Below are 72,089 nucleotides of genomic sequence, written 5' to 3' on the forward strand. Positions count from 1 at the left end.
CACTAACAAATAATCTTTTACTGCTTTCTATAGGGCAAATACTGTAGTTTTCATTGGCGACACATAGGGGAAAAAAGACATTTCTTTTCCTCAAAAAGCTCATGGTCTAGTGGGGAAGAAACAGATGAAAATAATAAATTATGAAAAGTGTTATAAATTCTGTAAGAAACAAACTATATGCCCTAAGAGAGGATAAAGGATTCTAAAAAAAAAAAAAAAAAAAGGTGTTTAAGCATCTGAACTACATAATAGTCAAATTTAAATTTGAAATCATGAAAGAAAACATGTGAAAATATGCTTTTCATTTTTCTCCTTATAAAAAAATTATATTTTAGAAAGTATTTTTCATTTAAATATTTTACTAATATTCACTACTCAAGTGATGCATGAAAATGCAAAATAAATAAGAAACTATAGGTAACACAAGTAAAGAAAAAGTCGTTCCCATCAACTGCCAACCCAAATTTCCTTCTCAGAAGTAACCAGTGGTTACCAATTTACTACGTGTAGTTCAAGATCACTTTATACATACCCATGTATCTCTCTGTCTCTGTGTGTGTGTGTGTGTGTGTGTGTGTGTGTGTGTGTGTGTGTGTGTATGTCTGTCTCTCTCTCTCTCATTAAATAAGTATCATGCTGTGGATACCAGCCTGAATCACATTTTGAATTTTATTTAATAGCCACTCCTAGATGACTATCTTGGTTATAGGATGTTACATGAAAAGTAACATTTTAATAAATTTTGTAGTACATGGTTTCTTGGTAAAATAGGAAGTATTTCTCTAGAGTAAACATGAAGAACATTACTGAATCTTTAAGTACATAAATACTAAATTTTAATAGATGCTGACAAATTGCCCTCCCAAGTGGCTATATCAAATTATACCCTCCAAACAGTATGTGTATGGAATTGCCTGCTTCCTTTTGCTATCAGACACTCAATATTTATTTATTTATTATGATGTATTTATTTACTGCACTTTAGGAAGTTAACTTCCAGTGAGATTGAGTATGACTTTTTTATTTGTGTTTTGTATTTCTTACATAAGTTACTTGTTCATATGTTTTATTCATATTAGTTTGGTTCTGTTGTTGTTATTGTTGGTTGGGAGTCAAATTTTTATTCTTAACAGTAGTCTTTGCCAGTTATTAAAGGTGGATGTAATTTATCCAAATCTGTCATTTTGTTGATATTCTGTTCTATAATTCTAAAATGGTTGTGTACTTATATTTATCAATATTTTATTTCTTTACATTGTTAGTGGGAGTGTAAATTAATTCACACATTGTGGAAGATTCCTTAAAAACCTAGAGGCAGAAATACCATTTGACCCACCAATACCATTACTGGGTATATACCCAAAGGAATATAAAGTGTTTTTTAATAAAGAAACATACACACATATGTTCATTGCAGCACTATTCATAATAGCAAACACTTAGAATCAACCTAAATGCCCATCAGTGATAAACTGGATAAAGAAAATGTGGTACATGTAACAAACCTGCACGTTATGCACATGTACCCTAGAACTTAAAGTATAATAATAATAATAAATAAATAAATAAATAAATAAATAAAAATACAAAAAAAAAAGAAAATGATACTCGGAATTTTATAAAAAAAAAAAAAAGAAAGAAAATGTGGTACATATACACCATGGAATACTATACAGCCATAAAAAGAATGAAATCATCTCCTTTGTAGGGACATGGATGGAACTGGAGGTCATTATGCTCAGTAAACTAAGGCAGGAACAGAAAACCAAATGCTGCGTATTCTCACTTATAAGTGGAAGCTAAATGATGAGAACACATGGACACCTGGTAGGGGAACAACACATACCAGGGCCTGTCAGAGGGTGGAGACTGGGAGGAGGGAGAGGATCAGGAAGAATAGCTAATGGATGCTGGGCTTAACACCTAGGTGATGGGATGATCTGTGCAGCAAACCACCATGACACGTTTACCTATGTAACAAATCTGCACATCCTGCACACATACCCCTGAACTTAAAAGTTGGATATTAAAAAAATAAAATAAAACTTGTCACTTGGTTAAGACTATACTTACCATAGGTCAAAAATAATTTTGCTTTATTTTCTTCCAAACATTTACAATATTACTTACTCATTACCCTATTTATTTATTTTCACATTGTGATATTTAATTCATCTAGAGTTTATTTCGTGTATGTGTGAATGGCTTGATGGGGGGCTGTTAGGACACCATTCTTCACAGGTGTCTCTTATCTGCATGTCTTGCAGGAAAGGCAAAACTTGTTTTTGTTTCAGAGTATCTTCAAAATAGGAATATAGTAAACAGCATAGGAATATGAAGATAATATTTTCATCTACAGCAAAGGACAAGCATGCTTACTGCCCATTATATGAGAATTGAATCCCATAAGAAAAAACTGCCTCTCTATAATGCAACCACTTTATGGCAAGAGGCCTCTGGACCTCAAAACCTGTGGGAATTGAGCAACGGGAAACTGATTCATTGTTTATACAAATTGTGATGGTTAATACTCAGTGTCAACTTGATTGGATTGAAGGATGTCAAGTATTGATCCTGGGTGTGTCTGTGAGGATGTTGCCAAAGGAGATATAACATTTGAGTCAGTGGGCTGGGAAAAGCAGACCCACCCTTAATCTGGGTGGGCACCATCTAACCAGCTGCCAACATGACTAGAATATAAAACAGGCAGAAATACGTGAGTGAAAAACTAGACTGGCCTAGCCTCCAAGCCTACATCTTTCTCCCGTGCTGGACCCTTCCTGCCCTTGAACCCTGGCTCCAAGTTCTCCAGTTTTGGGACTCAGACTGGCTTTCCTTGCTCTTCAACGTGCAGACGGCCTATTGTGGGACCTTGTGATCATGTATATATATATATGTGTGTGTGTGTGTGTGTGTGTGTGTGTGTGTGTGTGTGTGTGTATCCTATTAGTTCTGTCCCTCTAGAGAACCCGAATACACAAAGGTTGCCTAATTTTTTTTATTTAAAGGAGATTAGCTTTCTTGTTTCTACCATGTTCCAATATTTATTTTGATTCTGTCTTTGAAATTTGAAAATACTCAGATAAACAGAAATTGGACATCATCTGAGACCAAACATTCAAATCTCCAACCCAAGAAGATAGATCTTGAGAAAGTTCTGAGTAAAGACAGCATATAGTAATGGAACAAAAAAAAAAAAAAAAAAAAAATCAATAACGTTAATTCTAGTGTGTGCTACCACAAATGCAAGAATTTGTATAACATACGTAACTAATCTTGTTTTTTAAAAGACAGAGCCAAAAAGCCATTTTAAGTCATCAAATATTGGTGGCCATGAACTATGAAGCCAAGCAGAAAACATGGCAAAAACTGACCTAATTTTCTTCAAAGAAGAAATGAGATTCCTAGAGGTTTCTTCTTAATCCTTTAATAACTGTCTTCCTGCACATCCCATTTCATGGGAGTTGAGGAAGCTGAAACTTATTTTAACTGGGTGATGGAGTCAGGAGGGAAATTTTATAGAAAGCTAACTAAAATTATAAACTTAACAGGAGAGAGCTGGGTATGGCCAATTTTACACATCATAGCCAAACACAACAAGGAAAGCTAAAGAATTTTTTTTTTTAATTTAGGAGAGGGGAATGAAGAAAGTTGAGACAAAGAAACCTCATGGAGGCAAAAACAAGCATATGGAAAAAGTTACTTAAAACATAAATGCTAAACTATACCAGAATGTTTGACAAGCAACTTGCTTTTGCAGACAAAGACATGAAAAATAGGAAGGTAAAAGAAGCAAAAAATGAAAATGAGAAAAACAAAATCAAGTCAAATATGCTTTTTGGATGTTTGTCTAAGTTCTACATTTACGTTTTAAAAAAGTATTTCTTTTCCTTAATTAAAATAAAAGAAATTATATCTTCAATGATTTAAAAGTGTCTTCACCATCATGGAATCCAGTACACTGACATCGTTTGAAATGTGGTTGCAAATATAGTCTTAAAGATTTGCATGGCTTACTAGATGAATTAAAAATAAACACAGCTTTGATCCCTAAATCTTCTTAAGAGTTTGTAAAGTATTTTAGAAACCAAATGCTATTTAGAGCATTTAAAGTCAGCTATCCTCTTGATGAAAACATTCTACTGCAGACACCTAGGTATAAAGCATTTTTTTTTAAAAGGATTAATATAATGCACACTAAAAGCTTTCATTTTGACCTGAGTATAATGTAGTAGTGCTTTTCACATACATTGCTCATGGTTTTCATGAAAAGACTATAATCCTCTTTTTGCCAATAAATGCTATGCGGTGTCTGGTATTTTATTTTCCTTGACAGAAGATACAGCAAATATAAAGGTTAAAATAGAAACTGGATAAAATGAATCAATAAGTATAATCAAATCATCAAAATGTAGGAACCTAGAGAAACCAGTTTATTCTCCTCTAAATAATAATAATAATAAAAAATGAGTTAGTCAACAACTTTTGAAAGGTTATTCTAAACATAAAATATAATATTAAAATTGACATGGCTTCAGATTTTGACACAAGTAATTGCATTCTCATCAAGAATAACATTAGGTATTTAAATAATGAATATTTCTTCTTTTGCTAAAAATATTAATACAAAAATAATTACCCCCTCAGACATTAAAAACAACTTTATGTATTAAATCCAGTAAACCCAGAGCAATACATTTTAATTAATTTTTCTCCTTTGAATCCAACATTCATTGAATATTCTGTTTTACTAATATTCAACAAGGACATTTATATTTCTTCTTGCTTCTTTCATACCCAATGCCATAAAATTCATCTGTTTCATTTAAAAAAAATGGTCCTTTCTCTGTATTATATTATTCCACTGTTCAAGAGTACAATATAGAGCTCATTTTTCTTCAGTGATACAAAAGGCATAAACAGTGCATTTCAGTTGGGTTATCCCCACATCTTGAGTGATTTTTGACATTGACACTAGTAAAATGCACACATTTTAGTATATAGTTCTACAGCCTTCAGCAAATGTATAGAGTTGGGTATCCACCACAACAGTGATGATACAGCACATTTCCATTATTCCAAAATTCCTTCATTCCATACATTTATAATCAACCTGGGAGTGTTTTATGAACTTCTATACAATCCCAGTCTTACAGCTGGTCTAATATCCATATATGTAGAAAAATTAATCCTTGTTAAAGTTTAAGTTTTGGTTATGGCTTTGTCACTTTAATCTAAAAGATCTCTAATTGATTCAAAATCCTAAAAGAAAGATTAATAAAAGTAAGATTTTTTAGCTTAGAAAAGGGAAATTATATTATGAATGTAACATTTATACTTGAGTAGTAGAAGCAGCAGCATTAGACAGCTCCAGGTGGCAGAACTAGGGTCAAAAGTTTGAATGTCCAGAATTTATGGAAAATAATTCAAGCATTCATTGGGATTTGGACTAAGTATGTCTTCCAAGATTAATAACTTTTGAATTTATAATTCTGTGAAAAGATGGTTAAAAGTTACACACGATGAATGTAAAAGAGTCAGTGATTAAGATGTTACCATACAGAAGGAGGCAGAGCAAGATGGTCAAATAGAATCCTCCAGTGTTTGTCCTTTGTGCAGGAACACCAAACTGAAAAACTATCCAAACTAAAAGCACCTTCGTGGGAATCAAAAATCAAGTGAGCAATCACAGTATCTGGTTTTAACTTCACATCACTGAAAAAGGCACCAAAGAAGGTAGGAAAGATAGTCTTGAATTGTGGATGTTATCCCTCCCTCATTCCCCAGCAGCAGCCACATAGCACAGAGACAGAATCTGTGTGCTTGGGGCAGGGAAAGCACAGTGACTGTGGGACTTTGCATTGGAACTGAGTGCTGCCCTTTCACAATGGAAAGCAACACCACCCATAAATCAGCCAGTGGCCACAGAAGAAGCATTTAGACCAGCCCTTGAGAGACGACAATTGCCTATCTCAGTGGTTAGAACCTGAGTTCTGGCTAGCCTCATCAATGTGGGCTCAAGGACTCAGGAGTCCTAAATAAACTTGAAAGGAAGTCCAGGCCACAAGGACTGCAATTTCTGAGCAAGTCTTGGTGCTGTGCTGGCTCAGAGCCAGTGGACTTGAGGTGCATGTGCCTAGTGAGGCACCAGTCAAGAGGGTGCTTGTTCTTCTCCCACAACCTCAGGCAGTGCAGCACATAGCTCTGGAAGACACTCCTTCCTTCTTCTTCAGAAGAGAGGGAAGAGTAAAGAGGACTCTATCTTGCAACTTGGATAGGTCAGCCACAGTAGGATAGGGCACCAGGAAGAGTCCTGAGGTCCCCATTCCAGGCCTTAGCCCCAAGACAACATTTCCAGACACAACCTGGATCAAAATAGAACCTGCTGCCTTGAAGAGAAGGACCAGTTCTGGCAGAATTTACCACCTGCTTACTAAATAGTGTTGGGCTCTGAATAGTCATCAGTGGTAGCCAGGTAGTATTCATCGTGAGTCTTGGGTGAGACTCACAGACATGCTGGCTTCAGGTGTGACCCAGAATATTTCCAGCTGTGATGGCCATGGAGAGAGACTCCTGCTTGAGAAAAGTGGAGAGGAGGGTAAAAAGGACTTTGTCTTTCAGTTTAGGTACCAGCTTGACAACAGTGTGGTAGAGCCCGAAGGGGGCTCTTGGTATCCCTGATTCCAAGCCTGGGCTCTTCGATGGCACTTTTGGACCTCCCCTAGACTAGAAGTAAGCCCACTGCCCTGAAGGGAGAGTCCCAGGCCAGGAAGCATTCACCACAAGCTGATTGCAGAGCCCTTGATCCATGAGCAAATATTAGCAGTAACCAGGCAGTATTAACTTCAGGCCTGGGATGGTGATGGCCATAGGGAAAGACTCCTCTTTGCATGGAAAGGGGAGGAAATAGTGGGAAGGGCTTATTCTTGTGGTTTGAGTGCCAACTCAGCCACAGTAGGATAGAGCACCAGGTAGATTCCTAAGGTTTCTGACTCCAAGCCCTGACTCCAGAACAGTATCTCTGGACCCACCAAGGCTCAGGGAGAACTTGCTGCCCTGAAGGGAAGGACACAGCCTAGCTTGCTTTGCCCCCTGCTGATTGTAGACCCCTTGTGCCTTGGGCCAACATAGGTGTGATAGCCAGGCAATGGATACTGCGACCCTTGGGTGAGACCAGTGCTGTGGTAGCTTCAGGTCTTACCCAGCACAGTCCCAGTGGTGGTAGCCACCAGGGTGCTTAGGATATGCCTCTCTCAGCTCCAGGCAGTGCAACAGAGAGAGAGATTAAGACTCTACCTGGCCAGGAAAAAGTAAATAAAGAGGACAAGGGTCTCTGCCTATTAATCCAGATAATTCTCCCAGATCTCGTCTAAAACCAGCATAGTAGTACCTCTACAAGTATGCAAAAGCCACAGCATTACTGAGCTTAAGGTGTCCCCTAATACAGACATGGCCGCAGTGACCAAAAACTTTGATCATAACACCCCAGTCCCATCGAATATCTGAGAAACATTCCCAAAAAGGCCAGGACACCAAAGCACATCAACAAGCATCATGACCCTCAACAAACAAAATAAATCAGGTACCAGTGACCAATCCTAGAGAGATAAAGATATGTGTCTTTTCAAAAAGAAAATTTAAAATAGCTGTTCTGAGGAAACTCAAAGAACTTCAAGATAATACAGAGAAGAAATTCAGAATCCTATTAGATCAATTTAACAAAGAGATTGAAATAATTTAAAAGAATGAAGCAGAAATGCTGGAGTTCAAAAATGCAATTGACATACTGAAAAATGCATCAGAGTCTTCTAACAGTCAAATTGATCAAGCAGAAGAAAGAATTAGTTTGAAGACAGGCAATTTGAAAATACAGTCAAGGAGACAAATGAAAAAAAGAATAAAAAACAATGAGGCATGTCTACAAGATTTAGAAAATAGCCTCTAAAGGCCAAAGCCAAGAGTTTTTGGCCTTAAAGAGGAGCTAGACAGAGAGGTATGGGTAGAAAGTTAATTCAAAGGGATAATAATGAAGAACTTCCAAAACCTAGAGAAAGATATCAATATTCAAATACAAGAAAGTTGTAGAAGACCAAGCAAATTTATTTTTATTTTATTTTTATTTTTATTTCTTTGAGACAGAGTTTCACTCTTGTTGCCCAGGCTGGACTGCAATGACACAATCTCGGCTCACCGTAACCTCTGCCTCCTGGGTTCAAGCAATTCTCCTCACTGAGCCTCCCAAGTAGCTGGGATTACAGGCATGCACCACCATGCCTGGCTGGTTTTGTATTTTTAGTAGATAGGGTTTTCCATGTTGGTCAGGTTGGTCTTGAACTCCCGACCTCAGGCCTGTCTCAGCCTCCCAAAGTGCTGGGATTACAGGTGTAAGCTACCATGCCCGGCAGAACACCAAGCAAATTTAACTCAAATAAGACTGCTTCAAGGCATTTAATAATCAAATTATCAAAGGTCAAGGACAAAAAGGAATTCTAAAGCAGCAAGAGAAAAGAAACAAATAACATACAATGGAGCTATAGTATGCCTGGCAGCAGTGTTTTTAGTGCAAACCTTCTAGTCCAGGGGAGAGTGGCATGACATATTTAAAATGCTAAAGGAAAAACAAACAAACAAACAAACTTGTATCCTAGAATAGTATATCCAATAAAAATATCATTCAGATATGAAGGTGAAATATTTTTCCAGACAAAAGCTGAGGAATTTCATCAACACAAGAACTGTCATACAAGAAGTGCTACAGGGAGTTCTTTGGTCTAAAAGAAAAAAATATTAATGGGCAATAAGAAACAGTATGAAGGCACAAAACTCAAAACTCACTGGTAATAGTAAGCACATAGAAAAGCACAGAATAGGCTGGGTGTGGTGGCTCACACCTGTAATCCCAGCACTTTGGGAGGCCAAGGCAGGCAGATCACAAGGTCAGGAGATCGAGACCATTCTGGCTAACATGGTGAAACCCCATCTCTACTAAAAATTAAAAGAAATTAGCCAGGCGTGGTGGCGGGCACCTGTAGTCCCAGCTACTTGGGAGGCTGAGTCAGGAGAAGGGCTTGAACCCGGGAGGCGGAGCTTGCAGTGAGCCAAGATTGCGCCACTACACTCCAGCCTGGGCAACAGAGCGAGATCCTGTCTCAATAAAAATAAAAAGAAAAGGAAAAAAAAAAGAAAAGCACAGAATAGTGTAACACTGTAATTATAATATGTACACTACACATATTTTGAGTAGAAAGACTACAACATGAACCAATCAAAAATAGTAACTCTAAAAACATTTCAAGACATAGACAGTACAGTCAGATATAAACTGAAACAACAAACAGTTAAAAAGCAGGAAAACAAAGTTAACTTGTAGAATCCTTATTAGTTTTTTTCTTTACTTGTTTGTTAGTTTGCATGCAATCAGTTTTAAGTTGTTATCAGTTTAAAATAATGGGTTATATTGTTGACAAGTCTCATAGCAAACTCCTATCAGAAAACATACAACAGATACACACACATACAAAAGCAAGCAATTAAAACATACCATCAAAGAAAATCATCTTCACTAAAAGAAAACAAGAAGGAAGGAAACAAGGAAGAGAAGACCACAAAACAACCAAAAAATACACCACAAAATGACAGGAGTAAGTTCTTACTTAACAATGATAACATTGAATGTAAATGGACTAAACTCTCCAATCAAAAGACAAAGGGTGGCTGACTGAGTTAAAAAAAACAAGACCCAATGATCTGTTGCCTACAAGAAATAAACTTCATCTATAAGAGACAAATAGACTAAACATAAACGAATGGAAAATGATATTCCATGCAAATGAAAACCAAAAAATAGCAAAAATAGAGATACTCATATCATGTAAAATGGATCTCAAAAAACCTAAAAAGAGACACAAAGGTCTTTACATGGTAACAGAACAGTCAATTCAGCAAGATAATATAGCAATTGTAAATATCTATGCACCCAACACTGGAGCACCCAGATATATACAGCAAATATTATTAAAGCTAAAGAAAGAGATAGAACCCAATACAGTAACTGCTGGAGACTTCAAAACTCCACTTTCAGCATTGGACAGATTATCCAAACAGAAAATCAACAAGAAAATATCAAACTTAAATCTGCACTATAGACCAAATGAACCTAATAGATATTTTCAGAATATTTCATCCAATGGCTTCAGAATACACATTCTTCTCAGAACATGAATCAGTCTCAAGGATATACTATGCATTAGGCCACAAAAAAATAGAGTTTTTTTTAAATTGGAGCCTGGAATGGTGGCTCACATCTGTAATCTCAGCACTTTGGGAAGTCAAGGCAGGTGGATTAACGGAGGTCAGGAGTTCAAGACCAGCCTAGCGAATGTGGCAAAACCACACCTCTACTAAAAATACAAAAAATAGCCAGGCATGATGATGCACACCTGTAATCCCAGCTCCTCAGGAGGCTGAGGCAGGAGAATCACTTGAACCCAGGAGGCAGAGGTTGAAATGAGATGAGATCATGCCGCCTCACTCCAGTCTGGGCAACAGAGAGAGACTCAGCGCCCCCTCCCTGCCACCAAGAAAAGGAAAAAGATAAATAAAAAATTTAAAAAATAAAATTGTATTAAGTATCCTCTGACAAAAATGGAATAAAACTAGAAATCAATAATAAGTAGAATTTTGGAAACTGTAAAAATATATAGAAATAAACAATATGCTCCTGAATGGCCAGTGGATCAATTAAGAAATGTTAATTTCCTCTAAAAAGGAAATTAACTTTTTAAAAACAAATGATAAAGGAAATAAAACATACACAACCTATGGGATACAGCATAAGCAGTACTAAGAGGAAAGTTTATAGTTATAAGTGCCTACATCAAAAAAGTAAAAATATTTTAAGTAAACAACCTAATGATACATTTTAAACAACTAGAAAAGCAAGTGCAATCTCTACCCAAAAATAGAAGAAAAGAAATAATAAAGATCAGAGCATAAATAAATAAAACTAAAAACAAAAATATTCAAAAATCAATGAAACAAAAAGTTGAATTTTTGAAAAGATAAAATTGACAAACCTTTAGCCAGACTAAGAAAAAAAGAGAGATGACCCAAATAAATAAATGAGAGATGGAAAAGGAGACATTGCAACTTATACCACAGAAATTCAAAGAATCATTAGAGGCTAGTAGGAGCAACTATATACCAATACAATGAAAAACCTAGAAGAAATGAATAAATTCCTAGACACAAACAACAGAACAAGATTGAAACATGAAGAGATCCAAAACCTGAACAGACCAATAACAAGTAACAAGACCAAAGCTATATTAAATCTCCCAGTAAAGGAAGGCCTCAGATTAACTGCTGAATTTTACCAAACATTTAAAGAGCTAACACCAGTCCTGCTCAAGGAGGAAATATTTCCAAATCCATTTTTTTGAGGTCAGTATTATCCCAATACCAAAACCAGATAAAGACTCATTAAAAAAAGAAAACTGCAGGCCTATATTTCTGATGAACATTGATGTAAATAGCTTCATAAAATACTATTAAACTGAATTCAATAACACGTTAAAAAGATTATTCATCATGACCAAGGGGGATTTATCCCAGGAATGCAAGGATGGTTCAACAACATATACAAATCTATCATGTCAACAGAATGAAGGACAAAATCATATGATCTTTTCAATTGATGATATAAAAGCATTTGGTAAAATTCAATATCCCTTCATGGTAAAAACCCTCAAACAACCGGATATAGAAGAAACCTACCTCAACAAAATAAAAGCCATATACAATAGACCCACAGCTAGTATCATATGGAGTGGGGACAAACTGAAAGCCTTTCCTTTAAAATCTGGAACATGACAAGGATGTTCACTTTACCACTGTTACTCAACATAGTGCTGAAAGTTCTAGCTAGAGCAATCATATAAGACAAATAAATAAAAGACATTCAAATCAGAAAGGAAGAAATCAAATTGTCATTGTTTGTAGATGATATGATCTTACATTTGGAAAAACATAATGACTCCAACAAGAAAACTACCATAACTCATAAACAAATTCAGTAAAGTTGCAGTATACAATATTAACATACAAAAATCAGTAGCATTTTTATAGTCCAACATGGAACAATTTGTAAAAGAAAAATGTAATCAAATTTACAATAGCTACAAATAAAATCAAATACCTAGAAATTAATTTAACTAAAGAAGTGAAAGATCTCTACAATGAAAACTATAAAACATTGCTGAAAGAAATTGAAGAGAACACAGAAAAATGGAGAGTCATTCCACGTTCATGGATTGGAAGAATCAGTTTTGTTTAAAATGTTTGTACCACCCTGAGCAATCTACAGATTCAACTCAATATCTATGAAAATGCCAATGGCATTTTTCACAGACATAGAAAGAACAATCCTACAAGTTATATAGAGCCACAAAAGACCTAGAATACCAAAGCTATACTGAGCAAAAAGAACAAAACTGAAGGAATCACATTACCTGATTTCAAATTATACTCAGAGCTATAGGAAACAAAACAGTATGATGGTGATAAAATCAGATATTTAGACCAATGGAACAGAATAGAGAACTCACAAGACAATCTATACATCTACAGTGAACTTATTTTCAACAAAGGTGCTAAGAATGTGTATTTGGGAAAACTGTCTCTTCAATAAATGATGCTGGGAAAACTGGATATCCATATGCAGAAGAATGAAACCAAACTTCTATCTCTCACCATATACAAAAATCAAATCAAAATAGATTAAAGAATTAAATCTAAGACTAAAACCTATGCCACTGCTACAAGAAAACATTGGAAAAACTGTCCAGAACTTTGGACTGGGCAAAGATTTCTTAAGTAATACCCCACAAGCACAGACAAACAAAGCAAAATGGACAAATGAGATCACATCAAGTTAATAAGCTGCTGCAAAGCAAAGGAAAGAATTATCAAAGTTGACAGAAAACACACAGAATAGGAGAAAATATTTGGAAACCACCCATCTGCCAGGGGATTAACAATCAAAATATACAAGGAGTTCAAACAACTCCATAGGAAAATGTCTAAAAATCCAATTAAAAAATGGGCAGAATATTTTCATAGACATTTCTTAGAAGAAATACAAATGGCAAACAAGTATATGAAAAGATACTCAACATAATTCATCATCCAAGAAACGCAAATCAAAACTATAATGGGATATCATCTCACCCAATTAAAATGGCTTTTAATCAAAAGACAGACAATAACAAATATTTACAAGGTTGTGGAGAAAAGGAAACCCTGGTACATTGTTGATGCGAATGTAAGTTAGCACAAACACTATGGAGAACAATTTAGAGATTCCTCAAAAAACTGAAAATAGAGCTACCATATGATCCAGCAATCCCACTGCTAGGTATATACCCAAAAGAAAGAAAATCAGCATATCCAAGGTATCTGCACCCCCATGTTTATTGCAACACTATTCAACAATAGCCAAGATTTGGAAGCAACCTAAGTGTTCATCAGCAGATGTATGGAATGTGGTACATATATACAATGCAGTACTATTAAGCTATAAAAAGAATGATATCCTGTCATTTCAAACAACATGGATGAAACCAGAGGTCATTATGTTAAATGAAATTAGCTAGGAACAGAAAGACACACTTTGCATATTCTGACTTATTTATGAAAGCTAAAAATTAAAACTACTGAATTCATGAAGATAGAGAGTAGAAGGATGGTTTTGAATACTGAGGAAAATAAAAGAGAGAGAGAGTAGAATGATGGTTATTTGAGGCTGAGAAGCATAGTCAGCAGGGGTAAGTGGGAATAATTAATAGGTACAAAAATATAATTATATAGAATAAATAATATATAGTATTTGATAGCATGACAGGGTGAATACAGTCAATAATAAATTGTACATTTTAAAATAAAGAGTATAATTGAATTGTTTATAACACAAAGAAAGGATAAATGATAAGGATAAAGGATAGGATAAATGCTTGAGGTGATAGATACCCCATGAACTATGGTGTGACTAACATGCATTGTATGCCTGTATTAAAATATTTCACATAGCCCATAAATATAAACACCTACTATGTACCCATAAAAATTGAAAATCAAATAAATTAAAATTCAAAAAAGTTACTATACAAATAGCAAGGAAATAGATGACTGAGTCATATAAACATATGTGGACAATAACAAAAAAAAAGAGAAATTAAGAGAAATATAGCAATATGGTAAGATTATGCAGCATGGCATGGTTGAAATAGTCTTGATATTTGTAGTTGTAAGATATTTCATTTTTCCTATAGCCTGTTAATATGTGTTTGTATGATCATGACTAAATCATTTAAATTCACTCATATTCTGACCTGAAAATTAATAATAATAAAATCCCTATTCATTACAATATTCGTTTTAAAAATCAAATAAGATAATTCACCTGAAAAAATTATTTGAAAGTTTTATGTGAACATTATTATTTGTCCTTTAACAAATATTATCATATGTGGCATTTAAATAATAGTTAAATATAAATATATATTATAGAAGCAAACATTTATTCCAAGAGCTTAAAATAACTGTCAGGATAGAAGACATAGTTTTGCCAGCTGTGTGTAAGAAGGCAAAAGTTTCTTTTTTATATCTGAGGTTATCCATATGCATAATGATTATTTCATAGCCTTCAGGTTTCACTGAATTTATATCAAAGAGTTCAGTTCACTAGGACTAGGACTAATGGAGATTTGTGGACTACTCTTAGGACTAATAGAGACTTGGGAAGAATAGTTCCCAAATCTCCATTAGTCCTAGGAATAACAGACGATCTCAGTGGTTTTGTTCATATCCATCTTTCTCAAAAGCCTGGGTAGATTTTTGTGCAAGAACAATGAACTCTTAAGTTGGATAGAAAATCCTCTAGTAGTGAGAAAATGTGCACAGATGATTGATGAGGTCCAGAGGTGTACTCCAAAGGCAGCTTATTTTACTTAGGGTCAGGGAAAACTTAGATATTAGAAGGAATAAATCTTTCCTTTTTTTTTGAGATGGAGTCTCGCTCTGTAGCCCAAGCTGAAGTGCAATGGCACGTTCTCAGCTCACTGTAACTTTCGCCTCCCAGGTTCAAACAATTCTCCTGCCTCAGTCTCTGGAGTAGCTGGGATTACAGGCGCCCAGCACCACGCTTGGCTAATTTTTATAATTTTAGTAGAGTTTGGGTTTCACCATGTTGGACTAGCTGGTCTCTAACTCCCGATCTCAGCTGATCCGCTTGCTCTGGCCTCCCAAAATGCCGAGATTACAGGCGTCAGCCACCGCGACCATCCACGAAGAAGAATTCTTAACAAGGATCTTAATTGTCCAAAATGATGTTAATAAAACCCTATTAGCAAACCTGAGAGGGGTTTGAATATCCTTTGTCTTGGATAATTTCTTATTCAGTGGCAAAATGAACAGGGTGTTTTCATTGAATTGGAGTTTCATGAAACATGAAAATCAGGAAAATTCATTAAAACTCTTAAGTTTGACAGTGCGTATAGCACTATAACTGAGGAACCAAAAAACATATTTATCCAGGAAAAAGGAAATTGAGTTAAAAGACACGTGGGTCCTAAATAGTTGTATACGGAACCACTAGCAGATACACACACAAAAAAATAAGGTTAGCCTGGAATATATTTAGAAGAATAAATGTTATAAAAGGCAACTATCCAAAAGAACTAAAAAAGGAATTTTATGACTCATGCATCTCTCTAATTGTGACTTTGGAGTTACAGGCATACAGTTTCTGCTGAGGAAAATACATAAGAAATCTAACACTAAATGGCATAGAAGGTCAAATGATGAGGCACTAGCAAAATATAACTAGACACATTAAAAAGAAAAGTCAAAACTTAAATGCAGTCACCTCACTCCTTTCTACCCTATGTTCCCAACACTATCCCTACATGTTACACCCATGCTCACACACGCAGATAGAGATACAAGGGTCATTAACTTCACTTTGAGAGAGTAAAATAACAATGTGTTGATAACATATAGGATAGCACATTAAGAAACAAATTTTGTTTTGCTTTGTTTTGTTTCGCCATAGAGGTTGTGTGGTATACTCCTTTGTGATCATAATACATTTGGATGACTTTTCTGATTTGTACAGATTTTACTTAAGGATATAATGTCAGTTACTGATTTTTGAAATCCTGCTAGACAGGCCAAGTCAACCTCGAATCCAAAGAACAGCATATCCAATCACTATATGGCTCTGTAAGAAGGAAAGGTCAGAAGAGTACAAATTTTAGGCTATTCTTTCCTGGTCTCCCTAACACCTAGCAAAATCTCCAAAACAGTTTATAAAATCGCCAGGACCTAAGTCGTCTCAATGTCAACAATCTGTATATACTTGGAGGTTGCTCAGGTATATAATGAATGTGCTCATGATCAAGTTCTTTCTAGCTGCTACCACTGGCCATCTTTGCCAATGTTTCACCAGAAAGAGCAATGAAAAAGTTCTGGTCTCTGCTGGCATCACCTGTGAGTGCTGAAGGACTCGTGGCCAAAGCTGTGTGCTTCTGTGGAAATGTCTGCTGGCAGAATGGGGTTAGTGTACCCCATGTTTTACTCAGCTTAGTAAAATGCATCTTTTAGGTTTTATGCCAACTCACTCTCTCACTGGGACACAGACCTAGCATAGACCCTAGCCAAGGAGAGACTCTATTCATTGATCCTTTACCCATCTAAAACCTAAGGCTCTCTGTGCAGTTCAAGCCCATGATGCCTAGCAAATTATTTTATTACAATTAGGTTGTCATTATCAGCACTGTCAACATTGTCATTGTTACTGTTTTGTTGACTGATTCCCCAAAACTACTTCCCTGCCACTTTTATGGTTGGCCAGATGTGACCAAAAGCATGAGGTCTTTTGAAGGAGGTTCTTCAACCCAGTGTAAATAAACTTCTTTGCAGCCTTTGCCACTAGTCCATCAAATGTGCCCAGATAGTGAAGGCTCAAACATGGTTTGAGATCCCTGTTATGCACATTTGTGCTTTGGAGCAGATGACTGGACTCAACTTCTACAAAGGCTAATCTTTTCATGCCTATCAATACTAAAAACTCTCCCTTGGCTACCTATATTTGCATTAGTATTTAAGAAAGTGAATTTCTTGGAACCTATGTCAATAAGGGGTTCCGTGAAAAAAGTTTGATATGATTGGAAAGAACTACATTCTGTATTTCCCTACTGGAATGTTTGAATTAGCATATTAAAGACCTCTGCTCATCTGGAGAGATTTTTTTTATTTTTTCCAAAACCAATTAACTTTTACCTTCCTTCATGTATCTTTCTCTGCAAGCCTCTTGACAAAATTATTCTCATGTGCATATATATTAATTTTTAACATATACATTTTATAATTATTACACAAACAATGTATTTAAAAATTTTAGCTTTTTACTTTTAAATGATTATAGAAGGATATCAAAATAGTACAGAGTTTTTATTTATCTTCACTAAGCTTCCCTAAAAGGTAGCATGATACATAATTGTAGTAAAGTATCAGAATCAGATAGTAACAGTGATAGTATGCTGTTAAATAATCTACAGAAACCATTTGTCTAATATCTTTTTAATCCAGGATAAAATTAAGGATCTCATATGGCATTTATAGGCCAAATCTCCTCAGTATTTTTCTAACCTACTCTGCTGTTTCTTTTATTCTTTATGTTTCAAGACATTGACCCTTTTGAAGAACTTATTTTGTAGATAGAAGCAATTATTTTATGGATTAGCGCTTCTTTTATATGTCTGTTTCCTCATTATTTAATTCAGGTTTTGCATTTTTGGTAAGAACTTCACATAAGTGAAGTTTTGCTCTTCTTAGTACAGCAAATCAGGAGACAGATAATAACAATGTATGTTATACTAGTAATGTTAACTTTGATAACTTGATTCAGATGGTGTCTACCAAGTTTCTCCACTGTAAATTTAGCATTTTTTTCTGCATAATTAATAAGTATCTTTTAGATAGTTATTTTGAGACTATGAAAATCTCCTACATCTCATACTTTTGCCCACTAATTCTAGCATTCACTGATACAACAATTAGTACTATGCTGTCTCCATATATTGATTTTTATTTCTGTCATTATTTTCAGTTTATTATTCAGGACTCTAAGAGAGAGTGCCCCTTCTTTATCTACTTACGGATCATGTATATCACCAATTGAACTCACAGATTTTCAGATTTTCAGTTGATTCTATGAGTTACCTCCATTATAGTAATTACCCATTTTGTTGCTCTAATTATCCCGGATGTAGCTATTGGGAGCTCTATCAAATTGTTTTTCTGTGTTCTTTCAACATGCAGACGTATCTTGAATTTCTTCTGCCCAGACCTAGAATCAACCACTTCTCCAACTTAGTCTCAGTCCTTTAATTGGAGAATGGTATTTAGAAACCAAGATAGGGAAACTAGCTTAGCTACTTACTATTAAGGCAACACTGCTTCTCAGTGAGCAACACTAGGAAATAATAAGTATAGCCGGGCGCGGTGGCTCAAGCCTGTAATCCCAGCACTTTGGGAGGCCGAGACGGGCGGATCACGAGGTCAGGAGATCGAGACCATCCTCGCTAACACGGTGAAACCCTGTCTCTACTAAAAAAAATACAAAAAACTAGCCGGGCGAGGTGGCGGGCGCCTGTAGTCCCAGCTACTCCGCAGGCTGAGGCAGGAGAATGGCGTAAACCCGGGAGGCGGAGCTTGCAGTGAGCTGAGATCCAGCCACTGCACTCCAGCCTGGGCGACAGAGCGAGACTCCATCTCAAAATAAATAAATAAATAAATAAGTATATGTGTACATATAATATATGATGTCTGTATATATTTTATTCCATTCTAACATGACAGAGTTCATCCTAGTATTCCCCATATCCATATTTGTAACTATTTTCTATAACAATGAGAAACCTGTATCTCATCATGAGCAATATGTTCACACAAAAATTAGCTTTACAATTGCTAACCCATAACCTTGTGAAGAAAAACTTACTAACTGCAACAGGATATTGGTGTATGATTTTTTCTGGGTTTTGGCTTTTCAGTATCAAGTCAAAATGCTGTTTTCCAACATTAATTAGTTCAATTTTGTCTTCCCTACTTTGTTAAGACAGTTACACTAATTGTCTTTATTTCTTACTTACTGTTTTTATTTTGTCTAGGTTCTCCCCATGTCCTAGTTGCTTTTAGTTACTTACTTATATTTTGTATATGTTAAATATCACTGAGGTTCTGAAAGTCAAACTAAGTAAACAGGTATACTCAGAGTGTCACTCCTTCCTCATTTCTTCTATACCATTCTTTTCTTTTCATGTTCAACCTATTTTCATCCATCCTCTGTAGATAAGCAATTTCTTAAGTTTCTGGTTTACCCTTTATAGCTTTATATTTGCTCAAATTAGTAGATACTTCTTAATTAAAAAAAAAAAAAAACAGAATTTTGAATTAAAAATTAGACCTACTATTTTTCTATTCTCTATCTCATTTATTTCAGCTTTTATCTCTAGTGTTTGCTTTTTGTGCTTTCTTTTTATTTACATTGGTTTGGTTTTGTTTGTTTGTTTTATTTTGTTTTGTTTTGTTTTTGTGTACTGCTATAGACTGAATATTTGTATTCTCTAAAAATTCACATGATGAAATCCTAATAATAGCAGCAGGAGACAGACAAATTCTAGGCAGATAGGGGCAGGCTCCTGGTGAGACCCCACCTTCAAGCCAAAGAAAGCCTGAAGTCTGAAAACCAGGGTGCCAGTCCTGGATACAGTTCACCATCTGGAGTGAGAACTACCTCTACACCTTTTAGCAAACTGAATGGTGCTTTTTCCCGGCTTTCCCATGAACTAATCAGCACACACTCCACCATTCTGACCCCATAAAAACCCCAGAATCAGCCACACATGGGAACTACCAGTCTTCAGGTAGGAGCTACCCACTTCAGGTACCCTCTCGTGTTGAGAGCTGTTCTATCATTCAGTAAAACTCTTCTCCACCCTGCTCACTCTTCGGTTGTCCATATAACCTCAGTCTTCTTGATGTGGGACAAGAACCCGGAACCCACCAGATAGTGGGTGCAAAAGGAGCTGTAACACTGTAGCCCTCCCTCCCTCTGTCAGTGCTGGGCAGGCTCTCCATTCGATGGGAAGTGGTAGTGGAGGGGGCGGGGACAGCCAAGAAGCTGTAGGCTGGAGTGAAGCAGTGGAATAGAAGGAACTGTAACACAAATGAGCTGAAACACATTCCTGGCCAGCCCTTGAGCTGGGGTGGTGACACATTTCCTTTCACCAGACTATGAGAGAAGAGCTGCGACACTTCTGGAGGCCCAGACTTCGAGATTCCCTAAGCCAGAGATGTGGCATGCTGTAATACCTGCTTGGGGCTCTGCAGTTACTGGCATCTCCAAGTTTTTGGGCACCACCCTGTTCCCCTTGTCCAGACACTGGCATGCAAGGCGGAAGCCGAATGAGGCATGCCAGATCCAGCTGCAGCCTCACATTGAGCTCATGCCTGTGTTGCCTCCTGAAGCTTCCTGCCCTGCCACAGCACAGTCCACCTGGATGTGCCCTGTGGCTGGACCCCTCACTCGCTTGCTTATGCACCCCTCACCTCTCCACACCTGGCTTGCCTGTAATGGGCATGGAATCTAGGCCAGTAGCATGAGCTGAACACACTACCAGGCTGAGTGGGCAGAGCTAGCCCAGTGGTCACAGGTGAAACCCAGGCAGAGGCTCCACCAGCCACAGAGGTTTCCAGCTGGCAAAGTGGCACCAAAAGAATCCTGTCTCACTAACCCTCAGTGAGATGATATAATACAACCTCACCAATAAAGGGAGGGGCTTTAGGAAGTGATTAGGTCATGAGTATAGAATGCTCATGAATAGGATTGATGCCCTTACAAAAGAGGCCCCAGAGAGCTCCTTTGCCCTCAGGTGAGGACCCAGCAAGAAGATTCACTCTATGAACCAGAAAAGGGGCCCTCACCAGACACTGAGTCTGCCAGTGCCTTGATCGTTAATTTCTCACTTTCCAGAACTACAAGAAATAAATTTGTGTTATTTATAGGCCACCTAGTCTATGATAGTTTTGTTATAGCAGCCCAAACATACTAAGACAAGTACTTAACTCATCTTTGTTATTCAGTGTTTACTATACAAAATGTTTGGTGATAGAACTTTTAAAATGCACTCTGTATATTCTGATACTTTAAAAAAATTCTATAGTTACAATTTACGTCTCTCTTTTTATCAAAAAATTTAATTGAGAATTTTATTTTATTTTATTTTATTTTGAGATGGAGTCTCCCTCTTTGCCCAGGCTGGAATGCAGTGGCACTATTTCGGCTCACTGCAACCTCCGCCTCCCGGGTTCACACCATTCTCCTGCCTCAGCCTCCCGAGTAGCTGGGACTACAGGTGCCCGCCACCACACCCAGCTAATTTTTTGTATTTTTTAGTAGAGACGGGATTTTCACCGTGTTAGCCAGGATGGTCTCTACTTCCTGACCTCGTGATCCACCCACCTTGACCTCCCAAGGTGCTGGAATTACAGGTATGAGCCACTGCGCAGGCCGAGAGCTTTTAAGTTTTCAAGTAAAAGACATTTTGGTTTATGATTTTGTTGAAAATTTCTAGTTTTGTTGCATTGTGATTAAAGATTATTATTTACAACATTTCTGTTTTATGGAATTACTATAGTTTCTGTGTGTAAATGAGAGTGTCACTTAATACGTATAAATTTTGGTAATGTAATATGTGCATATGAGAGGAAGGTATATGCCCTTTTATAAAGGTGTGAAGTTTGGTATATATCCACATAATTTGCTTTATTTGCTATGTTTTTAGTTATACTACCTTATTACTTATTTTGTGCCCACGTTTTGTCTGTCTGAGAAAAAGGAATGCAGTCCCTCACATTCAGGATCAAGCCTTCAGTGTTGTTATAGCTGGCCTAAGTGTTCACATTCAGGCCACGTTTTTCTCTTTTTGGAATAACAGCCTGATGTCTGATGGATTGCTCTGTGACTTTGATGAAGGGAGACAAAAAACAAGGCCACTTCCTAATTTTGTCTAAGCACACGCTTAGTAACAAAGCCACTAAGTAAACCATAAAATACAATTTTTTTGCTATCCAGCTAATGTGACTGGTTTCTACTTCGTCACAAATTACAGCTTTATCCTCACTCTAGTTGCCTCCCTTCTGAATAAGATTTATTAAGATGCAAATAGAATTGACCCCACAGGCTAACAGCACTCTTCTGTAAACTCTCCCCAAATCTCCTAAGTACAAATTGTATAAGTCTTCTCTAACACCTTTCCTATTGACACGCCTTATGATTTCCCACTGCAATAAGCATTAAGCCTAACCTGTTTACCTACTGGTGTGATACTCTTGGTCTTGAGCTGGAGAGCTTGACATATCTCATACTGAGAGTGGTATATTAAAGTCTTCCATTATCTATATGTTACTATCCAGGTACTGTTTTTCACAGAAGGAGTTACTTTGTTACTTAGTGAACAGATACTCATAATTGTTTTAGTGTTATTTTTGACTTGTGGATTTTAGCACAGGTACCCTTCTTTGTCGTCTTAATGCTTTGTAGCGTGTATTCTATGTTGACTGATGGGATTTCTACTTTAGTATCTTTGTCCATGCCTTTATTTTCAGCCTTTCTGAATCACTTTGCTTTAGTTGTGTTCCATGAGCCAAGTTAAAAATATGTTTTTTAGGCCGGGCGGGCGCTGTGTCTCACGCCTGTAATCCCAGCACTTTGGGAGGCCGAGGTGGGCAGATCATGAGGTCAGCAGATCGAGACCATCCTGGCTAACACGGTGGAACCCCGTCTCTACCAAAAATACAAAAACAAAATTAGCTGGGTGTGCCAGCGGGCACCTGTAGTTCCAGCTACTGGGGAGGCTGAGGCGGCAGAATGGCGTGAACCTGGGAAGCGGAGCTTGCAGTGAGCCAAGATCGGGCCACTGAACCCCAGCCTGGCAGCCTGGGCAACAGAGCCAGACTCCATCTCAAAAAAAAAAAAAAAAAAAAAAAGTTTCTTTTAGTGAGTTAAGCCATTCTTTTTTTTTTTTTTTTTTTTTTTTGAGATGGAGTCTCGCTCTGTCGCCCAGGCTGGAGTGCAGTGGCCGGATGTCAGCTCATTGCAAGCTCCGCTTCCCGGGTTCACGCCATTCTGCCGCCTCAGCCACCCCAGTAGCTGGAACTACAGGTGCCCGCTGGCACACCCAGCTAATTTTGTTTTTGTATTTTTTGGTAGAGACGGGGTTCCATCGTGTTAACCAGGATGGTCTCGATCTCCTGACCTCGTGATCCGCCCGTCTCGGCCTCCCAAAGTGCGGGATTACAGGCTTGAGCCACCGCACCCGGCCAAGCTATTCTTATTTATTGATGTGGTGGATATATTTGTGTTAACTCTATCATAATGTTTTATAATTGTGTGTATTATGTGTGCTATGTTTATCTACAAGATGTATATTGTTTACTCTTTAAGTTATAAGCATATATAAATGTATACTTCTATTTAGGAAGGTTTGACTTTTTATTCTAGTTAACATAGTTGTACTTTTAACTTTTAATGTCCTTAGTCCACTGTTTTATAATTTTATCTTCTACTCTCTGGTTTGTCAGCTTTTAATGGGGTCCTTAATTCCCACCCATTGTTTATATAGCAATGAATGAGCCTATTCTACTTTCATTTCGCCTCTCCCTTCTCCTCGCTATACTTTTCTACTTTGTCATGAATAAGATTAAGTCATTATTAGTTCACCCTCATCCCTAATGTTGTTTTAAATTTTGACTTAAAAACAAAGTGTGTTTTTCTTACCATTAGCCTCTTAACAGAAGCATTCTCAGTTATCTTTTGGAATGTTAAATTATTCTTGTAGTGTATTAAAAAAAAAAAAAACTCATGGATATGGACTTTTCTACATTTTGTATATTAACTTTTATTCTCTAAAGCATTGATGCCTTAAGGATAGCTTGGTTAGATATAATATCCTTGTTTTACATTTTCTTTGTTTTCCAAAACCACTGCTCTATCGCTGCCTTGCTTTGCATGATGTTTTTGAAAATTATGACGCCAGTCTAATTATTTGACTCTCTTTAGTATTTGATTTCTACTTTGTCTTTGAAATCTAACAGCTTTATAAGGCTATGTCTTATAGTTGATTTTTATAAGTTAACTTGTTCCAGGTGTCTCATGGGATGTTCTAGTATGCAGATCTCAGTCTTATTTTTATTTCTGGAAATTTGTCTTAAGTTATACCATTAAATATGAGTATATAATATTATCTTGTTCTTTTTTTCAAGGACATCATTTTTATAAATATTATTCTTCCATTGTTTATGTTTTATTTCTACCACTTTTTCCGGTTTTGACTTCTTTCTGCCACATTCACATTGTCTTATCTTCTTAAGTTTCTTCAATACTTCTTGTTAAATTTTTGAGTCTATTCTTCATTGCATACTTTCTAACTTAGTTTCATACACAGGATTTTTTTTTCTAATCTAATCCTCTGCCTTTCTTCCAATTTTGGGTTCATTTCTAGACTTAGTTTTTAGATTTCTGATTCAAAACATTTTTCATATTCCCAAATGTTTAGTTGTAGCAAAGTAAAGAGTCCTGATGGTTTGGCTTTTTCTTCCAGTGCCTATGCAAATATTTGCCAGTCTGTAATGACTTGCACAAATATAGGAATCTTTGAGAAAATATAAGAAATATTTACAATTATTAGTATTTCAAAGGTACACTTAATTAATGGCCAATTAAATTAAATAAAGTACATTCTGATGGGTTTATTTTAAGTGTATTGTGTTTAACTTAGCATGTAGAGAGGTTATTTTTATTAAGTAGGCTAATTTCTTTGGCACATGGTTTCTTTTTTTTTTTTTTAATTTATTTATTATTATTGTACTTTAAGTTGTAGGGTACATGTGCATAACGTGCAGGTTTGTTACATATGTATACTTGTGCCATGTTGGTGTGCTGCACCCATCAACTCATCATTTACATCAGGTATAACTCCCAATGCAATCCCTCCCCCCTCCCCCCTCCCCATGATAGGCCCCGGTGTGTGATGTTCCCCTTCCTGAGTCCAAGTGATCTCATTGTTCAGTTCCCACCTATGAGTGAGAACATGCGGTGTTTGGTTTTCTGTTCTTGTGATAGTTTGCTAAGAATGATGGTTTCCAGCTGCATCCATGTCCCTACAAAGGACACAAACTCATCCTTTTGATGGCTGCATAGTATTCCATGGTGTATATGTGCCACATTTTCTTAATACAGTCTGTCACTGATGGACATTTGGGTTGATTCCAAGTCTTTGCTATTGTGAATAGTGCTGCAATAAACATACGTGTGCATGTGTCTTTATAGCAGCATAATTTATAATCCTTTGGGTATATACCCAGTAATGGGATGGCTGGGTCATATGGTACATCTAGTTCTAGATCCTTGAGGAATCGCCATACTGTTTTCCATAATGGTTGAACTAGTTTACAATCTCACCAACAGTGTAAAAGTGTTCCTATTTCTCCACATCCTCTCCAGCACCTGTTGTTTCCTGACTTTTTAATGATCGCCATTCTAACTGGTGTGAGATGGTATCTCATTGTGGTTTTGATTTGCATTTCTCTGATGGCCAGTGGTGATGAGCATTTTTTCATGTGTCTGTTGGCTGTATGAATGTCTTCTTTTGAGAAATGTCTGTTCATATCATTTGCCCACTTTTGGATGGGGTTGTTTGTTTTTTTCTTGTAAATTTGTTTGAGTTCTTTGTAGGTTCTGGATATTAGCCCTTTGTCAGATGAGTAGATTGCAAAAATTTTCTCCCATTCTGTAGGTTGCCTGTTCACTCTGATGGTAGTTTCTTTTGCTGTGCAGAAGCTCTTTAATAATGAGATCCCATTTGTCAATTTTGGCTTTTGCTGCCGTTGCTTTTGGTGTTTTAGACATGAAGTCTTTGCCCATGCCTATGTCCTGAATGGTACTACCTAGGTTTTCCTCTAGGATTTTTATGGTATTAGGTCTAACATTTAAGTCTCTAATCCATCTTGAATTAATTTTCATATAAGGAGTAAGGAAAGGATCCAGTTTCAGCTTTCTACTTATGGCTAGCCAATTTTCCCAGCACCATTTATTAAATAGGGAATCCTTTCCCCATTTCTTGTTTCTCTCAGGTTTGTCAAAGATCAGATGGCTGTAGATGTGTGGTATTATTTCTGAGGACTCTGTTCTGTTCCATTGGTCTATATCTCTGTTTTGGTACCAGTACCATGCTGTTTTGGGTGCTGTAGCCTTGTAGTATAGTTTGAAGTCAGGTAGCGTGATGCCTCCAGCTTTGTTCTTTTGACTTAGGATTGTCTTGGAGATGCGGGCTCTTTTTTGGTTCCATATGAACTTTAAAGCAGTTTTTTCCAATTCTGTGAAGAAACTCATGCTTCAAAGAGAATAAAATACCTAGGAATCCAACTTACAAGGGATGTAAAGGACCTCTTCAAGGAGAACTACAAACCACTGCTCAGTGAAATAAAAGAGGACACAAACAAATGGAAGAACATACCATGCTCATGGATAGGAAGAATCAATATCGTGAAAATGGCCATACTGCCCAAGGTAATTTATAGATTCAATGCCATCCCCATCAAGCTACCAATGAGTTTCTTCACATGGTTTCATTCCTACCAGCAATATCCCCTGTGGGTTGCCTATTCAGTAGTTCTTTTTCTTCTTCCTTCATATCTGTAGAGTCCTCATTTTTGTCTGGTCTTCACCCCTTCTTCATTTGATTTGTGTGAATAACAATTGACTTGTGCTAAACAGGATTGTCTCATTCTGTTTGACTAAAGTGACTTAAAAAGAATTATACTGGAGAGATCACATGAAAGTTTCTTTTTCCCGTTAAATGTCGATAAAAGGAAAAATAATGTTTTTCTGCATCGGCGTGTTATTTTTTAAGGATGGGATACTTAAATTTCCTCTGATAATGCTGCAACCATGAAGGTAACTAATACTTATAGTGCTGAGTGAAAACAGTCTGGGTTGTCAATGAGGTAATGGAAATACCAAATGTGAGGATTAACTAACCTTGAGTTTGCCTTACCTTCAAGCTTTTTATTACATCAGGTAATAAATTATTTGATGTTCAGGCTAAGTTGAGCTAGTGTTTAGTATCATTTGAAGGAGGCATTGCTAATAAAGTTAAATGGACATTATCTTTGTGTTTCATTTCTCCAGGCCTCTTTTTGTTTTACTAGTATAATGCTATAAGGGGAGATCAGATCATTTATTGAGACTCATTTGGGTAGATGTTACAAAAACTAACACAAACTAAGGTTGAAATGAATGCTCAGTTTAAAAAAAGTGCACTTATAATCCTATCATTTTGGGAAGCCAAGATGGAAGGATCACTTGAAGCTAGGATTTTGCAACCAGCCTGGGCACCATAGTGAAACTATGTCTCTAAAAACAAACAAACAAAAAATTTTAAATCAATCAATCAATAAAAGGAATAATGTAATAAATATATATTTCAAAATATATTTTGAAAATTTAGAGTTTTGCCAGCAAGGCAGTAATTTTAATTGTTCTTAAAATGCTATATTTTATTCTTGAAGAAAAACAGCTCCCCTCAAAGTTTGATTATATTATTATTATCATTATTTTGGCAAACTCTTTTTTCCTGCAAATGATCAAAATTCTAAATTAGTATCATATAAATTTATCATTTTTCCACATCCTAAATTGTTAATGATATTACTAGTAGCATGTGTCACATTTTTTATATTCCCCACTTCAACTTTCATTTAAAATACCTGAATTAATTTTGTGAGTCTTTGTCACAAGGAATATTTTATAAACTTTTAAAACCCAATGTTATAAAAACAGAAGCCATCAGGAAAAAAAACAAAACAGGATATAAAATAATACCACCCTTTTTTCTAAAGTTCATCAAACCGAAGTTAAAGTTTAATATTTGAAATTTTGATTAAAGTTAAGTGAGCACATGGTGACTTTACTGCAAATGTTTGCAATTTAGATTTGTTAATAATGACATTCTTTCATGTAGTCAAAAGAATTGAAATGAACTGTATGGAAAATTTCTGAGCTTTTTTTCCCCTTTTGTTTTTCTGAAAATTTGATTGAGGAGGGCTCAGTGAGGTAGAAGGCAAAGTGGAGTGCGTGTGAAAATGAACTTCCAAACAGGAGAAAGACTTCACCTAATGTCTAATGCTAGTAGACATTAATGGCTTTGACAAGACAGCAATTACTACGGAGTGGGTAAGTGAGTAGAAAGCCTTATTGGAATAATCCATAAGAGAGTGAGAGTAATTACTAACTGTGAATGCAGACTTCCATGCTGTCAAATATGCTTTAAAAGAGAGCAAGGAAATTAGAGAATAGCCAGATGGAAATGGGAAGAGAAGTCAAAGAAGATTTTGAGTTTTATTCTTTGTTTTTCATTTGAGGGTATTATAGCTTAAAAAAAAAGTATCCAGTAATAAAAAGAAAATTGATGAAGCAAGAAAGGAGAGAATTGCTGGAATGTGGTCTTTGAGTAGTAAGAGGGAAAGGATTGAGTGTAAAAGTATAAATAGTAGTTTGAATATGAAGAATACATCCACAGTAATAGGTAAAGTAGCAGAGTGTATAGTCATAGATGATGAGACACTAAGTAACGTGGTGGGAGATTATAGGAGCTCTGGTTTCCTCTTTTATTTCTGTGAAATTGAGAATAAATCAGAAGGTACCAAAAGTTTGATTAAAGGGGAGAAATTATGAAAAAGGTATCCAAAAAAAAATGTCCCAGGGAAATATACTATGTCTGCTGGGAAGAAGAAAAGGCACATTAGAGTTTGGTGTTCACAATGGTTGAATACATTACAATCAAAATGGAAAAGTATGAAAAGATATAGGTTCAGCAAATGAGGCTAAGAATGTTTCAGTGTATCTTACAGTATTTATATGAATATTGGCATATTTTCTTATTAAAAAATAGAATCTTGTTTTTAAAAATCCACTTTCTGTGACTTCTGACATAAAGTGATGGTTCATGCAGAGAATTGATTTATTCTCTGAAGTGGATATGCCATTTTATGTACAGTTTCCACTTTACCTATAAATATACCAGTCTCTTTCTTTTACCTAAACAGTCAATTTTCATAACATATTAGATCTTACGGATTAATTTCTTATATCCTTTATTTTAATGCCATAATTGTTCAATTACCATGCCACAATTTTAGGCCACAAACTCATGTATAAAATAGAAAATATTTTTAAAATTTCCATAATTCTACCCAATTTCTTGAGCTCACATTCTACCAGATTGTGAAAAATTACATATCATTTCATAATGGTCTTTTGGTAATGGGCAAAAGAAAAAAAATGCAAATCACTCAGGAAACCCTCTCCCGATTCCCCAGGCTTGCATCTAAGTTGTTGAGAGATGACTAATTGTCAAGATGTCATTTATCATCTAACCATACTGGCTTGAGGTATATCACCATGCCTTCCACTTCCTGCTCATGATTCATTGAGACTGATGCTTAGTCACTCTTCTTTCCTAACTACAGAATCCTTCAGGACTGCAACCTTAAGATACATCTGTCACCTCGTGCCATGCTAGACTGAGTTTCCCAGTGGCTTGGAGTAGCAGGGCTGGGGGTAGGGCAGAGAGTCAGGGATGGAAAGGAGAGATGAGGGCAGGTAGACATAAAAGCACTCCATCTTGCTTTCTTTCTAATTCCTCATCTCGTTCCCCAATCCTAGAGAATCTACCAAAACTTCATAATGGAAATAATTTCTCTGCCTCAACATACAGTTTTTACTGTTATACTTGAATCCACTCTGTTATTCTCTGTTTCCCTCAGGGACTAATGTTTTTTAATGGACAAATCATAGTTGTATACATTTATGGGGTACAAAATGATCTTTTGATATATGTATACAATATGGTATGATTAAATCAAGGTAATTAACATATCCATTACCTCACTTATAATTTTGATACTCAAAAACCAGAAAATATTTTTTTCTTCCTTTGTTTTCTATATAACTGATTTCAATAGATCCCTTTTCTCAGGCCCTCAGGTAGTTCAGAACTACCAAGCTGCTATCCACACAACCATTATTGTCACCAATTTTAAAGAGCAGAGTGCCCAGGTGTTACAGAAAATAAGGGGAAAGAGGGAGAACATTTAATGTTTCAAAACCCTTTTCCTGACTCACTAATGTGGCAATGATGGCTCCACATTCGCTGAGCTAAGAGGTGAGATTCATAATATCGCAATAGAAATAGAAATTTTAACACTGGGGATGACTTCTTCGTGAAAACTTTATTCAAGGAAGTGGCATAAACACAGGGCATATTTACACTTTCAGCATTTATCACATTAAAATTAGCTCAATTATATTGTGGAAATGCCAATAAAAAGAAATTTTCTCAAAAATGCAGAAAGAAATCTATTTCTATATATACTTAAAAAAATCTGGCCACTTAACCGAGGTATGCTTCACAATAAAATCAAGTCAGAAAAACTAGAGTGTTTCAGAATTTCAATCCCTGCTTTCAGTTCTAGCACATCTGCAGGAGTAATAAGTTTTCTGATTTCTAAGAGGCTTGTGGTTAACCTCACAGCATGGAATGAATTATCTACAATTCTATCCTTCATTAAAACACCCTTTCCATGAAATGTGTCAATGAAGTCAGAACCTGGCTGGCCACTGATCAACCACAGCACTGACCATCCCCTTTTTCTGTTTCCATTGTATTGCTTAATTACAACAAAAGGTAATCATTTATTCCTAAAAGTTTTGAACTGCTTATGTTGCGCACTCACTAAGAACATCTATAATGTTTTAATTTGAACAAGGTATATATGTACATGTATAAAGTTAAATCCATACATATGTAAACATAAGTACCTTTGACCTCAAATGAGAGAGAATCGTGAAATTTAATCATTCCTTACTCAAACTGTACAAATATATTCCTTTGAAGTATACTTAATAACATTTAGAAAAGTCTTTAACTCCTAACCTTACCCACAAAATATATAATCTTCAAAGAGTGCTTAAGTTTGAGAAAAAACAAAAGAGAATGTCACTCCAAAAGTTGTTTTGGCAACGTTAACTCCACATTTTCAGTTCTGAGCACACACATATTACTCCTCTGACATTTCGAATCCCTCCCTTTTCACCTCTAGTTCTTCATGAGTTCCATAAAAGTGAGTGAATTTACATAAATGGTGTTGTTCATTATTTTTAAAATTCACATATTTACTCCTACAACATAATCAACATAAATATCCAAAAATTAAAAACAAAGCATCTTCTCAATTGAGTACTTGGGGAAATTTGCCAAAGGCCATTGGCTAGACTCTGGCTGAGGACTGTAATTAGGAGTCATTACCTTCCAACAGCTGCTTGAGATGAACAGGTAGGTTCATCGCATAATAAAATAACAATATTTGCACCTGATTTGAAATATACATAAATCCAAAATTAAACTGCATACTCTTATAAGAATTCCATGAGGGGTCAATGACTATATTACCCTTCAAAACCTTTACATTTGTTCATATACCAGTGTCAGAAAAAAACAGAAAATAGTTAAATATTCTAATCTCATTTCAAGAAGAGAGCATACAATCAGCCAGGTGCGGTGGTTCACGCTTGTAATCCCAGCACTTTTGGGGGCCGAGGTGAGAGAATCACGAGGTCAGGAGTTCAAGACCAGTCTGACCAATATTGGTGAAACCCCATCTCTACTAAAAATTCAAAAATTAGCTGGGCATGGTGGTGCATGCCTGTAGTCCCAGCTACCCAGGAGGCTGAGGCAGGAGAATTGCTTGAACCCAGGAGGCGGAGGTTGCAGTGAACCAAGATCACGCCACCGCACTACAGCCTGGGTAACAGACCGAGACTCCATCTCAAACAAAAAAACAAGAAGAAGAAGAAGAGCATATACAATCTACTTTCCCTTCCTCAAAAATTTAACAAGCTTTATTTTCAGGTACTTTAAAGGCCATCAGTAGATAACTTTGTTCAGTTTACATAAAGGATCTTAAAAGGAAACATATTTTTTAAGTTTGAATGATTCAGTACTTTAAATACTTAAATACTCATGTTGATACATGTGCCAGAAATAATTATTAGGGTGCCAAACCACATATCAAAATCAGGTGTTTTATTTTTAAATTAATATATACTACTTGTCTTTTTTCTCCATATATATCATATAACTTATTAATGTGGAGTTTTATAATATTTATTATGAAATTTCTCATCATTAAATGCAAATTTTCCTCAACTTTTTATGATTTCTACAGCTGTATTTGGAGGTGTAGCTTGATGAAGAAAAATATTGGCATTGTTGTAATGAGAAATTAGAATACTTACTACTTAATAAGATTTACTACTACCCTGTGGGAAGGATTTCTAACACAAGCTAGCATAATCAAATTGTGTCACAAACTATTTTTATACAGATTATAAGCTTATAAGCCTTTCTAGAATTGATCCTGACCCTCCTAATCAAAAGAGTCACAGGATCGTTTTTTATTTTTTATTTTGGCACCAAGAGAAGTCTTGGCTAATGAGTACTATAACTTCACTCTCTTCTCTGGTTCCAAAAGAATTCTTGTCACTGATATATGAAACAACCATTGGAAAGATATTCTCTTCAGAGTGCGGATTAGAAGTTATCTGCATTGATAACAGATTTATGCATTATATGCAACTTTCTTTACTAAGCCTTCTTTTTAAATGATAGAAAAATTTATAATAATATTTTGGTTAATTGTCCTTATGTTCAAGTAAATTATTTTTCCTATCTGTAGATTTTTCTCAAGTAATCCCTCCATTATGATGTTGGAACTGAAATATCTACATGAATGTTCTCTTTAATGCAAATGAGTTATTACCAGGTTCAGGGAAAATAAAAAGATAATTTTTAACAATGGTGGCTAAATGGTAGGGTTTCCTTGTTTCATTTCCTTGTTTTGACAAGGTTTTCTACAAAAGTAGTGAAGATGCAGATTCAGAAAGTTCTGAATTAAGATTCTAAATTAAGACCAATTTATTCCAAGTGCCAAGTAAATTCTAAGTTCTTTATATATACAGAACTCTCTCTCTCCCTCTCTATACATAATAGGAGGTAGGTTCTACATGACCTTTGTAGGGGGATTAGGTAGGGTCTTTGTATCCAAATCATTCCTGCTATGACCCATGTGCATAGCACCTATATGCTATGCTAAATGCTATTTCCTCTTTTCTCCCTACTAGTTTTTCAGTATTTTCACCCAAGCATTTTATTAAACTACATGTAAGCCTTGAACAATCAAGAAGAGAAAGACTCCAGGATATTGGTGTCTTTGGGATTTCATCAACGAAAGCTACACTACTACTTTCCTGAGAGCCATCCCTGTCCTGTCCTCTTTTGATCAGCCACTGTATCACTTCTCTATGCTTCTTAGGACAATTTTTCATGGCCCCACTGCTTCACATTTATTTAAGTACAGGTATTATAGAGGCTGTTGAATCACAAGCTCCTTGAAGTCAGGATAATTTATCTTATTCATCTTTCTATATCACACATCATTTATTTAATATTATATTTTAGATGATCAATATAGGTTACATATTATTTTAAAATCAAACAGATTTTATGTCTTCTTATAAGAAAAAAATTATAATGCATTCTGATAATTAAAAATATCTAATGCAAAGGAACTGAGAAAGTCATCACCACCTAGTATAAATGCATTTGATACTCCTATGCCTTTTAAAGAAGAACTTTTAAAAATGTTCTCAGAGATGCCTCTAATGTCCATCAGAAACCAATGATTCAGGACAAAATACTTCAAAACTAGAAGCTTCTTCAGTTATCCTTAAGTAAGAACACCTAAGCCATTTTAACATAACACACTTTGTAGATTGGCCACAAATCATTATTTATCTTCACTCAAATAGCTTAAAAGTGTTTCCCTCTAAACATACTGCTACAATTTAGTTTTAGCTCTCCCAGGAAAAACATAATGACTGTACTCATTGTATGTATGAAATGCAAATTAAGCCTAGAAAAAAGGTACTACAAGGAACATTTCCACACATGCCCTCCATCCCAGGTCCCTAGAAGATCCATAAGGGCATTCAGTACCAAGAGGAGAGAGGCACATTAACAATTAAACTTAAGATCCTTTGGTAATTTGCAAAGGAAACTTATGAGAGCTGGATTTAATGTAAACTGTGTCTAAGCTCTATGATGTATAAATACTGTTTACATCTTATATTTCAGGCAAAAATACTGAATAGTGAATACCAAAGAGTTTGAAGATTGGGGTTGAACATGAGTAGAAAATGCCTTTTGTGTAATCATCACTGAAATGTATCTTTATGTTACATCATTCTCCTTAGCTTTACTATGATTCCTTAAAGCATATGCCTCAAATTCCACAAGGAACTTTTTTTTTCTTCTATAATTATGGAGTTGTCCATCAGATGAAAGTTTCACAGGGCTGTCCAGTAAGATGAATGGAGGCACATTGTTGGAAGTAGTTGCTCCAGACTCTCAAGAATACAGCTGCCTCAGTAATTCTTCTGAACGAAAGGTGAACCTATCCTTGCTCACGTGTCTTGGCTGAGGTTTTTTAAATTATTACTACTATTATTATTACTATTATTATTGTTATTCCTGACAGCCTTCAAGAACTTGTACTCTCAAGAAGTTACAGTACTCATATATAATGTTTGAGTCATCCCTGTATTTGATCTTGGATAAGATTTTACAGTTTTACCCAGGCTTTGTTAGCACCAGAGCCTAAACTATTCATGGTGGCAGCACATAGTGGGTGAACCATTCCACAAGATCAAAATAACTTCTCTATGCAAAGGTTTATCTAGTGTTTTCTTCTAGTGTTGTGAGTGTACATTTTAGGTTGAATGAAAATCACTTATCATGACATTTAAGACTCAGATTGTGGAGTCATACTCAAAGAGACTTTGATTGAATAAGTTTACTTGGTTAGAATAAATCATTCTTTCTCTATTTTTAAAGAAGCCTTAGATAATTCTGATTAATATAGACTATGGAGTCATCAATGCTTTGAGCTGCACATGGGAAGCACAGTATTTGAAAGCACAGCTTTCAGAACATGAAAGCTCATGTCTCTATCATTATGCCATTTAGAGAAACACTGCTGCTCATGTTTCTAATAGAGCATTTCTATCCTAGTCCATTAAGCTCCCTAACTCTATACTATTTGGCTTAGAAAGTTGAAAATGAATTCAAGAGTATTTGAAAAGGATTTGGCATGTTTTATCAAATATTTCTTATTATGAAATATTTCTAATTTATGACACAACGGTGTCTCTAGCACTTAACAAGCTGGACAAAGGAAGAATCGTTCCAATTACTGCATCATCATAATGATAAGTGAATTATAAGATTATATTTCTTTGAAAGAACAATATCTGCTCCATAAACTATAGAGTTACTGAGGTTATAGTGATCTCTAAACTGTTGTCATAGTTTATCTTTTTTGTATGGTTTAAACACCAGCACTTTTCTTAAAATCACGCTAAGTATTTTGTCTTAATAGTACTTAAAAGGCTTTTATTTGATATGGTGATATTCTCTTTTAATATGTTTCTCACTTTAGAGCATAAATGTTTAATCCCTTCAAGTGAATATAGCTACAAGAAAACATTTATGAAGAACTCTGGTGGGAGAGTAGAAAAATCAAGGCTTTAAGTATGATTCAGTAAGTTGGTTAGCAATTCTATGTCTCCTTTTCATCGGTAAATAGGAAGAGTAAAGAACAATAGTAATTGAGCTATATAAAAACAAGGACTGGGCATGAAGATTCATTTAAGACAAGGAATTATACAAGCATCATATCACCAAATGTGTAACTGCAGATCAATTTGGATACAGTACATAGAAAAGTTCAACAGTTATGCCAGTGACTTGCAAATGTTTTGGTATTAGAAATCTATTATATTACACTTGCAAAACAAATTGAAAACATAAATAGATTTGTGTGGAAATATACCAAATTAGAAATTAAAATTGATGCATTTTTAATTATTTATTTATTCATTCATTTAAAATGACCTCCCAGGACGTGGCGCTTAATCCTCATATCTACCACATCTAGAGTTTGGGCTGGACTTGGGAACTCTTAGTCACTCACTTGCAAAGAACAGAGTATAGAAAGGGAAAAAAAAATGGTAACTTTGTAGTTAAAATTCGCAATTACCTTAAAAAAGTAATCATGGTTAACGTAACAAGTGATAAGTCATATCAATTTCCTGATAACATAATGAGAAGGGAACTTCATTTCTGTATTATTCCTCCCCAAAACCCATAACTCCCATCTAACAATGAGTAAATTCAAATTGAGAAACATTCTTCAAAATAGCTCACCATTTTATTCAAAACTGTCAAGATCACATACTCAAAATAAAGACTGGGTAATTGTGGCCAGAAATACAATTAAATGCAATGTGGAATCCCAGATTGGACCTGGAACATAAATAGGCTATAGTGGGAAAACCCTTAAAGTGGAATAAAGTCTGAAATTTATGTAACACTATGCACCAACATTAATCTCATAATATGATGAATGTACTATAGCTGTAAGGTATTAATTCAGGGGAAAACTTGGTGAAGAATATACAGAAATTTTCTGTACTATCTTTGCAACTCTTCTATAAATCTAAAATTATTTCAAAATTAAGTTTATTTTTAAACGATTAAAGACCCCACAGAATTCTTGCTTATGTAGGTTCTATTTATAGATACATACAATATTAAAAAGCAGAACAAAAATATTACCTATTTATTAATTCATTGAAACCAAATAACAAACCTATAATATGTTAACATACATTTTATATTTTCATGAAAATAGGCAAAAAGAAGAGTGTTTTACATTTTGAATTTTTTAAATATTTGGTTTAATAGAAAGAAGACAGTTGGATTCTCATTTCTGCTTCTAAATCTAATATGTTGTTTTAGTTGAATTATGTGAAGAAAGTTATTCTTCACACAGATACAGACTTGGAAAAAGGAGAAATATTTTAGTAGCCTTTTGGATAGTAGTGGATATTTTATTGTGTGTGACTATACCAAAACTTTATGATTTGTTTATGCTTAAAAATTAGTTGCTTGGGGAAAGTACATTCTCCTCAATAATTGTTGCTGGTAAAACTTGATATACACATGCAAAAGAGTGGCTAGACTATTATGTTACACTATATACAAAAATTAATTCAAAATGCATTAAAGACCTAAACATAATACCTAAAACTGTAAGTCTCCTAGAAGAAAACATAATGGAAAAACTTCATGATATTGGTCTTGGTAATGTCTTGGACATGACACAAAAAGCACAGGCAACAAAAGTAATAATGGATTTTTTAAAACAGGGCTACATCAGTCTTAAAAATGTTTGCACATCAAAGCAAACAACCAATAGAATAAATGGTAACCTACAGAATTGAAGAAAATATTTGCAAATTATATATATATATGATAAGGACTTAATATCCAGAATATATAAATACTCCTACAACTCCACAACAAAAATCTAGTAACCCCATTATAAAATGGGCAAAGTGCTTGAATAAATACTCTCCAAAAAAATATGCAAATTGCCAACAAGCACATGAAAAGATGCTCAACATGACTAACAGATAAATGAAAATCAAAACCACAAAGAGATATTATCACACACTCATTAGGATGGCTCTTATTTTTAAAAAGGTGAGGATGTAGAGAAATTGGAATAATTATGCTCTGTTGGAATTATAAAATGGTACAACCACAATGGAAACAATACAGAGGTTTCTCAAAAAATTTTTAAATAGAACTACCATATGATCTACCAACCTCATGGTGGAATCAATCTAAATGTCCATTGACAGATGAATGGATAAATAAAATGTGATATGTACATAAAATGGAATATTATTTGACCCTAGAAAGGAAAGAAATCCTGTTACACACTACAGTATGAATAAATCTTGAGGAAATATTGCTAAGTGAAATAAGTCAGTCACAAAAAGACAAATACTGTATGACTCTCTTAAATGAAGTGTCTAAAAAAAGTCAGATTATTAGAAAAAGAACATAGAATGGTGTTGACTAACAGCAGGGAGGAAAAAGAAAAGGGAAGTTGTTTTATGGGTCCTGAGTTTCAGATTTATAAGTTGAAAAAGTTCTGGATATCTGTTTCATAATAGTGTGAATATAATTATATTAGTTCATTCTCACATTGCTGTAAAGTTCTTCCTGAGAATTGGTAATTTATGAAGAAAAGAGTTTTAACTGACTCACAGTTCCACATGGCTAGGGAGGTCTCAGGAAACTTACAATCAGGGCAGAAGGCAAAAGGGAAGCGAAGTATAGCTTCCCGTGGTAGAGGAAAAGGGAGAGAAGAGTGAAGGAGGAAGTGCCACACACATTTAAACCATCAGATCTTGTGAGAATTCACTCACTATCACAAGAACAGAAAGGGGGAAATCCACCCCCATGACCCAATCACCTCCCAGCAGGACCCTCCTCCAATTCCACATGAGATTTGGTGGGGACACATATCCAAACCAAATCATTCTGCCCCTGGTCCCTCCCAAATTTCATATCCTTCTCTCATTTCAAAACCAATCATACTTTCCAACAGTCCCCCAAAGTGTTAACTCATCCCAGCATTAACTCAAAAGTCCAAGTTCAAAGTCTCATCTGAAACAATGCAAGCCCCGTTTGCCTATGAGACTGAAAAATAAAAAACAAGATACAATCGGGGTACAGACATAGGGAAAATGCTCCCATTCCAAATGGGAGAAATTGGCCAAAACAAAGGGCGCCATGCAAGTCCAAAACATAGCAGGATTGTCATTAAATCTTAAAGCTCCAAAATAACCTCCCTTGACTCTATGTCTCACATCCAGGGCATGCTGATGAAAGGGGTGGGATCCCATAGTCTTGGGCAGACCCACCCCTGTGGCTCTACGGGGTATGGCTCCTTTGGCTGCTTTCACTGGCTGACTTTGAGTGTCTGTGGCTTATCCAGGTACATTGTGCAAGCTGTTGATGGATCTTCCATTTTGGGGTCTGGAGGCCAGTGGCCCTCTTCTCACAGCTCCACTAGGCAGTGCCCCAGTAGGGACTCTGTGTTGGGGCTCCAACTTCACATTTCTACCTCAACACTGCCCTAGTAGAGGTTCCCCATCAGGGCTCTACCCCTGCAGCAGACTTCTACCTGAACATCCAGGTGTTTCCACACATTCTCTGAAATCTAGGAGGGTGTTCTCAAGCCTCAACTCTTATCTTATCTTCTGCATACCTGTAGGTCCACAACCACATGGAAGTCACCAAAGCCTGGTGCTTGCAACCTTGGAAGTAAAGCCCTAGTTGTAAATTGATCCCCTTTAGCCATGGCTGCAGTTGGAGCATCTGGGACGCAGGACACCAAGTCCTGAGGCTGCACAGAGCAGTGGGGTCCAAGGCCTGAGCCGTGAAACTGTTTTTGCCTCCTAGGCCTCTGGGCCTGTGATTGGAGAGGCTTCTCTGAAGGTCTCTGACAATGGAGACATTTTCCCCATTATCTTGGCTATGAACATTTCACCTCCCCTTTAGTTATTCTGCAGAGGAAATAGTAATTCAGTCTTTAAGAATACAGGTAAATAGTTAATTTAGTGATCTACTGCATTGTCATACAGTGGCCATAATTTACATTACTTACCATTTACTCAGCAGATATTCAGCAATGTCAAATATACAAGATGTCATTACTTTCTAAACTATATTGTATATGCTTCTCCAGGCAATATACTATAATATCTTAACCTATAAAATGCAAATGTCTGCAGTCTGCTTGGGCTTGAATTCCTCCCCAGAAAATGAGTTTTCCCTCTCTACCACATGATTGGGCTGCAAAGTTTCCCAACTTTTATGCTCTGCTTCCCTTTTAAATACAAGTTCCAACTTCAGACCATCTCTTTCTTCATACAAATGAGCATAGGCTTTTAGGAGCCACCAGGCCACATCTTCAAGGCTTTGCTGCTTAGAAATTTCTTCTACCAGATACCCTAAATCATCTCTCTCAAGTTTAAAGTTCCACAGATCTCTAGGGCAGAGGCAAAATTCCACCAGTCTTTTTGCTAAAGCATAGCAAGAGTGACTATTACTCCAGTTCCTAGTAAGTTCCTCATCTCCCTCTGGGACCACCTCAGCCTAGACATCATTGTCCATATCACTATCAGCATTTTGGTCAAAACCATTCAACAAGTCTCTAGGAAGTTCCAAACTTTCCCACATCTTCTAGTCTTCTTCAGAGCCCTCCAAACTGTTCTAACCTCTGCTCGTTACCCAGTTCCAAAGTCACCTCCACATTTTCAGATATCTTAGTAGCAGTGCCCTACTCCCAGTACCAATTTTCTGTGTTAGTCCATTCTCACATTGCTATAAAGAACTGCCTGAGACTGGGTAGTTGATACAGTTTGACTGTGCCCCTATCCAAGTCTCATACTGAATTGTAGCCCCCATAATTCCCACATGTTGTAGGGGGTACTTGGTGGGAGGTAATTGAATCATGGTGGTGGGTCTTTCCCATGCTGTTCTCATGATAGCGAATAAGTCTTACAAGATCTGATGGTTTTATAAAGGGAGTTGCCCTCAACACATTCTCTTGCCTGCCACCATGTAAGACAAGACTTTGTTTCTCATTCACCTTCTGCCAAGATTGTGAGGCCTCCCAGCCATGTGGGACTGTGAGTCAATTAAACCTCTTTCCCTTATAAATTACTGAGTCTTATCTATGTCCTTATTAGCATCATGAGAACAGACTAATACAGTAGTTTATGTAGAAAAGAGGTTTAATTGACTCACAGTCCTGCATGGCTGGGGAGGCCTCAGGAAACTTACAATCATGGCAGAAGGTGAATGGGAAACAAAGCACATCCTCCAATGTTAGAGAGTGAGGGAGAGAGAGAGAGTGAAGGGGAAAGTGCCACACACTTTTAAACCATCACAGCTCATAAGAACTCATTCACTATCATGAAAACAGCAAGGGGGAAATCCACCCCCATGATCTAATCACCTCACACCATGCCCCCTCCTCCAATTCGACAGGAGACTTGGGTGGGGATACAAATCCAAACCATATCAATAATTAATACCACTGAACTGTACATTTTAAAATAGTTAATATGGTAAATTTTATGTTTTGCTTTTTACTACCACCACCAAAACAAAATAATTGCTTAAAAATTAATGGAAATGAAGATCTGTAACAAGACCAATAAACTTTTCATACTCTGTGAAAATTCCATTGGTCTATCATGCCCTTTGAGTGGATTCTTTACCTATGCATAATTTTATAACAGCATATGTTGGTCATTTAAAAAATAAGAGTTCACATATATATGTGGATGTTCCAAATATTGATAGGTCAAGGAATCACATTAGTTAATATCACCAACAATCTTTCAGAAAAATCTTTTTCTTAAGTATTAGGAAGCTGTCAAAAGATCACAGTAGCAGGACAGTTTTCCCCAAACTCTAATTTTTATTTAAAACTTAAATTTTACCATCAGTGACAATGTGAGTTATTTCCCTGTAGTGGCAGCCTCACTTTGCTCATTCCCAAGGAAATACATGCCAAGTACCCTCATCTAAAAAATCACAGCTCGTTTATTAGTTATTGTGTCAGTAAAAGTCTAATTCCATAAAAATGTGACTAGTTCAGCACACTACCTAAAAAGTTTCACAAATGCTTTTCTTCAATCATTTCATTTTAGTTTATAGTTGAAGTCTTTTATGCATAGTTTGCATTTTATTTGGCAGAATATTATAAAAATTGGACACAAGTGTCAAACTTTAATAAAATGAATAATTTTTACTTCAATTTCAGGGACATTCAAAATGAAACCAGCATTTGTTTTTACTGAGTGTATGACAAAGATGGGCCAAATGCCAACTAATACAATTTGGTGCCACTATCTTGGTTCATACCAAGCATTACCAGTTTTGCTCATGATTAATTTTGTACTTTTAGTGCAAGTTATGCAGGAAAACTCACCAGAATTAAAAATGTTATTCAAAAAATTTGAATACTCGCATATCACCAATATCTGTTTCCAAGCATTCACATAATAGAAAATCTGATGAATAATCAGGCCTAATATCAGACAAATACAGTCCCTTCATTCATGCCTATAGACTTGCCCATTTAAAAGACAAAAAGTACAATTCTGCTGATAAAAGAGTAATTTAATCTTTATGTTTACAGCTAAGTAGGTAATTTAGTGATTTACAGTACTGTCACACAGTGACCATAATTTACATTACTTACCAGTTATTCAGCAGATATTCGGCAATGTCGAATATATAAGACGTCATTATTTTCTAAACTATTGTATATGTTTCTCCAGGCAATATACTATATCTTAACCTATAAAATGTGTAGCTGGTTTTTTCATTATGAGTTTGAAAAGTTGTAACCAATTTTAGCTTTTAAAGAGATCACGGCCGGGCGCGGTGGCTCAAGCCTGTAATCCCAGCACTTTGGGAGGCCGAGATGGGTGGATCACGAGGTCAGGAGATCGAGACCATCCTGGCTAACACGGTGAAACCCCGTCTCTACTAAAAAATACAAAAAAAAACTAGCCGGGCGAGGTGGCGGGTGCCTGTAGTCCCAGCTACTCGGGAGGCTGAGGCAGGAGAATGGCAGGAACCCGGAAGGCAGAGCTGCAGTGAGCTGAGATCCGGCCACTGCACTCCAGCTTGGGCGACAGAGCGAGACTCCGTCTCAAAAAAATAAAATAAAATAAAAATAAAAAAAAATAAATAAAGAGATCACATCTACATTTCGAATACTCAATTCTTAATTCTTTACTCTGAATAATTGATCTCAAAATGATACCACCATTCAGGTAATGACAAACAATATGTCATACAGAGTAATGACAAATCATATAGCCACTGAAAAACTCACTGTATAATTTTGAGCAGATAAGAGTGAGAGATAACGATCAGTGAAAAATGGTGGTATAGGTTGCTCCAAGGGCCTGTCCCTCCACAGAAACATCAAAAAATCAACTAAAACTGTAAGAACAAACTTTGTTAGAATTCTAGAAAACAATCAAAGCATATGCTAAACCAAGAAAAAGCAACTTAAAATAGTGGTAATATATATTTATGTTCATAGCAGCATTAGTCACAATAGCCAAAACTCAAATAACCTTTGATGAATAAAGAATAAACAAATGTAGTATATGCAACCAATAGTATATGAGTCTGCCATATAAATGAAGGAAGTTCTCAAACATGTTACAACATGGATAAACCATAAAGACATTATGCTAAGTGAAATAAGACAGCCACAAATTCATAGAGACATGAATAGAGACAAATACTAGAATGGTGGTTTCCAGGGACTAGCAGGAATAAATAAATGATGAATACTGTTTAATGGATACAGAGTTTTAGCTTTGCAAGATGAAAACAATTCTGGAGATGGATGGTGGTGGTATATAACTTTAGAAATGTAATTAATGTCACTGGAACATATACTTTAAAGTGATGAAAATTTAATGGTAAATTTTATGGTATGTCCATTTTGCCAGGACTAAAAATTTTTTAAAAAACAATACTTTGAGAAGATTATGCTCCAAAATAATAAAACAGGTAATGAAATTTCTCAAACATTGAATCATCATAAAAACTAAAGATATTAAGAAGAAAAAGATACACATTAAGAATCACTTCTAAAAGCATTTAATTATAGTATTATATTGACTATATGACAAGATTGTGGAATTTGTCTAAGAAATTCAATAATTATTAAAATTAAAATGTTTCTTTGAAACTAGGCCGCATAAAACTTAGAAACTAGGCCTCATAAAAAAAGAACTTAAAAAAAATTAACACCAGGTGGCTCTGGATAGGGTCCCACCCTGCCTCAATAGGGTCCCACCCTGATAGGGTCCCACCCTGCCAATTCCGGGAAACAACCTCATGGGGTCCCACCCTGCCTCGAAGTTCCCGGAATCAACAACTCCAGGAAAAAACTTCATAAGGTCCTGCTCTAACCAATTAGAACAAGACACCTTGCTCAGGCCATAGACAGACCCAATTACCACGCGCCTAAAGCTTTGTTTGAATTTCGCGCCCTAAGCTGTGTTTGAACTTGTGTTTGCCTATATAAACAGCCTGTAACAAGCAGTCAGGGTCCCAGGGCCAACTTAGAGCTTGGGACCCTAGCGCGCTAGTAATAAATAACTCTCTGCTGTGAATCTCGTGTCGGTGATCCTTCGCGGCGACCCCTGCCCAGGAAGGAATTGACAGTTCGGTTCCAACATCTTCAGTATATTTTTACAAAAATTACATTTGCAAAAACATTAGTTAAAATATGGAATTGTTTGGTAAGAAAGGTTATCCTAAGAAAATAATAGAAACTCTTTGTGACATTTCAATTTGCCTTTGCACTTCCATTTTTCTAGCTTTGAAGCAGTCTTTTAAATGGCTAACCACATTCCCAGTGAGGAACTTTAGTTCCTGGTTCCAGAGGGAGCAGAGCAAACCTTATTTGAAAAGAATCATGTTTGTCTTCTATAACCTAATTAAAGACTATCTGAAGGACATGCCTAAAGGCACTTGTCTTTGTTTCACCTGACTCAAACTCACTCATGTTGGAAAGCAGCAAACATTTAAATATATATGACAAATAAGCAACCTGCAGCTACCTACAGCAAAAAAACAAAAGGTACAGTTAGAACAAACAATAAAGCTCATAATGCCTTGAAAGAAAATCTGGAGAGATTATTTTAAAACTAGTGCATTCAAAATCAACCACATATGCTGGGAATACAGGATATCGCACAAATGACCCAGGAAGGACACATGCTAGAAATAAGTTAAGAAAATTGGAAGCTTTTAGTTCTAACTGATCTGTAGGTTCAATAAAAGCAGGACGTAAAAGCCAAGGCTGAGTTGTAAACAACCTGGCTATTCATTGGAGGAGTGTCTATATGGAGAAAATCTGTAAATGCTTGAAGAAGCTTTTCATTTTTTTTCTCCCCTCTCTCTCTCTTTCTCTCTCTCTGTCTTCCTCTCTTGCCTGCAGGCTTTCAAGGAAATTGCCATGAAATCACTGGCTAAACACAAGCTAAAGGAACAGAGACTTTACAGAACACAGGACAAAGAATACAAACTCGATAAAAATATGTAAAAAGCCACTAAGTATACAAATAGCTACCACCACAGCGAACACAAAAATATAATTTCCATAGTTACCATACTGTATGTAATTTGTCCAATTTTCAATGAAAAATTATAAAGTGTGCAAATAAACAAGAAAGTATGATCCATTTACAGATTTAAACAAAACAAAACAAAAAAACTATTTTTCCTGAGGAAACACAGGCATTGTACTTCCTGAAGAAAGGATTTAGGTAAACTGTCTTAAATATGCTCAAAGAACTAAAGGAAAACATGGAAAATAAACTAAAAGAAACAAGGAAAACAATGTATGACCAATAGAGAATATTAATAGTGAGATAGAAATTACAAAAAGAAACCAAACAAATTCTGGAGCTAAGACATACACTAGACTGAAATAAAAAATTCACCAGAAGGTTTCAAAAGTAGCTTTATACAAGCAGAATAAACAAACCAGCAAACTTGAAGTCAGGTAAATTGAAATTATTTAGTCTGCAGGCAATAAAGGGTGAATATAGCTGCAAAGTTATAAATGAAGTGTTAGCAAACTTATTCCAATAATATATAAAATGGATAACATAATTTTCAGGTTGAGTTTATTTGAGATTGAAAAGTTTGATTTAATATTAGAAAATCAACCAATGTAATTCACCACAGTAACAGATTAAAAGAGAGAAATAATATGACCATCCCAATAGATGTCAGAAAAACATTTAATTAAAAAAAAGAAAAAAAAATGAACAGAGCATAAGACCTGTGGGACAACATCCATCACTCCATCATACTCATGAGAATCCCAGAAGGAGAAGTTACAGAGGGAGTAAGTGTCAGAAAGAATATTTGAAGAAATAATGGCCAAAACCTTCCCAAAGTAGGTACTACATATTCAAGAAATTCAATGAACTCCAAGTAAAAGAAACAGAAAGGTATTCATACTCAGACATATTATGATTTTAAGTTGTTCAAAGCCAAAGATAAAGAAGAATCCTGAGAGAAGCAAGAGAGTAGCATGTCCTTCATAATCCTCAATATAATTAATAGTATACTTCTTATCAGAAACCATCAAGGCCAGAAGGAAATGGGAAGAAATTTGTATAGTGCAGAAGGAAAAGAAAGTAGTCAACAAAGATTTCTGTATCCAGAAAAACTATTTATTTCAAAATGAAAGAGAAACTAAGATACTCCCGGATAAACAAAAGCTGAGGGAGTTCATCACCAGTAGACCTGACCCAAAGAAATGCTACAGAGAGTTCACCTGGCTAAAATGACAGAATGCTAGACAGTAACTAGAAGCTATAAAAAATGTAACTTCAGTAATGTAACTACATAGGTAAACATAAAAGTCTATACTACTGTATTTTGGATTTTTAATGCACCTTTTAATGTCCTATATAATTTCAAGAGACAAATGCATAAAACGATAATTATAAATCTTTTTTTAAAATTTTTTCGAGATGGAGTTTTGCTCTGTCACCCAGGCTGGAGTGCAGTGGACACAATCTTGGCTCACTGCAACCTCCACCTCCTGAGTTCAAGTGATTCTCCTGTCTCAGCCTCCTGAGCAGCTGGGATTACAGGCATGCGCTACCACACTGAGCTAATTTTTGTATTTTTAGTAGAGACAGGGTTTTACCATGTTGGTTAGGGTGGTCTCAAACTCCTGAACTCAAGTGATCTGCCTGCCTCGGCCTCCCAAACTGCTGGGATTACAGGCATGAGCCATCATACCCAGCCTACAGTTATAAATCTTTTAGTGGGCACACAATGTATAAAGACTTAAGTTGTGACAATATGAAACAGAATATTTTTATGCTATTGAGGCTATGTTGGTACCAATTTAAACATTCTTCAGGACAGATCATATGTTAGGCAACACAACAAATCTCAATAAACAGATTTTAAAAGTATACAAATTGTCATCTCCAGACACTACTGAATGAAGCTAGAAATCAAAAATAGAAACAATTTCCCAAATATGAGAAAACTGAATAAACCATTCTTAAACAACCCATTGAGCAAAAAAGAAATTGTAAAGAAATTTGGAAAATACTAAGGAAAAATGAAAATAAAAATACAATACATCGAAACATATGAGACAGCAAAAGCAGGGTTTAGAGGGAAATTTGTAGAAATAAACACATTTTTTAAAAAAGAAAGATCTCAAACCACTACCCTAACCTTATACCTTAAAAAACTAGAAAAAGGAGAACAAATAAAACTCAAAGCTGCAGAAGGAAGGAAATAATAAATATTAAAACATAAATGAAGGAGTATAGACTAGAAGCATAGAAAAGATCAACAAAACCAAACATTGGTTCATTGAAAAGATGGAGAAAGTTAACAAACCTTTAGCTAGACTGACAAGAGGGAAAATGTAAATAACTAAAATTAGAAATGAAAGCAGAGGCATTACTACCAACCTTGGAGAGTTATAACAGGTAGAAAAATTGAATCAGTAGTCAAAATGTCCCCACAAAGAAAGCCACTATCAGATGGACTCACTGGCAAATTCTAGTAAACATTTCAAGAAGAACTAGCACTAATTCTTCTCAAACTACTCCAAAAAAATAGAAGAGGAAAAAACATTTTCTATTATATCAGGTCAGCATTACTCTGATAACAAAACCACATGAATATACCATAAGAAACAAAAATTACAGGCCAGGCATGGTGGCACATTCCTATAATCCCAGTATTTTAGGAGGCTACGTTGGAGGATCACTTGAGCCCAGGACCTCAAGACCATTTTGGGCAACATAGCAAGATCCTGTAACTAAATTCAAAAGAAAAAATAGCAGGGTGTGGTAGTGTACACCTACTGTCCTAGCTCTTTGGGAGGCTAAGTTGGGGTAATTGAGCTCAGGAGTTCGAGGCCACAGTGAGCTAAGATTGTGGTACCACACTGTAGCCTAGGCCACAAACTGAGACTGTCTTAAAAAAAGAAAAAAGAAAATGAAACAGATCATTATTCCCTGTTAATATTATTACACTCAATAACCAAGTAGGATTTACCCCAGGAATGCAAGGGTAGTTCAAGGCTCAATATAAAAAAAATCAATCGATATACAGTACATTAATAGAACAAGGGGAATGATACATGACCATCTCAATTGACTCACTAAGAAGTATTTCACAAATTGCAATACATTCTCATGATTTAAAAAACACTATAAAAATTAGGAAGAGAAAAGAATTTTACCAGCATGAAAAAGGGCATTTGTGAAAACCTCATGGCTAACACCCTCATAGTAAAACACTGAAAGCTTTTCCCTTAGAAAAAGTAAAAATGAAATGTTTTCCCTTTGTCTTCTTTTCTTTCAACATTGTACTGAAAGTTCCAAGCAGCAATTACGCAAGAAAAGTAGGCAATTAGGCAAGAAAAATAAATGAAAGTAATCCAGATTGGAGATGAAATAAATCTATTTTCTATTCATAGAAAAATCCCAAAGAATCTTTACACCCACAGAAAACTACTAGAGCTAACAAATGAATTCAGCAAAGTTGCAGGATACATGAATGCACACACACAAGTTAGTTTTGTTTCTGCATACTGACAATGATCAATCTGAAAATACAGTTAAGAAAACAATTCCACTTACAATAGTCCAAAATAGCAAAATACCAAGGAATAAATTTGACCAAGGAGGTAGAAACTTGTACACTGAAAACGTCAAAACATTCCTGAAGTTTAAAGACTTAACTAAATAGAAATATATTCCATGTTTGTAGACTAAAAGACAATTTTCAGATGGCAATATTATGCAAAGCAATCTATATATCAATGCAATCCCTATCAAAATTCAATAGCTTTTTTTCACAAATAAACAAATTGATTCTCAAATTCACATGGAATTGTAAGGGGCCTCGAATGTTATAGCGTAATTATAATGGGAAAGAAAACCACAACAATGTTGGAGCACTCACAATTTCCAATTTCAAAACTTCCTACAAAGCTACAACAATAAAATTACAAAGGGCCTAAAGTGTGGTGGTTGCACACTATTGTGAATGTACTATGTGACACTGAAATGTTTACTTCAAAATGGTGGATTTTATGTTAGGTAAATTTCATTTCAATTATAAAACTGATATTGACAAAGACAATAACACCTTAATATTATTATGAAATAAGATTGACTTCATGGACACCTAAAAATCATCTTAGGGGCTCCAGAGTTCCCTAGATCCCAAGTTGCAAACCACTTAGATTCTTCCTTATATAACCAGTTTATTGATGGATTTTATTTAGATGGGTATCAACTTTTTTAATTATTTTCATCATGTCTATGATGTTTGATAACCCTTTTCTTCTAGGTAATGTCTCAACATTTTTGGCCAGATTCCATATTTACCATGCCACATTTAATTATTAGCACAGTCTGATTTTGGTATTTAAGAATCAGTCCTATTAAGTTTTAAATAAATTCAAAACTTGTCTGTCACCCCCATCCTTAGCTGCCCAGGACAGATAAGGGTGTTACAGCTAATTAGTACAGAGGAGACAGGTGTCTTTTATCTCAGGAGCATCTCTCTCCTTTTTGTACGTGCTAGCTTCTTGGTGGTAGAAGAAAGAAGGGCTAGTTGGTGGAGGCAAAAGTCTAACTTGGCTGCCTACCTTTTAAAATACTGATTAATTTACTCTGCAAGCATTTATTATCTACTCTGTGCCAGTCACTGTCCAAGGAGTTAAAATATAGCTATAAACAGAACTTTCAAAAAATCCTGTCTTTATGCATCTTACATTCTATTGAGGAAGTCAGGCAATAAACAAGGTGAATACACATATAGCAAGTTACCTATAAGTGATTAAAATAAAACATGCAGTAGGTAGCAGACATAGAGAGTTATTGGGGGTTGTGATGGTAGGCAGAGGGACCTTGGAATGACTTTTAGATGGTAATATTGGCATAAGTTTTAAAGGAGGAAAAAAGAGAAATAGGTCAATATTTGGAGGAATAGTGTGAAAGGGAAAGACTCCAGGTAAATTTTTTTTACTCTGTTTTTTTCTGTTGCAAGGAGCAGTTGATGTGGTGATCTGAACTGTTTTCTTGGGGTGATGATCAGTTTTTCTCCCCATGTTCCCTGATACTAATGACTCAATTAAGAAGAGCCATCATATCTCCATATAGTCCCTCCATCATGCACCCTCAGCTCCTTCCCTGGTTCTACAGTAATATCATTAACCTTTGTGCTCCTTCACATGGAGCTGTGAAAAATGCTAGAGTTCTCCTCTGAACTTTCTGAGTTATAGACAGCTGGAATCTGGTAAAGATGGCCTCTTCTTCCCAGTCATTCCCATGCCAAGGTTTCTTTAAGCCTGCTCCTGCTAACATGGACAACTGCAATGAGCCCCCCCACCTATAGAAATCTCTAGACCTGATTCAAGAACCAGTACTTAAGTTCAAGTACACCCCAAATTACAAGGGACACATATTATGCTCCTCTCTCATCTCCTCAACAGCAGGGCTACCACACCCTTAGACTTCCAGAAAACTCTCCTGAGAGTATTCTCCTTACACTCCCCTTCAAAAAATACAGTACCATTTTGGCCCTGTGGGTTTTGTAGCTCAGCAAGAGTGTCACCAGGCAGCTGGGAAAAAAAAAAAAAAAAAAAAAAAAAAAAAAAAAAGCTTCTCTCCTTTTCTTGGAGACATCTTCAATCTTCAAGCCATTCCCTAAGAAGCCTTATCACAGAGCAACTGAGGGAAATATCACTTTCTTATCTCCACCCCATAGGAAAGGATGAGAATTAGTTCTCATCATGCATATCTTTCTCTGCAAAGTTAACTACTTGAACTGACAGATATATTGACTGGGTGATATATACTGATAGTGACATTGGTGGGCAATGGTGGTAAGCTGGATTTACACTGGCATTTTCTAGGGCAATAGTTGACCTTAATTACTATTGGTTTCTTAAAAATGTGGGTCATTAACAACTTTTTGTCTTCAGCCAGAATTGCAATTTCTTGGCATGATATTAAAATTATTTTATAGGTACCTGCAAAAAGTGACAGCAACTTTAATAATTCTGCCAATATAAATATCAGAGAATATCTCCAATATTCTTATGCAGGAATGGAAATTCCAAATATTTTTTTCTGCAAAAACTTAATGTATTTTAATCTAATCAATATTTTATCTAAGTAAAGTTTATGTGAATTTTTTATCTTTTAACTACAAGCCTAGATTATTTTAAAACCTAAAATATGACAAAAGGTTAGTAGTGTAGTTATCTGGCTCTCCTACAAAATAAAATATATTTCAAAAAATTTAAATAGCATCTCTTCAATGATTTTAACTTACTGTAGTCACTAATATCTGTATAACCCTTACATATATCTAGCTTTATTTAAGGGTAAAAGTCGATGCAGTGCTTTATTTGCATAACCATTCCATTTGGCCATGATTTCTAAGAACTAAAGTAAATCCCTAAAATCATGATTTCATATTCATGCTTTACAGCTAATAATGTTATTCATTAACATATTTGGATTTAAAACATTGAATGATATCCTAATCATGGAAAATACATCTTAATTATTTTAATCAAGTTAGCAATTAGAGATATTATCCCTAAATTCCAATCCGAAATGGAGAGAAACTATGAGAGAAACTGATAACAGACAGACTAGCATGCTTTTTCTCACAAGTGATACTTGGTACCAGTGTCTAGTGACTCAAGTCTAGGAGATACCATTCAAATTTTATTCTATGTCAATGGAATTGTGCTATAGGAGCTGCCATACTCATATATTCTATGACATAAAATACAATGTGAATGGTGTCCCCTGGCATTGGACAACTTGGCAGCCATGCTCAGAAAATGTTATTTTTAATACTTAATATTTAATTCCATTAAGGCTAAAAAAGGGAACATAAAGAAATAGAAATTTAAGTTTGAAAGAAATAAATGTGAAACCAATAATAAAGTTACTGATAAATTATAAAGTTAATGGAAAATTGTAGTAGTCCATATTCACGCTGCTATAAAGAACTGCCTGAGTCTGGATAAATTATAAAGAAAAGAGGTTTAATTCACTCACAGTTCCTCATGGGTGGGGAGACCTCAGGAAACTTACAATTATGGTGGAAGGGGAAGTAGGTATGTCTTACACGGCAGTAGGTGAGAGAGAGAGGGTGCAAGAGCAGGGAAAACCGCCTTATAAAACCATCACATTTCACAAGAATTCACTGACTATCATGAGAACAGCATGGGCGAAACCGCCCCCATGATCCAATCACCTCACACCAGTTTGCTCCCTCAAAATTTGGGGATTACAATTCAGGATGAAATTTGGGTGGGGATACAAAGCCTAACCACATCGTAAGTGAATTATTTCTTTGTTTTTTGCATAATCATGTATCATTTAGAATATAATGTATAAATAAAATCTTACTGCATTACACAAAGAACCACCTCCAACTTTCTGTCTCCAAATAATCAAATCAGACCTATCATCCCAATTTCCATACCTTTCCTGAGCCTTTGCAGGCAAAAGTAAGAACAGAAAATAAAGACAAACAGGGAAATGTTGGAAAATAAACTTGGAACAGTTTGTCAATTCAAGGCAGAGAGATTTATGGTGCAGATGCCAGAAGATAGAGCAAAGTCTCATGAGCAAATGGCTCTAAAAAGAAATTTCTTTACTGCTTTTATACATGCCATTAGTTCCCACCAAATACCATTCTGGTTAATATAATAACAATAGCACAGTGAGAATTGCCCTACATGCCAGACACTGAGCTTAAGTATTTATATACATGTCAGTAATCTATTTCTTCATAATAAACTTTGTTGTAGACATGTTTCTTGGCTTAAGGAGAAAAAAGCTAAGGTTTGTAGAGGTTTGAATATACAGTACTTCAACCCTGGTGAGTGAAGTACTCAAGAATCCATCTAACATCTAACTCCAAAAGCCATAGGCTCCTAATCACGATCTTATTCTGCCTACCAATACTACCCTCCTTCTCTTACTCCAAAACATATTTCCATTGCATTAATCCATTCATTCATTCACTTTTTTGAGCACACTCAGTCTGGTTATTGTGTGGAAGAGACACAAAATTGAATAAGGTACCATTCTGCAGGAGTTTAAATTCAAGAAGAAGGAAAAACAAGGCATAACGTGGTACAAAAGTTGTGTGTTATAGGTAGGAGAAAGAGAAATGGGTATAGGAGGAAGCAGCAAGAACTCTCAAGATCCAAGGGCAACAAATGTTTCCAGAAGATTTAAGATTTAAGTGGTCTTTGTAATACTTCCTAAGGTCTATTCTAAATCTTACTATAATCTATGCATACCAAAGTTTAACGTTGGCCATTTAGAATATCCAGGTGATCAAATCCAATGCTCACGAAGCTGGTAAATAGGCTTCTTTAACCTGGAAAATGGCTATTGCTTCCAATTCTAGAGATAATGTAAATGTAGCTCAGTAAAATATGAAGGAGAGTGATGTATTTTATTTGTCCCAACTTTTGTCCTTTGGATAGATGATACATGTGACCACTTCGATACCACTGTCTTCCTCACTCCTACCACATTTGTGGTATCTTCTGAGGCTGTAATGATGACCAGTAATCCCAGACATTCAAGGATGTCCTTACTGCACATATGCTTTCTTCTCTTAAGAGAAAATTGATGGAGTCAATTGTACAACATAAACTAAATAACAGATAAGTAGCTGTGCTTTATTTTGAGTGGCAGCCAACAATTCTTATGGGGAAGAAACATAAAACAGAACTACATTAAGAAACTAAAATCACAAACTTAATCTATTTACTAACTCACATGTGGAATAAACTCCCTTTTCTTGGCTATATTCTGGTGACTGATGCTTGACTTAGCATCAAATAGCAACAGTATGGACCTTTCCTAAATTAGACACTAAATATGCCTGGTGTACAAGCTTTCTTTTTTAAGTAATAATTCTACTCTTACGTAAGAATATCAGGTGGTTACTTTTGCTTTTATCAAACTTAAATAGGAAAAGTTAATCAGTACTATACAGAGAGGAAGGAAGAAATAAACCAACAAGGATAAGAACTTAAGCTATTATCTGCATAGTGAGTAACACTCAGGAGAAAAGTGGTGTAAATTTGGATAGTGACAACTTCGGACCCCCAAATGAATACAATATTAAGGAAATAATAGGCATTCACCAAAAAGTGGATAAAATTTCATTCATGCATAGAAAATATTATATAATGGTACTAAGGTAAGAAAAAGAATGGCTTAATCAGGAAAGTTTTATATTTTGTTGTGACTAAAGACAGATTGTGTGGTAGAAATGTAAAAAGTGACATTAAAACAAAAGTAAGGAGAATATGTTTTAAAGTATCTCCTTCAAAAAGTCAGTGTCTAGTTTTCTAGCTTTGCAATTTGCAAACACGGTTCCGTAGATAGAACTTTTAATCTACATGTGCCCATTGTGAATTTCCAAGAGACAATTATACAGTTGCCTAATTTACTGTTTAACCCATCCTAAACTAGGTAATATCTTAAAACTGATAGGTATAAGGTAAGAAATAGATGCAGTTGTGTTTCTTTTAAATCCTTCCCTCCCCCCACCCCAACAAACGAGTTGTGCTTTTTTGTAAATAGGCTATATGTCATAAGATCTATGGATTTGTATAAAATAGAAAGAATACAATATTTGGCTATGCAACATTTCCCGTTTAACACTATTAAAAACTTACTGAACAAGTGGTCCTTGGTACATTTTGGAACACAGTAACACAAATATTAGTTCAAAGTTTTGTTTAGGGATTTTCCAACTTTTACCACTTAAAGCTAAATTTGACATTGATATCTAGAAGAATAAAATGATGAAGATGGGCAGCAGAACCCTTAATAATTTTCCCAAATTCCAACACCCTCCTTAGAAAGACTAATTTAACAGCTGATGAATTTTTATTTCACAAGTGCTACCATATTATGGAAACAGTACAATCAGAAAACCAAATTTCAGGCTCTTATGTTCTACACCTTACTGGAAGGAAATAATTTCTTTCAGGCCCAACTTTTCCACCCTATAGGGATTTAGAAAGTAATGTATGTGTGCATATTGGGATTAGGGTGAGGAGAGGAGAAGATTAAGGAAGGAAATCAGAATTGTTGAAGTTGTTTAGATTGTATTACTTTTAAGCTGAAATTAATGATCACAATACAAATTTATTATACACATTTTACACATCAATTACATGTATTATGTCCCAGGGTATGCAGGAGAAGAATAATCCTAATGCTAGGAAGACCCTAACAAATTTCACCTCACCACCTCTAAATGAATCTATAACCATTCCCACACTGACATTAATAACATGAAACCCAGGCAATGCAAAGAGGATAGCATTGTGATAAAATAGTATCCTTGGAAAATTTATTCTTTTATGGAAACAATCATTCTGGGATTGGTTTAGTATGGTACAACCAGTGTTTCTCATGGGAAATAAGAGTTAAGAATATAAAAACAAGATTGTAAACCCAAGAAAGTAATTTTGATGATCATAGTGCTTGTCATTAAGACAAAAAAGTGTGTGTGTTCTTTTACTTATAAAGATCCTTTCAGCATGAAACTAATCTAACTTTCTTTTTCTGTGTTGATCCGTATTTTACTGCATCAGAAAATCATACTGTCTTTCACAATTTGAACATTTTAATTGAGTACTCTGAGGAACCATAAGCATGGAGAACCACAAAAGCAGTGGAATGACACACCTGGCTACCAATCATTTTAAAGTGACATAAAGTAGCATAGGAATTTATGAAAATTAGAAGAGTAGATATAAAGCAATGGTTAACATAGCATTATGGAATAGTCATGTAGGTTTACTGAACATGAGGCAGATAAAATCTGATAATATGATGAGCAAAGGGAAAACATGAAGATTACAACTTGCGATTACAAAGGAGAAAAATGCAAGACTGAAAAATGGAAAATTATTATATTATTGATAATAAAGGGACTTAGAACAATAGGGTAGTTTGAAATTTTCAATCAATGGAAGTAAAGATAATTCCCTTTTGAATATGGCATATTTAAGGCAAAGCTAGTTCTACTCTGAAACAAGTACTATTCTCATCCACATAGAGGCATTGCATGAGAAGAAAAGCTGGAAACTTTCTTCACATTCAGGTGCTACAAACTCTCTAAAAGCATACATAGGTATAATGAGAGAAGAGAGGAGGGGCAATGAGATGGTTAGTGGATTATCTTTCAATAGATTTGAAATATATGGCAAATGTCTTTAAATTCATATTTGAAAGTAAAATATAATATACAAGAATGTATATATTCAAATTAATTATTGCAGTTCTCTTTTTTCTGTCATTATCTTAGAACCAATTTTTACCAGCAACATACACACAAATGGCCTTATTTCTGTGTAACATTTTAAAATAAAAATATATTTTATCCACCTTGTAAATGCGCTACTCTGATAAAACATGTATTCCAAGGACTTTAAACATATAAAAATATAAACAATCCACAAAAGACTAATAATTGCCATCATTGGACTTATCCTAAACGATATGCAGTAAAATCAGGAAAAAAATTAAAGAAGCACAACCTTTAATTAATCATGTAACACCAACAAGCACCTATTTTGAAGGTGAAAATATATTTGGATAAGTAAGTTCCAAAAGAATAGTTAAAAAATTACTTACTTCACTCTGTATTTCCACCTTGAATTTTTAAAGCAGAAAAAAGAGATAATTTTTGCTCTCCAACACAAATCCTTTTTGGAAGAAGGTAAGAAACAATGAAGTTTAACTTTTAGATGATATACATTTTTGGTAATTCCATGAATTAATTTTTGGGGTTAAGAGTCTGCCTACAACTCGTTTACTTTGTATTTCTTTTTCTTCTTACTTTCCTTAGCTTTACGTGGTCAAGATCAGGCTTTTCTTGCAAGTAGCCTGAGAGAAGTAAGTTTTGTCATGGTTCATGAAACTAAAAAGCTAACATAAAAGCCTCCTTACCCTAAACAGATTACATACAGGTTAGATACTTTAAACATAATAATCAGCAATATGCTTTCAATTCTGGGAGGGTTGCAATGAAGTCTGCAGTCAATGACACAGTCTTGTCTAGTCTGTTGCTGTGGGTAATGGTGCAGAAAAAAACAATATACAATGCATGACAGATGAAGAGTGAGGACTAAGAATCAAAACAGACAGAGCACTGTGTTCACAGAGCTGCTGAGCTACGGTAATCAATTTACCTATGACCAACTAAGTGTTAGGATGGTAAAAATTTCGGGGGCTGATAGAATTCCCATCTTGGGAATCCTAGGATCTTGCTAACAAATATAAAAAAACAGGAGAATGTATATCACTCTCAGCCAGGAGAATCTAGATTTCATCAACAGGCAGCTGGAACCCCTAAATATGAAAGGTTTTCTTTGGACATTGGAGAAAACATTTAAACATTTTCTTTATCCAGTGTCAGATTGCAATAAGGCTCAACATTTCCAGACATTATGGAGACTGAGTCCACATACACCCTCTCTATAGGTGAAACCTTAGCTAAAACAAAAATACACTTCTCCCTGCTAAAACCCAAGATGCTATCACCCACCCTCACACTCCCATGCTGAGAGAGGGGTGGAAAAAAGACTGTAAATTTTCTCATTCTCATCAACTTCCCAAACCATTATTAGAAGCTTCCTAGCCTACAGGGTGTAAAAAAGGTATGCAAATATTGTTCCAGTTTAAGAATTTAAACTCTGAAAGTGTGACAAAGTCATTAGCAATCTTAGAGTAAAAGAACAGTATGTGAAGGGCTGTCTTCCACGTTTTCAGATTGATTATTTTTTTCAGTTGGGGGAGGTAAGGGGAATAATTATGAGATTATGGAAAATTCTATACTCTTTTAGCAAATCTCCTTAATCATTGTGATGGCTAATTTTATGTGTAATTTCACTAGGCTACAGGGTGCCCAGATAGTTGATAAAATATTATTTCTGGGTATATCTGTGAAGGTGTTTCTGGAAGAGGTTAGCATTTGAAGAAGTGGACTGCCTAACGAAGACCTGCCTTCTCCAATATGGGTTGGCATCATGGAATCACCTGAGGGTCCAAATAGAACAAAAAGGTAGGGGAGGGATAAATTATCTCTTTCTCCCCCTTTTCTTAATCGGGAACATTCATATTCTTTTGCCTTGGAATTCTAGGACTCAGTATGCCAGCATCCAGACCCCCACTCCCACCCAGTTCTCAGACCTTCAGAGACTTAGACTAGGAATTATGACATTACGTCCCCTGGTTCTCATGACTTTGGATTGAACTGAATCATGACACTGGCTTTTCTGGTTCTCCAGTTTGCAGATGGCCAATAATGGGACTTCTTGGCTCCCAAAATCATGTGATCCACTTCCCATAATTTTATATATATTACACATATCAAATATATAGCATATATAATTACATATTATATATCATATATTATATGCAAAATATATATTATATATGTCTTTATATATGTATTTATACATAAGATATGCATTATATGTATATATTTCTTATGGGTTTATTTCTCTAGAAAAACTCTAATACAAATCAAGGTCTCTAATTTGTTAAATAAGTTGCCAACATTAGAAAAGAGCTCTTAGCTGGGTGCGGTGGCTCACACCTGTACCGTCAGTACTTCAGAAGGCCAGGACAGGCAGATCACGTGAGGTTCAGGAGTTCAAGACCAGCCTGGCTGACATGGTAAAACTCTGTCTCTACTATAAATAAAAAAATTAGCTGGGAATGGTGGCAAGCACCTGTAATCCCAGCTACTCAGGAGGCTAAGGCAGGAGAATAGCTTGAACCCAAGAGGCAGAGGTTGCAGTGAGCCGAGATCATGCCACTACATTCCAGCCTGGGTGACAGAGCAAGAAAATGTCTCAAAAAAAATAATAAAAAGAAAAGTTTTTTACTTGGGTGATTTTTATGTTCATTGGTCTTCACAGTGGTCTCTAAATGAACATGTTGAGATTGATATCATAATCTCTACAACAAAAATAAATTCAACAGACAAAAGATGAAAGTCAAAATATTTCTGCTTTAGATAAAATACTAGTTATCACAAATTGACTGTTAAAATACCTGGCTTATAATGGAGTAAGACAAATTGCTGATCATGAAACATCTCCATCTTCGCTTTTTAAAATCCTCTTCATTATATCAAACATATATAGAAAGCGCCTACTCTACCTTAGTACCTGAAAAAAAAAAGATAGGTAAGATATGAATTAATTACATGATCTCTGCCTTCTCCTTCTCTCACTTACCCCACAACCACTTCAAGAATTCATCATCTAATATGAGAGAAACAGATTCATAAGCAGATATTTTCAGTGAAACAAAGATATGCATAAGGTTTGATAACTTAGAAACTAAAAACGTCTTCCTGGAAGAGATGCCATTTGACATAAATCATGAGCCTAGAAGAGAACCAAGGAATAGGCTGTTGGATTAGGGAGAATGTAACTCACAAAATAAATGTTTCATTGTCAATGATGAGTTTGACTGCATGGCATGTAATAATTTAAAATTTTAATATAATATTAAGCCATATCCTGAACATTCATAATACAAGAGACTTAAAAGCAATATTCAATATTCTGTGGTTAGCAGTGAGTGCTCTGGCGAGGGAAGGAGGTGCATAATTTCACTATCTTCTACCTTAAATCATCATTTCATTAAAAACACACTTCATAAACAAAGTAAAAATCAAATAATTAAAATACTACACATCTCAAGTCAGTAAGCTCTGACTTTTATGTACTCTATTATGATCCCTTTCATCTCAAATCTCAGAAAATTCAACTTTCATCCTCTCATAGCTCGTAAACTCTTCGATCACTTTAATTTGGTTGGTTAACAATTAATACTAGATACATGGAACGAAGCTGTTGTTTTGTTGATATATTATTTATTATATTATTTATTTATTTAGAGACAGGGTCTTTTTCTGTTGTCCAAACTGGAGAGCAGTTAAGCAATCATAGTTCACTGCAACTTCAAACTCCTGGGCTCAAGTAATCTTCCCACCTCAGCCTTCCAAGTAGCTAAGACTGGAAGTGCAAGCCACCACACCTGGCTAATTTTGGTATTCTTTGTAAAGACAGCATTGTTGTCCAGTCTTGTCTCAGACTCCTGGCCTCAAGCAGTCCTTGTACTTTGGCCTTCCAAAGTGCTGGGTCTACAAGGCTTGAGCCACCATGCCCAGTTATTTTAATACAGGATGAGATGTTACAGATTGCAAGCAAAACCGATAACTTAGTCTTTTATTGGCATCAAAGGGACAAAAATCAACAGATATTATATTGTAAAACCTTTTCCAGACTTTATGTATTGCAGTTTCCCCACTCAAACTGCAATTAAAATTTAAAACCCATAAACGTAATTAAAAATGAAGGACAAACTGTTGTATTTTATGGAAACTATTTTTTGATAGAGCTGATAGAAACATATAGCAACAAATTTGTTGGTATGATTAAAGTAATACTATCTTTGAAGTTGAAGAAAAATGGTGTAAAGAAAATTATTTCTCTTGATTCTGAAAAATGCACATGCAAGATAGTGTAATTATCCACTGAATATTTCTTTTTACGTATAATCATATTCCTTTTTAGCTATTCCCTTTTATTATTAGTTTCTGCTCATATCATAGCAATTCATCATTCATGTGTATCTATTTATTCTAATGGCTATTAAATTAAATAATACATTTCTGAATGATCTTTTGTATACTATGATAAGATGAATTCTAGGGTAAATACAGCTTCACACTAGAAGGCGTGAAGCTTTGTAGAAACTTTAGATAAAATTTTTTCACACTATAAGATTATAAAGATTCTCTCACATGCAAATAGACTAGGCAAAAAAACACATGAGCATTCATACTTGAAGAAAAACTGTATTAGACTGGAGGACCTTAATCATCAGAGAGTTATACTTTGGGTTTAAAAAAATGACATATTTTGTAGTCTAAAGGAGTAAATTTTATATTAATTCATTAAAAATGACATAGGACTTACTCATTCCAGTGAAGTCATTCTTTGAAGATTTGTTAATCTTTCCAGTCACATGGGTCTATTTTATAAGACTTTTCTAAATTCCAATACCATTTCTCAGTTACTAAATAGAACTTTATTGAAAAAGTCAAGCCCTTCTAAAAGGTGAGAAATGAGTCCCTTATGAACTAAGCAGAACATTCACAAATATTATATAACATATTTGAGCCATAAATATGTCACAACATAAATGTATTAATATTAAAAATCTTAAAAATAAAATGTGTCACTTGAAGAACATTTTAAGATATTATGAGAAGCTTAATTAAAATACTAACATTTTATGTTTATAAATCCCTTCTATATTATTTTCATCTTATTTCTCAAACCAGGCTTTAAATCCCTCACAAATTTAAACCATTGTCCTCAAAGACATGTGTCTATATGTAAGGTGTCCTCCACCTGATTCTCCATTGTACACAGCCCTGGGATAGCATCAGAAACTTATAAGGCTCTCAATTAAGTACTGTTAATTTGGAGTGTAGCATGTATATCATTGTTAGTTGCTTTACATATGATACTTATAAAACATTTAAAATAAATATTTCTTCTTTTTGTTTTTTTTCTTTTCTTTTCTTTTCTTTTTTTTTTTTTTTTTTTTTGGTTTGAGACAGAGTGTCACTCTGTCCACCAGGCTGGAGTGCAGTGGCATGATCTTGGCTCACTGCAACCTCCGCCTCCTGGGTTCAAGTGATTCTCCCGCCTCAGCATCCAAAGTAGCTGGAATTACAGGCGCCTGCCACCACACCCAGTTAATTTTTGTATTTTTAGTAAAGATGGGATTTTACCATGCTGGCCAGCCTGGTCTTGAACTCTTGACCTCAGGTGATCCACTTTCCTTGACCTCCCATAGTGCTGGGATTATAGGCATAAGGCACTGTGCCTGGCCTTAAAATAAATATTTCTTCGTGTAAAACTTACTTTGCATGTATTTTGACATATTATTAATTACAACATTCAGAAATAGCTGAAGTAAACATTGAATTTAGGCCATTTGGTTGTTTTGGGGACCATAACATTTACTTTTAGTTTGAGTCTACCTTAGGTATTCAGACTGCTGTTGTGGCTTTGAGTAAATACAGCCCCCAAAAAATCCATTTTGAGAACATTTCTGGAATTTAAGATCTCCACATCTAAACCCACAGGCATATTTTCTGAAGCCTTATATTTTAAAAGAGTTGTGTGGCTATATTTTAATTACAACTGAAAACCAGGCTCAAAGAGAGTTGTAAAAGATGCTTTAAGATTTGATTATAAATAGTTATTTTACAATACTAATTAATTTCTAATGTCTGAAATGATATTTGCAGCTGATTGTAGAGCTTCACTTTTCTTAGGTGGAAAAAAAAAAAAAAGAGGAAAGAGATTTTCCCTGTTTAAGCAACATACCCTTACAAGGATTATAAAACTAAACTTCAAGTTCCCACAAAAATCAAAATCCAAGCAGGAGAATGTATACAAATTCCAAGACTTTAACATTTTGAACTTTTGCATCTGCTACTCAAACCAAACTGAAAATCTTTTCATTTAAAATTGCAGTGACCTTCCTGAAGATGATTTTAAGCCCGACTTTGTAATAGTAGATTGGCATGTTGACAAATTAGTCTTTTTGGCTGAGAATAAAATAGAACATATGGATAAAAGCAGAATTTTTCTAACATCCCAATTTGTTCCATATTGTTTTAGCCTAGATGTCTAGAGACCTGGCTATAAGTTCTACTTCTATCACTTTATTGCCTTGTGACTTTTTCAGAGCCTTTTAATTTACTTATACCCCAATTTCAACATCTTTGCAAACAAAGCATTTTGAAGAATAATACCTGTGCATCAGAGGACTGCATCATCAAATGGTTTTTAACCTGTGAATGCTGTGAGAGAGGCAGGATGGTTTTCACAACTAAGAAAGATGACCCTGAGGGGTTGCGCGGCCTGCTGCAATTACTCCTGCAGGCAACTCAGAGGCGGGGGAAGCAGAGCATGTGAGTGTGTCATGGGGGCACGAGGCACGCAGAACTTGTGAGACAGGCAGAGCAGTGAGAACATCTGGAGGAACAGGCCTGTGGGAGTCAGCAAAAACACAACCTGCACTGTGCTCTCCTTGTTTCTGCCAAGGATCTGGTGAGTTTCAGCTATCATCTGTAATCAGGACCATCGAGAAGAGGAACTACGGGATAAAGATAAAGAAGTGGTGCAGGAGGAATAAAAGAAGGGAGCAAAGAAAGGTGAAAAAGAGAAGAAATCATGACTTTTGGGCTATCCATTTAGTCGTCTGCAAGACTATGGGATGGAATAAAAGAGAGAAGAGTGAAAGTCAGAAAGTCTAAGGGATTTCTGGAAGGGAAAGAAGACCACGTAGAACAACTTCAGGAAGCTGTACCTCAAAGAGAATGAGAGCAGCTGCTTAGCCAGGGTGATGTGACAAAATTCATTAACATTATGTGAATTCAAAGATAAAACAAGATTAATAGCAGCCGATATAAACATAAGCTCTCAACATTTTGGCAAGTATTGATAATTTGTTATAATTCAAATATGAGAGAGATGTTAGATAAGAACTTCAAAGTGCAAAAAGAAGTTACCTTAATTATGAAATTGGGAGAAAACATCTAAGTCACATTATGAACATCATGATGAATGTATTAATCATATCTCAGGAGTTTATTTTCTTTAGGAATATGACAGTAAAGGTAGAGAAATTGCAACTTTATTACAGAGACTGTACTATGAAAACTATCTGAATGAAAACTCAGGCAGATTGAGATTTTTATTGAAAACCAAGGAAGACAAACCATAGCAAGAGGCTGATGGATTACTCACTGCTAAATATTGTCTAGCATAGTGGTGGCTCACGCCTGTAATCCCAGAACCCAGATTGCGCCACTGCACTCCAGCCTGGGAGACAGAGCGAGACTCCCTCTCATAAAAAAAAAAGAAAGAAAAAAAAAGAAAGAAACATAAATGTTTGTTGCCTCACCCTGTCAATATATGAAATGTAATATTTTATCGCACACAATTTGAGATAACTCCCATTCCGTCTCATTCTATAGACACAAGCGGATATGGTCTGATTTTTTTTCAGCTTTTATTTTAGATACCAGTGGTTACATGTGCAGGTTTTTTACATGGATACATTGTACACAAGTAGTGAGCATAATATCCAAGACGTAGTCTTTTAACTCATGTCCCCATCCTTACTTCCACCATCAAATAGTCCACAGTGTCTATTGTACTTATGTTGATGTCCATAGTTGCTCAATATTTAGGTCCCACTTATAAGTGAGAACATGCAGTACTTAATTTTATGTTCCTGTGTTAATTTGCTTAGGATTATGGCCTCCAGATTCATCCATGTTGCTGCAAATTACATGATTTCATTCTTTTTTTATGGCTGCATAGTATTGAATGGTGTATATGTACCATATTTTCTTTATTCAATCCACCATTGTTGGGCCCCTCGGTCAATTCCATGCCTTTGCTATTGTGAATAATATGGTGATGCACATATGAGGGTATGTGTTTTTTTGGTGTAATGATCTATTTTCCTTCGGGTATTCAGTAATGGGATTGCCATGTTGAATGGCAGTTCTCTTTTCAGTTCTCTGAAAAATCTCCAAACTGCTTTCCACAGTGGCTGAACTAGTTTACACTCCCACTAACAGTGTATAACTGTTCACTTTTCTCTGCAGCCTTGCCAGCATCTGTTGTTTTTTGACTTTTGAATAATAACCATTCTGACTAGTGTGAGATGGTGTATCACTGTGGTTTTGATTTGCATTTCTCTGATGATTAGTGATGATGAGCATTTTTTCATATGTTTGTTGGTTTCATTGTATGCCTTCTTTTGAGAACCATCTGTTCATGTTCTTTGCCCTTTTATAAATGGGGCTATCTATTTTTTGCTTGTAGATTTGTTAAAGTTCCTTAACAGATTCTACATATTAGACCTTTGTTGGATGCATAGTTTGTGAATATTTTCTCCCATTTATAGGTTTTCTGTTTATTTATAGTATCTTTTGCTGTGCAGAAGAGTTTTAGTTTAATTAGGTTCCAGTTGTCAATATTTGTTTTTGTTGCAATCTATTTCGGGGACTCAGCCAAAAATTCTTTGCCAAGGCTGATGTTGAGATGTGTATTTCCTTTGTTTTTCTCTGGGTTTTTTTTATTGTTTGAGATCTTATATTTAAATCTTAATCCATATCAAGTTAAATTTTTTATATGATGAAAGGTAAGGGTCTAGTTTCATTGTTCTGCATATAGCTAGCCAGTTATCCTAGAACCACTTATTGAACAGGAAGACCCTTCCCTGTTGCTTATCTGTCGTCCTTGCCAAAAATCAAGTGGTTGTAATTGTGTGACTTCAATTCTGATTTTTCTATTCTGTTCCATTGGTCTATGCATCTGTTCATTTAACCACTATCATGCTGTTTTGATTACTGTAGTGTTATACTATAGTTTGAAGTTAGATAGTATTATGTCTCTGATGTTTTTCTTTTTGTTAAGATCAATTTAGCTATTGGGGCTCTTTTTTAGTTTCATATGAATTTTAGAGTTTTTGTTCTAATTATGTGGAAAATGACATTGGTAGTTTGAAAGGAATAGCATTGAATCTGTAAATAGCTTTGGATAGTATGGCAATTTTAATGATATTGATTCTTCTAATCCATGAGCAAGGAATGTTTTTCTATTCATTTGTGTTGTCTCTGATTTCTTTTAGCAATATTTTGTAATTCTCCGTGCACAGATCTTTCACTTTCTTGGTTAGGTGTATTCCTAGCTTGTGTGGATGTGTGTGTGTGTGTGTCTATTTTAAATGGGATTGTGGTCTTCATTTGGCTCTCAGCCTGAACATTATTGCTGTATGCAAATGCTACTGATTTTTGCACATTGATTTTGTAATCTGAAATCTTTCCAAGATTGTTTATCAGTTGTAGCCTCCTTTTAGCAGAGTCTTTAGGGTTTTTTAGATATATAATCATATCATCAGTGAAGAGAGAGAGTTTGACTTCTTTTCCTATTCGGATGCCTTTTATTTCTTTCTCTTGCTAGAACTTCCTGGTCCAGTTTTCTACCGCAAGCCAAAGGTCTAAAATACATGTTCACTAGCTGTGTGCAGGCACTAGAAGGAAGAAATTAAGTGACACATACTGAAAAGTGGAAACAAAAGAGTATTCAAATGGCAGTTGGCATCTAGAGGCAAGAACAAAGGAATGCTCTGGATATAAAAATATGGGGACAAGTATCTGGATAGTCTACCAAAAAGTAATAGGTCCACAGGCTCTGCGGTCAAGATTAAGAAAACATCATGATAGAAGTTAGGTTAGGCCCCAATCCCTAAATGCATGCATCTAGACAAAGTTGTACATACAAGAGATTGTTTGCTTAAACAGGACAAGACAGAGTTGCAATAATGAGAACTGTGCAAGTGTCAGAGGTGGATAAGCAGCAGAGTTTTATGCTCAGTCTAACAGACTCAAGATAAAACTATTTTAAATCCTTCTTTTAAAGCCAGAATTGCCTCTTGTGACAGAAGTGGGACTGAGCTTGCAAGTTGCAATCTACTGGTACCAGCTGTGAAATACCTAGGTTCTAGGAACTAGACCTAACAAACCATATATTAATGCCTTGATGAGAACTTTTATAAATGATTCCTTGGAAATATAGAGAAATGTAGCTCATTTCTGACAATGGATAAATAAGGTTATTACCAATCCAAAGTATCTTATGGTGCAAATTTAGTTGGTCTTTGAGGTAAAAGAGCAGTCAAAGATGGCCAGTGAGAGTCAGGCCTAAAATGGACTTGCTAACACAGTAAGACTAGTGGAAGAAAGTGTGCTATTGGAATCTGATTATGTTTTGTTAATCAAAAGAAGAAACTTATGAAAATGACTTGATTAAATAGTTGAATGAATGTTGAATAACAAAGTCTCACTTCCACCTTTCAATTCTCAATCCCAGAAACCCATAGAAAATAGAAAAATTAACATTTCTGTTTCCAATTAGAGCTAGTAACTAACATTTCTCAAACACTGACTAGTAGGAGGAATAGAACTGAGGATGTATACTTATTTTTTATTAAATTTTCTCAGCAAAACTTTGGGACAAATACTCTTATTAACACTATTGAATACATAAAATTTTTTGGTAGAGAAATTAAACAATTCACCTAGAGTTACAAAATTTGTACCATTTCAGATTCAGAATGCAAATCAGATTTTGTTTTCCACCAGAGTTAATGCTCTTAGGCAATATATAATGTAGTAAAGTCTCAAAAATATTTTTAATTTATCCACAAAAAGATAAGACCATTATAGAGCCCTTCAAGAAATGAAACAAGACAAAACAGAGATGCCACAAAGACAGGTTTGCTTGTTTGTTTGTTGTTTGTTGATAGGTTATCAAAATGAAAAAAAAAAATGATCAGCAAAAAAAGGCATCCCTTAGTCTCCACATCACAACAAAACATTTCAGGGGCTATTTACTCAAGTTTGTAGGAAGAGAGGAAGGGAGGTTAGTTGGCATGTTTTAGCACAATGAACTTACCAAGTCTTATTGGAAGAAGTAATTAATGAACACTTATCATCTGAAAAATTTGGGCTAACATTTTGAAGACTCAAATCTCAGAAAAAAAAAAAAAAGATGGCCACCAACTGTGGCTAATACATTTGTGGAAACACCTTTTGAACATATTTTGTATGTTACCTGGTTGCCACAGGCTTGGGGTACCAGTTAGGATTAGACCTGGGAGAAGAACAGTAATGAGTGAAATGGAAAAGGAGATTTACCTTACAGGAGCTATGAGCAAGCACAGAAGACTAGGAAATGCTGCTGTTCTGCTTCTATAGTAAGAATCTGAAGGTCTCTGTGGGCCAACAGCACTAGTAATCATGATAAAACCCTAGGTATGATCCAGTGAAAGGCAAAACCAAACTGTATTAGTCCATTTTCATGCTGCTATAAAGATACTACATAAGACTGGGCAATTTATAAACAAAGTGGTTTAATTGACTCACAGTTCTGTATGGCTGGAGAGGCCTCAGGAAATGTATACAATTACAGCAGAAGACTAAGAAGAAGCAAGCATATTCTTCACAAGCCAGGAAAGGCAGAACAAGTAGGGGCAATGTCAAACACTTATAAAACAACCAGATCTCAAGAGAACTCCTTCACTATCATAAGAACAGCATAAGGGAAACCACCCCTGAGATCCAATCACCTCCCACCAGGTCCCTGCCTCAACATGTAAGGATTACAATTTGATATGAGATTTGGGTAGAGACAGAGTCAAACCATATAATTCCACCCTGATCTCTCCCAAATTTCATGTCCTTTTCACATTTCAAAGTCAATAATGCCTTCCCAACAGTCCCCTAAAGTATTAACTTGGTCCAACGTTAACTCAAACTCCAAAGTCTCATGTGAGACATGGGAAGTCCCCTTTGCCTATGAGCCTGTAAAATAAAAATCAAGTTAGTTACTTCCAAGATTCAATGGGGGTATAGGCATTGGGTAAATATTCCCATTCCAAATAGGAGAAATTGGCCAAAACAAAGGGGCTATAGGCTCCATGCAAGACCAAACCCCAGAAAGGCAATCAAAAAGCCTCAAAATCTTTGAGTCCATGTCTCACATCCAGAGCACACTGACACAAGGGTTGGCTTCCCATGGTCTTGGGCAGCTTTATCCCTGTGGCTCACCAGGGTCAGGCCCTGTGAGGGTTTCACAGGCTGGCATTGAGTGCTTATGGCTTTTCCAGGTGCACGGTGCAAGCTGTCAGTGGATCTCCTTTCTGGGGTCTGAAGGATGGTGGCCTTCTTCTCACAGGTCCACTTGGCAGTGTCCCAGTGGGGACTCTGTGTGGGGGCTCCAACCCCACATTTCCCCTTTGCATTACCCTAGTGGAAGTTGTCCATGGGGGCTCCACCTCTTGCAGCAGACATCTGCCTGAACATCCAGGTGTTTCCATACATCCTCTGAAACCCAGGCAAAGGCTCCCAAGGCTGAACTCTTGTCTTCTGTGCACCCACAGGTCCAACGCCACATGGAAGCTGCCAAGGCTTGAGGCTTGGCACCCTCTGAAGCATCAGTCTGAGCTGTACCTTGGTTCATTTAGACATGGCTGAAGCGGCTGGGACACAGGGCACCAACTACTGAAGCTGCACAGAGCTGTGGGACCCTGAAGCCATGTTTCACTTCTAGGCCTCTGAGCCTGTGATGGGAGTGGCTGTTGTGAAGGTCTCTGACATTCCCTGGAGATATTTTCTCCCTTGTTTTTGCTATTAACATTCAACTCCTCATTACTTATGCAAATTTCTGTAGCTGGCTTGAATTCCTCCCCAGAAAATGGATACTTTCTTTTTTACCATATGGTTAGGCTACAAATTTTCCAAACTTTTGTGCTCTGCTGTCCTTTTAAACATAAGTTCCAATTTCAAACCATCTCTCTTTGAGCACGTGTACCTACAGGCTTTCAGAATAAGACAGGTCACATTTTGAATGCTTTGCTGTTTAGAAATTTCTTCTGTCAGATACACTAAATTATCTCTCTCAAGTTTGAAGTTCCACAGAGCTGTAAGGCAGGGGTAAAAGGTTACTAGTCTCATTGCTAAAGCATAGAATGAATGACCTTTACTCCAGTTCCCAGGAAGTTCCTCATCTCCATCTGGGACCATCTCAGCCTGGACTTCATTGTCCATATCACTGTCAGCATTTTGGTCAAAACAATTCAACAATTCCCTAGGAAATTCCAAACATTCTCACACCTGCCTGTCTTCTTCTGAGCCCTCCAAACTGTTCCAACCTCTGCCTATTACCCAGTTCCAAAGTTGCTTCCACATTCTCAGGTCTCTTATAGCAATGTCCCACTACCTCAGTGTTATTTCTCTGTATTAGTTTGTTTTCACACTGGTATAATGATTCTACCTGAGACTGAGTAATATATAAACAAAAGATGTTTAATTGACTCACAGTTCTGTATGACTGGGGAGACCACAGGAAACTTATAACCATGGCAAAAGGCAAAAGAGAAGCGAGTACCTTCTTCACAAGGTGGAAGGAGAGAGAGAGAGTGAGCAGGGGAAATGTCAAACAATGAGATCTCGTGAGAACTCCCTCCCTATCACAAGAACAGTATGGAAAAAATCTCCCTTATGATACAATCACCTCCTACCAGGTCCCTCCCTCGATCTGTGGGGATTACAAGTCGAGAAGAGATTTGGGTGAAGACACAGAGCCAAACCATATCACCTACAAAGGAACTGGCAGCCCACAATGACAAAATGACACCTATATCTGTCTCAGTACATTCAAACTCAATGATTCAAGAAGCTGATACCCTCCACTCTGGAATGAACAAATGATTGAACGATTGGCTCAGAACTTAGAGAATTTGTAAAGAGAAGTCCCATGGGGACTGAGTAGCTGCAGACCTGACTACTGCCCCACAACTAAAAGATAAACCAGTAAATCAGCAATAATGTCAACTGCAGCTATATCTGACACTTTACACCAACATTCCCAGCAAAATGGCTCTTCTGAATCTTACCCTAATTTTTTATGGTGAACTCTAACACAGAGACAGACAGGGATGGGAATTCTGGGAAGTATTCTTGCAGCTTAGCTAAGTTGACAGAGCGTAAAACACCACACTGCATTGCCTCTTACCAGGACTATTGCAGCAGTCCCCTAGCTGATTTGCCTGCCACCATCTCCCTCCCTCCCTACACATTCTTCACACTGTCTTTAGTGTTATCTCCAAAAACTCCAAGCAATATTTCCATTTCAAGGTGAGTTAAACTTCTCTGCTTCCCATCTTCCAAAGCAAAGAAATATGAGAAGTTTTTAAAAGTACATTGCTGATGTCACTAGGTTGGACATCTATAGGATATCATACAAGACAGTGCAAATGAGTCTGTACTCTGGGAAGTATCCATGTGCTTATAACTCTAAACAATCAAAGGAAGAAATCTTCTAGGAACAGAATGGACACAATTTCACAGTTGCAGAAACTGAGAGAGATGGATTGACTATGGAAGCGTCAGAAGAGGCGGGGTCTGGAAAAGAAAATTGATCAGTGCCAGCAAGCCCTTGAGATGAAAGCAGCTGGTTAACTGGGCTCACCTCCAAGTCCGGGCAAATGGCTAAGAATAGTGCAGCAAGTGCTGTTAAGTTATAAAGGAGTACTGTTGTAGGTGACTCCAAATGATTAATTTTTCTCTCTGAATGAGTCAGTACCACCCTAAGTTACTACTACAAACATAAGGAAAAAAATTCTGTACTTTAGTGACTTTCTCATCTGTGGCTCCATGCATAATGGCCTCTTCTCTTAGACAACTAAAGTTCAAACCTTATATGGTAATCACTGAGCTCCAACAGAAGGAGATCATAATGGAACAGAGTGGAGGGGCGGGACAATGGCACAAGGAAGGAGTCCAAAAGCAAATGCAATAATACTGGTATGTTCAGAATCTTAAGTCGAGTGCTGGATTCACGTTTTAAAAGTTTTATGCTTCATAATTTTATAAATGTGTGGCATGCCTTTCTTACATGATTCAAATGTTATATAAAAAAAATTGAAAATAAAAAAGAATAAAAAGGAGTTGGAAAGTAAACATGTGAACTTAGAGATAATGAAAGTCAAAATAAAGGAAAATAATCATGCAAACATGATCTTGTTTTTTTCCAAGACAGTTCCAGTTTTCACCTCTCAATGTAATTATTAATAG

Source organism: Macaca mulatta, chromosome 5 (assembly GCF_049350105.2).
Source record: "Macaca mulatta isolate MMU2019108-1 chromosome 5, T2T-MMU8v2.0, whole genome shotgun sequence".
Lineage (NCBI taxonomy): Eukaryota > Metazoa > Chordata > Mammalia > Primates > Cercopithecidae > Macaca > Macaca mulatta.